The 72,089-nt window shown below is 38.6% G+C and overlaps 1 non-coding gene and 1 pseudogene across 1 annotated transcript; one reads left to right on the forward strand and one right to left on the reverse strand.

Moving 5' to 3' along the window:
• The first annotated feature begins 23,353 nt into the window (after positions 1-23,353).
• LOC133706164 (probable disease resistance protein At4g27220) lies at positions 23,354-52,146 on the forward strand (annotated as a pseudogene).
• Positions 52,147-53,067: 921 nt separating this feature from the next.
• LOC133681206 (small nucleolar RNA snoR97) lies at positions 53,068-53,164 on the reverse strand. Its single transcript, XR_009836456.1, has one exon. It is a non-coding gene; the product is annotated as a small nucleolar RNA snoR97 (small nucleolar RNA).
• Between the last annotated feature and the right edge of the window lie 18,925 nt (positions 53,165-72,089).

Below are 72,089 nucleotides of genomic sequence, written 5' to 3' on the forward strand. Positions count from 1 at the left end.
TAAACAGTGTCTGGGCTGCAGGACAGATTCGGACTTCTCTGTTGTTGCTACAATTTGGACTTGAAAACGGCCTTTTTAAATCTTGGGCTCCACATGAAAGTTGTAGGCCTATGTCTTATCTTTCCGTCCATATAAAAGAGACCTAAATCCAAGATTTACAGCTCCAGATATGACCAAATTACCGAACAGTGTTCCAGTTTGGACTGCACCAGCATCTCTTTTCTAAGTTTGGCCATCTCTTTGTCCTTTCAATTTCACTACCTCAACTCATCAATCAATTCTTTCATTTATGTGATAGGCCTGCATTTAAGATGAATATTTACCATAAATTAAAGGTATCTTATATAATTAGATATGTTATTATAAAACATGCTTTAGTTAAGGAGTTATTGATACTTCAAGTGCAAAATGATGATATAAAACCTTGATAAAAATGCACTTTTAAGTACTAATCACATGGCTCGTCATTCTCTCTTGAGCAAGACGAAGATTTCTATGAAGATCACGTAAGAGGGAGTCTCGGTCTTGGAGGTATTCCTCGACAGCTTGAACTTTGGCAGTTCCTGGAATATAGGTGAGCGGGTGTGGCGGTGGAATTCCATAGACAACCTCAAAGGGATTGATTTTGGTTGACGAATGGGTCGATTTATTGTAGCTAAACTCTGCCTAAGGTATCCAGTCCATCCATGTCTTTGGTTGTAGGCCGACAAAGCAGCGAAGGTATTACTCCAAGACGCGATTGACGACCTCTGTCTGTCTATCGGTCTGGGGATGATAGCTGGAACTCACACATAACTGTGTCCCTTGTAGCTGAAAGAGGGTCTGCCAGAAGGAGCTAATGAAGACCTTATCTCTGTCACTCACAATGGAGGTGGGAATACCATGTAAACGAACCACATTTGCCACAAATGTCTTAGCAACGAAGCAGCTGTAAAGGGATGCTTCAGGGGAATAAAGTGAGCATACTTGGAGAGGCGATCTACCACTACCATAATGACAGAATGACCGTTTGAAATGGGAAGGCCTTCAATGAAATCCATTGAAATATCTGTCCAGATTTGCGTGGGAATAGGCAGGGGCTGAAGCAACCCCGCAGGTTTCATGCAATCTGATTTGCATTGTTGGCAGACCGCACACATTTGCAGGTATTCCTTCAATGTCTGTCGTTGCTTTGGCTAAAAGAAGTTGTGGCTGATCCGAGAAAGGGTCTTCTGGAACCTGAAATGTCCCCCCACACGAGATGAGTGACTGTCAGCTAGAATCAACGGAATCAGGGAGGAAGTAGGACTTAGAAAAACTCTATCATTGTGGAACCAAACCCCATCATGTAGGGTCATCGGTTGGGAGGTATTCTTGCTGGTATATGAAGCATAAAATAGATCCTGTTTCACCTTCGTTTGTAGTTGGGGCCACCAATCTGCGTGGGGAACTGAAATGGAGAGGAAGTGCACCTCTCCTATACGTGATAAGGAGTCTGCAGCCTGATTCTCAACCCCCTTCTTATACTCAATAGTGTAATTGTATCCCAGAAGCTTGGGAAGCCATCGTGTCTGGGCAGGAGTGGCAATGCGCTACTCCAGTAAGTACTTGAGGCTTTTATGGTCTGTACGCATGATAAATGGTTTCCCAAGTAGGTAATGTCGCCACTTCCGATTGCTTTGACAATGGCTAGCATCTTCTTTTCATATGTAGAAAGAGTGAGGGACGTTCCTTTAAGGGCTGCACTAAAATAAGCCACGGGGTGGCTGTTTTGAGTAAGGACGACACCTATTCCCAACCCACTGGCATCACATTTAACTACAAAGGGCTGAGAAAAATCCGGAAGGCATAAGGTGGGTGGAGTCGTGAGGGCCTGCTTGAGTTGATTGAATGTTGCCTCCGTTGCGTCAGTCCAATGGAACTTTTCTTTAGTCAAGAGTTTGGTCATAGGAGCTGCCATGCTGCCAAAGTGACGAATGAATTTCCTATAATATCCGGCTAAGCCTAGGAATCCTCGAACTTCCCTGGCTGTAGTGGGTGTGGGCCAAGCCACCACTGCTTGTATTTTATCAGGGTCCACAGATACGCCATCTTTGTTGATCGAATGCCCCAAATACTTAACCTATTGAACTCCAAAATGACATTTGGACTCTTTGGCAAACAACTGGTTATCAGCTAAAATTTTAAGGACAAGTTGCAAGTGAGTTAGGTGATCTTGCCATGACTTGGAATAAACTAGGGTGTCATCGAAGAATACCAAAATAAATTGCTGAAGGTAGGGTCGAAAAAGGTCGTTCATGAGGCTTTGGAAGGTTGCTGGGGCATTAGTTAGCCCAAAAGGCATGACAATGAACTCATAGTGTCCCTCGTGGGTTCGAAATGCCGTCTTCAGAATATCATCCTCCTTCAAACGAATTTGGTGATAGCTCGACCGTAAATCCAATTTCGAAAAGAACTTAGCTCCATGGAGCTCATCTAATAACTCATCAATAACTGGTATAGGATACTTATCTTTTATGGTGATCTTGTTGAGAGCCCGGTAGTCAATGCAAAATCGCCAAGTGCCATCGGGTTTTTTCACCAACAAAACTGGTGAGGAAAAAGGGTTATTGCTTGGTCGTATGAGTCCCGATTCTAACAGCTCCTTCACCATGCGTTCAATCTCTGCCTTTTGATAGTATAGATATCTGTAAGGGTGCACGCTTACTGGACCTGTGCTAGGCTGGAGTGGAATCTTATGGTCATGTTGGCGGTGAGGAGAGAGACTGGGGTTAGGGGCGAAGACCACTGCAAACTCCTCCAAGAGACATTGGATCGCTGGAGGGTATGTATTTGTTGAAAGTGTGTTTTTAAGTGGTTGAATTTGAAAGAAGAACCCCATCCTCTGTAGACCCGAACACTCCTTATTATGCAGAACCTCAATGCTAGATGCTTCAGCCTCCCGTCCAAGACCCTGCAAAGTATGCCTGACTCCGCTGATTCTAAAGGTCATGGTGAGCTGTTTGTAGTCTGTTTCCACTGGTCCCAAGGTCTTCAACCATTGCACCCCCAGAACTACCTGACAGGCTGTCACAGGCAGAACATAATAATCAGCCGTGATGGTAATTCCCTGGATGGATAACATGATTCCTTGGCAATGGCCTGCGCATTCTACTCGTTTCCGATTAGCAACCACCACCTGAAGTTTCCTGTCTTTGACGATCGGCAGGCCAAACTGAGTTGCAATGGCTTGGTCAATAAAATTATGAGTGCTGCCCCCATCTATCAACATTATCAAGCTTTTGTTCTGTAGTTTTCCCAAGACTTGAATTGTTTGGGGATGCTCAGCACCAGCAATAGCATGGAAGGAAATCTCAGGTGTCACCTCTATAAGCTCTGCCTCCAGCTGGTCTTCCTTAGAGTTCTCATCGCAGGGAGAGTCCTCTATCATGAAAAATTGTGGCTGTTTACAACGATGGCCTATAGAGTATTTCTCGTCATAGTAATAGCAAAGTCCCTTCCCTCGTCGTTCCCTAGCTTCTTGATTTGTAATTCTTCGGAACGGAGTAGTTGAAGGTGAGGATTCAATATTTGCTCGTTGATTAGGAGATGAGCCTAGAATCCTAGGAGAAGGATTGGAGTGCCCTCTCTGAAATGTCGTTACTGGCAGTAAACGATTATTCGAAAAAGGCTTGCGTTGCAGTTGGTTGCGCTCTTCCACCAGTCGTGCCACTCCAATTGTGTCTGCCAAGGTTTTGGGTTGTTTAATCTTGACATCTAATCAAATTTCATCCCATAATCCTACAATAAAACAACCAATTAGGAATGTTTCGGGGAGGCCATCAACTCTATGGGAGAGCCTTTCAAAGGCTTCCTGGTACATAGCAACAGTTGATGTTTGTTTCAATCAGGTTAAAGCTTCAGAGGGATCTTCATATTCGGTTGGACCGAATCTTAGTGAGATGGCCTGTGTAAGTTCATCCCAAGTGAGTGGCCCACATAACTTTGTTAGCCAACGAAACCATTGTAACGCAATGCCTTCCAGGTGGAATGTAGCTAACTGTACGCGTTGTGCAACTCTAATGTTCTGAAACTCAAAGTATTGTTCAACTCTATGAAGCCAACCAATTGGGTCTTCTCTGTTGAACTTTGGGAAATGCAGCTTGAGTTGTGGTGGATGTGGGTGATCAAAACTAGCAACAGAAGGGGGGTTGGTTGCTCGATGGGAAGAAGATTCCTGTGCAAATGGGTTGATGTCAGGAGGAACGGCTTGCGTACGTTGGGTGGTACGAATGGCCTGTAATTCAGTGAGAATAGTTTGTAAGGCTGCATTGAGTTGATCAAAGCTGGCCTCGTGCCTAACCAAAGTCTCATTGACTTCGTTGCGGAATTCAACATTAGTTTTTCCACGGGTGTCCATAGACCGAAACGGCTCTGATACCAAATGATAAGTTTAATTCAGAATTTTGTGAAAATAGAGAGAGGAGAAAGGCAAGGAGTAGAGTTCTGGAAAATATCATATCCTTAATTGAATTCAACCGGCTATAAATAGCCATTACAGATAACAGAAATAAAGCAACTTAATACAATTAATTGCTGCAGAATGGAACTGCCGCTGGAGAATAGGAACCTCTTCATAACTGAAACAATTCCTCTGTATTATTGAATGAAAGTAACTGAAATGCTAATTGAATGAAAGTAACTGAAATGCAATTAATTTGTGCCCTTGTCTGCACCCATGTTCAGTGCACCTCTGCCATGCATGCGTTGCATGCATGCATTGAGTGAAGCACGTGACACTTTCATTCTCCTTTCTGCTCAAATTAATGGCTCTACGACTTGGGTATTTGCGGCATCAGTATGTTTTCTCTGTCAATCTGATGCTCTGTTTCTATTGCATATGCTTATGTGGTTTTGGAAATGGGCCTGGCAAAGCAGCATGAGATCTTGAATAAATGTTTTTGCACGAGCATGTGATGACTGAGACTTGATGTTGTATTATTTGTTCAAAAGTTTGAAACTGATATCAAATCTATTGTATGAACAATCTCATGTTTTCCTCGCAGAACCCCTTGTTGAATGGTTTTTTCGAGCAGATACATTGCTGGCAATTGCAATGTATCCTCTGATTTCTAATTGTTTGCTGCTTACAAACCCTTTCACAAGCTTCTTTCTAAGCATATAGCTTGTGATGTTGGAAAACAAGAGCCTGTTTAACTCTTGCATTATATCATGTTTCATGAAGCTTAATTCCTTATTATCCTACAATGAATTTCCATTAAATGCCAATGTTCATGGTAAGAGTTAAACTTATATATAGCAAGTTAAAGTTGCTAGAAACCCTAATTGCTTCGTTAAAGGTGGAAGTATGCTGGAAATTATCCTGGCTACTTTATTCATTACAAAAGACTAGCTAAGAAATGTTTTAGTTAAACTGTGAAGTTGCTGAGAACTAATTCTAAATTATAAGTAGAACCTTACTGCCTAGCATTAATAGTAAGGGTTTTTCGAGCAGATACCTTACTGGCTATTGCTAGAGATTCTAAATATTCTATCCTCTAAACGTTCCTCTGTTCAATTATCCATGATACTATAAGAAAAAAGTGAGACAAATTTCATCTCACTTAAAATCTTGGCTCATTCTGAATTTCTTGCCTAAATTCTAGCAGTTTTTTCCATCTGTTCTGTTACAGATTTATTTTTAATGAATAATAGGTGCCGTTTTGAGTTAGGGATAAAAATCCATAATTCTCAAAACAGGTAGCCGTAGCCATGCGCAGATCTTCATCTCTCTTTAATTTCTTTCAACTATAACCCTGACAGAATATGACCTCTAAATTATCGGCTTTATCCATTTAAGGGCTTTGGTCCTTCAATTCTTCATTGTTTTGAGTCAAATTGCCTTCCAATTTCAATTTGTTTCTTCAATAAAGCCCTTAATTGATTTTCTAACTTGGCTATTTGTTCCAAACTCATCCTTGAACTTCAATTTCATTCAATTTTAGCCAATTTAAGCCCATTTCTCTTCAATTCAAATCTCAATTATGATTTAAAAATTTACAAACTTTATTTTTACTTGTGATACTCAAATATTAGTCCAATTGCAACCCCAACTATATATTTTTATATTATTTATTTTTTATATTTTTATATTTTTTTCAAGATTTCTTGTCACACAAATTAAATAAATAAAATAATGAAATGAATAAAATTATTGAAAAGACATATTTTTTTGAGTTTTTTTCTAATTTTAAAAGAAAATGCAACAAAACACATTAAATTGTCAAGAAAATGCAAGGATAAAATATCACAAAACATTACATGAAAATATAAAATTGTAAAAAAATAATGTTCATTGAGCTAAGAAAATGACATGAATTATAAATGTACTCCTACCTGCAATACCAGTAGCCATCCTTGATGCAAGATTTAGCTTTCAAAATCTGATCCTATCTCCACGCATCAAGCAATGAGCAATCAATGGTCAGTAACTAAGACGACGCGTGAGGTAGCACCTATAAAAGGCTTTTGTTAAGTTTCTAGCAAAGGACTAGGTGGCACCTAAAATAACAACAATAATTGTTTGCTGTTGGGGCAATCGTGCATAGGTAGAGGTACTGCGTGCTGAACAAAGTGCAGAATGAATATCATATTAGAGTATTTTATAGTTTTAATCTATTTTTATTATTACTATTATTTTAAATCTTTAGCATATTCATATCAAATTATTATTTTAAAGTAAAAACTATGATTATTAATATTTATTTTTTATATCAATATATTAAAACGATCTAAAAAAATATTATAAAAAAAATAATTTTTTTAATAATTTTATTTTATCCAATAAACTTAACTGCCTCATTGTTGTATCCGTTATTAATACCAACATTTAAACATAGAAATCATATTTTTTGTTAGAATTAATATATAACTGTATAAGAACATAAATTTCGTGTTGAAATACTTAATTCAATGAAAATATCTTTAAAAGTTTATTAACGTAATTATTTTTAATTTTTAACTATTTTTTATGTTTAATAAAAACAACTCAAATTAACTATTTTTTAATTAAAAAAATATAGTGTAAGATGCAATCCACAATTTAAACTTATAAATCAATTTTGGAACACACTTTTGATTTAAGTAAAAAGTTATTTCTAACAAAAACATACTTATGATTTTTTTTAAGTTTAGCTCACTCTTGAAATCTAACTAAAAGTGTATGTTTATATTCAAACCCAAAAAAAAACATGGCAATTTCCTATACATCATAAGTTTCATATTAACAATTGTTTACATTCCTTCAAAGATGAGAGCACTTCTAGTGTAAGTACTGGGAGTAGCAAGCACTAAAAACACAAGTGATCCAACCACGAATAAAGCTCCAGCATCTAGCTCCCCATGAATTTCCCTCCATGAATAAAGCTCCCCTTTCTTCTATGAAATTGCTCGAATGACTGTCCACTTTTTTTCTTTTTTGGAGGGGTCCTTCCTGTAGGATGCATAAATTCCTTTCTCTTAAATCCCCTTACTTGACTCTATTTATTAGTTGGCTTTATAGTGTCATTTATTACCTTCTTCATACCCTGAGCAGCCCGTACCAATTCTAAGACAGACTAGAACTGCATAGCTACCAAGGTTATCTTCAGCTCCTGTCTAAGCCCATCCCAAAACCGTTTTATTAGATGATGCTCGGTGGGAATGTAAATGGTGGCAAAGATAGATAAATCCTAGAACTTCCTCTCATATTCCAAAACTATCATATCCTTCTGTTTTAGATCTAGGAACTCCTGTTCTTTTTTCTTTATGTGTTGCCAAGAGTAATACCTCTCCTCAAACTCCTCTCAAAAATCTCTCCACTTTAACTCTTCTCCTGTTCTCCTCTCTCTGATAGTTTCCAACTAGGAGTGGGCGCTCTTAGTTAACAACTGGGTCACACAGTCCACTCATGTTTCCTCTGGCACTTGCATCTGATCTATAACTCTTTCTACCTTCCTCAACCAATGCTCGGTGACTTCAACGTCTTCCTCCCCTAAATAAGTAGTACAACCCATCTCTCGCATACCCTTCACCCATTAGACTAGAGTGACCACTCTCTCGTCGAGGAGCGGGACTAGACATACCCGTGGTTATCATTGCTGCCACTACCTTGACCAGTTGTTCCAAAACTACAAGGTTTGAATACGGATTAGGTGTGACTGTTGGTATCGCCAACAGGGGTCTATCTTTTAGTCCTCAACCACTTACTGCCTCGGGCAATAACACCTCTATCGTACAGGAGGTAGAGTCATCTTGATGCCCTGTTGATTCTCCCTTCTCAGAATGAGTTGATGCTACAAGTAAGTGAGAAGCAGTATCCTTCAGTGGATCCCTTTCTGTTTCGTTACCATACAACGAGCCATACCCCCTCCTTCGCACAGGAGATGGGTCTTTCCTTACTTCTTTTCGTGTACGAACCATCCTACAACATATTTTTTTTCCAGAACCATACCATTATTCCAATCACTTGTTACCGCCAGCTCCTTCTTGCCCTTTCTCCCACAAATGTTTCGATTGTTCTTTTTCTCTTCCCTTGCTACCGCCAACTCCTTCTTGGCCCTCTTCCTCTCTTGTCTTGTCTTTTGGTGTCTAAATCATCCCTCACCCTCCTAGTTTCCTCTCATATGGTGGGTTGTATGTGGTTCTTAGGTTATTAAACCTTCACAATATGGTCTATTAACAGATTATTTCCCCATGTTTTCCCTCTTTTTTTCTCTCATTTTCTCCTTCTCTCCAGCTCTAATTTCCATGGGTATTTATATGGTTTTTCTAGGTTTTTTTATGAATTCTCTCAAAGATTGATCAAAGTTTAGCCCTTTGATTAAAGTGAGAGGGTCCTAGACAAAAGCTAACAACTATAAGTTCTTTTACTAAGTAGGTTTTGCAATTGTGGTTTTGGTTTGAGGGGTACTTTGTGATTTGCTAGATTTGGAGGGTAAGGAGTTATTTCTAGCCTTTTCAAAGTCATTGATAAGAACCTAATGGTTTTTTGTGAAATGAGTGACACAGTCGAGACTGATTGGGTTGACTATTTTCAAAGCTTTGCCTGAGCAACTCTGATGTATACATCATCGGAAACCACCTGAAGTTAGTAGAAGAGGTGAACACCTTTTGTTTGGATCTAATCATGTTTAATTTGGAGATTTGTAGATTCACATTCATTTGTTCAAAGGTGTCAACTCAATCAACCCAGAATCTAAAATTGTTGTGATGATTGATCAAAAGATGTTGGAAACTACTATGAATGAATTGGGATGTAAACGTCTTATTCCATGGAACTGAGGTTGTAGAAAGGATGTTCTTATTTTATTTGCAAAAAATCTCATGTCATTTGTCTAGAACTCCACAACGAGCTCTTAAAAAATGCTAACTCGGTCATCATATTTTGCTACAAGAAGAAGAAAACCAGTCAACGGTGTGTCATTTGTATCCTTTCATTAAAATCAAACGACATATCATCTACTAAAACCCTAAAAATTAGGGCTCTTAATTGATTTTTCCTGAAAATTAATTCAATCTCTTTTCTTCTAATCATGGTACACGCACTCTTAATTGACTCAAAATCCTTTTAATTCTTGCAATTACACCCCTATAAATTCTAATTTAAATCATTTTATTCGAGTGCCTTTTACAAATGAGTCCATGGTTTTTAATTTCAACCTTAATTGATCACTACAATTTCAATTCCTTTCAATTTGGTCCTTGATTTGGTTAATTTCAACCTCTACAATCATGTGTTTTTTTCAGTTTAGTCCTTGATTTTATATTAGTTCAATTAAGTCCCTAATTGCCCATCAAACTTCAATATTCTAAGCATAAATTAAGCCCTTGATTTGTCCAATTAAACTTTTACACTTGTCATCTTGGTCCTCTACCACCAACTTGACAATCATGTGTCTTTCTTGTATTCAATCTCTAGGTATTTGCAAACACTCCTCCAAACAAACACTTAACCAATTATAATTTAGTCTCTATAATTTGATAAGAATAATTAATTAATCCCACAGTTTCCATAACTATATGTTTAATTCTTATATTTTTAAAGTTACATATAGTTTAGTTCTTTTCCAATTAATATTTTTTTCTTTCTTAAAAAATAGAATAAGGAAAAGAAAAGTATGCAGTTGAGGAAATTTCATAACGAAGGAAGGCATTTTTTAAAGGAACTATATAGTAAATGGAGGGTGGTTGTTGCTACCCAATTTTTGACCCATGTTTTAATAAATTTTCAGAAAAAATCCAAAAATAGCGAAAAGCATTGAAAACCCAAAAAATACATTTTTTAATACATTTGCATCGTTTTTAGCATTTTCAGCGTCGTCTAAAAAGAATTTAAATTTTCAAAGGTCTTTCGAACGCGTTCAACTTTTAATGCGTTAATTTTAAAATCATTAATTTTCCTCATTGAGTCGACGTTGATATTTGCTCGCTTTCAAAAATACAAAAAAAATAAGAAAAAATCAAAATTTACAAAAAAAAAGGAAAAGAGAAGGAAAGGAAAAGTTGAGGGACTAGTTTGAAAACCTAGCAAAATTTTTCCTATAAATACCATGCTATACTGAATTTTCAGGGGGGGGGCAATTTTGACATCATCAGAAAAAATACAAAAAAACCTAACCCTAAACCCATCTTTTTTTCAAGAGGAGCCGCCCCCCTGGATTTGGGTTTTCTTCTTCTTTCAGCCGGAGACCCACACACTGCCTCCCTTTCCTTTAATCTTCACCTCAGCTTCTCCCACTCTCAGCCGCTCATTCGTCTCGGCCAAATCCAAGAGGCAGCACCCCCCCCCTTTTCCTGAAAAAAACCGAAGCCAACTCCCTCTCTTCCCTCTCAGTTGCAGGGGCAACAAACTCACAGCCCCTCCCTTTAAAAAACCAAACAGGAGCAGCCACTCCGTTCCCTCATTTCCAGCTTCTTCTCCCGAGCCTCTCGACGTTCTCCCCAAACGGATCTTCTGCATCTTCTCCAGGCCGCCAGCTCCAACCCCCCCAGGCTTTTGATTTTTTTCTTCCCCACAACAGCAGACCATAACAGCACTATAACCCCATCTTCCTCCCCTCTCTCCCAGCCAGCTTGCCTTTCTTCTTCACCCGTAGGAGCCAACAGCGCCCTCCTCCAGCAGTGCCGTCCACATCCGGCCACAGACCAGCCTTCAGCAGCCCACAGGCGGCTCCCCCTCACAGATCGTCTCCTTCCTCAGCAACCGACCCTCCTTCATCCGACCAACCCCTCAGCGGCGTCTTCTTCTCCTACAGTCTCTTCAGCAGCGACGACCCGCAACCATCACAGACCGGTCCAGACCTCCACCAGCCGCCGCCCAAGTACTTGAAGCAGAGGAGAAGACGACGAAGCCCCAAGAACAGACCTAAGAAAGAAGAAAGTGAAGCAGACAAGGATGGAAAGCAGAGGAAAATAGATCTAAAAAATAACTAAAACAGACTGCTTGTGCGTTTTCTTTTGGTTACAGGTGACGGTGATCTTCACCGCCGGCGAGGAAAAGAAGAGGGGAAGAAGTCGATCCAGACCCCTCTGTTGCTGGGTTTTTCTTGCGGCGGCGCGTGAGCCCACGCGCCGCCAGTGATGGTGGCACGTGGGAAGACGCGCCACCACTATTCCTGCACACTGTTTCTGCATATTCCAGAAGTCTTTGGATGTTTTAGGGGCTGTTTTGTAATTTTAAATTGTTTGATGTAATTTTATTTTTAGTATTGAATTTTTATTATTTGTAGTGTGGATGTAACAAAAACAAAAGAAAAGAAAAGAAAATATAGTGAAAGTGTATGTGTGTGTTTGTATTTGTTTTATGGATGTCTTATTTTTATTTAAGATAAAATTGCAAAAGATTAAAGAAGAATTTAATATTTTGATTGGATCACGGTCAAGAATTATTAACTTACATGTAAGTTGTATTTCTAATATCCGATGAAAAGACAATTATTAAAACTTCTTTAACACGTCAAAGCCATGGAGCAGCTTACCTCAGGTAGGGTGCGTTAGGGGTGCTAATACCTTCCCTAACCACAACCAGTCCCTTACCCGCGAATCTCTGACAAGACTAGTACATCCGGTTTCCTAGTAGCCTTGAATAAATTACTAGGTGGCGACTCCAACGAACCAATCAACGCAACACAAATGATAAAATCGCCAGCCGATGCCGCGCGGATTTTTTTGACGTGCGACAGAATGGCGACTCCACTAGGGAAGGTACTGTTTCTGACTATATTGGACTAAGCTTTGTGTATTTGATGTGTTTAAGTTTTTGTATTTTTGTCTTGTTTTATTTGTCTTATCCATGCATTTTTAGAATTGTTTCATGCATCACTTGTATTTATTTTTGAAAGCACACACAAGCTTTTAAGTTAGGTGGTGAATTAGCGATCTGCCCTATGACTATTGGTCAGGGTTCAGATGCGTGAAAAACCGAACTCATATATGAGTGCCTGCTTGGTAATGGTGGGTAGACGTACCTAAAATATTCCTTGCAACGCCCCCATACTGTCTTTACGAAGAACGTCACTGGGCAGATATGAGACCCTTTTGAGACCAGGTAGAGAACCTACCCATGTTCACATAGTGAATAGAACATGTCCTTAGGTTGTATGTGCTATTTTTTATTTGCATCAGGGCAAACCCTTCTTGAAGCATCTTGAACTCAAGACTTGTGGGTGACCCAATGGCCGTCACTCAGAAAATTTTTATTGTAGAGTTTGGGCAAGAATCAAGATTCCTGTTTCATCATACAAGAGTTACGACCATATTGTCACCCCTCGAAGGGCGAGTTCTTCATATAGTTTACATGTTCATACATTTATCATGCATGTACCGGGTTAAAAGATAAGTTCCCCCACACAAGCTGTGCTACACGTGATTGAAAAAAAGACGATGGAAATGAAGAAAGATGTCAGAGAGGCACAGAGTCAAAAGAAAGTTGAGAGCATCAAAGGGGAAGTAGCTAGGCTCAGATCTGCCTGAACAAGTGTAGAGCATCAAATGGAAAGGGAATGTCTGCACAGTTTTATGTGAGAACACCGCTCGTCTACGTCCCATTGAAGCTGCACCTCCTTTTCAGTCATGAACAACAACAATGGCTTCGGTCATCAACTAATGACAACTTTTGTTCTTGGTCAGCTGCCCTGTTAATTGTTAATCGCCTCCACATCTTTCAATGGCACCAAATAACTACTAGCCTTCTGTGCATGGTGTGTTAGCCTTCTTTGACGTTACCCCAACTGTTAGCTCAATTCCAGTTCAGCGGCACAAGATGTAAAAAAAAAAAAAAACCATGATTTGACCCTGAACTTCTACGTTGCAGAGCTCTCTCTATAGAGATTTGTTTGTGGATCTGCCAGTGGGGAACGTAAGAGGGGGTGTAGTAGTTTCATATGCTTTAAAACTTTCTCTCACCAGTGGCACCAGTAAAACATTGTAGTAGGTAGAAGAGTCAAACTTGGTCTAAAAATGTTAGCAGACGTCAAACTTCAATGTGGCAGAGCTCTCTCTACAAAAATCCGTTTATGGCTCTGCAAGTTGGGAATGCAAGAGGGGATTTATAAGTTGCATATGCTATAAAAATCTCTCATCAGTTTCAACACAAAGACACCGTGGTAGGTTGAAGAGCCAGACTTGGTCTGAAAAACATGAACAGACATCAAACTTCTACGTTGCAGAGCTCTCTCTGTAGAGATTTGTTTGGGGATCTGCCAGTGGGGCATGCAAGAGGGGATGCAACATTTTCATATGCTACAAAACTTTGTCTCATTAGTTTCAGAACTGAAACACTGGAGTAGGCCGAAGAGTCAGACCTAGTCTGAAAACATGAGCAGTCATCGAACTTTGACGTGGCAGAGCTCTCTCTAAAAAAACCCGTTTATGGCTCTGCAAGTGGAGAATGTATGAGGGGATGTAGTAGTTTCAGACGATATGAAATTTACACCACCAGTTTCAGCATCGAAACACTATAGTAGGCAGAAAAGCCAGACTTGAGCTAGAAAATAGGGGCAGACATCAAACTTCAATGTAGCAGAGCTCTCTCGAAAGGAATCTGTTTATGGATCTGCAAGTGGGAAATCCAAGAAGGAATACAATAGTTTCAGATCATCTATAATTTTCCTCATAACAGTGTCAGTATTAAAATGCAAAAGTAGAGAGAAAAGACATGCCTAGACTGAAAAACATGAAGAAGACTGAAACTTCCACAGAGCAGAGCTCCCTCTACAGGTGTCTGTTTGCTGCACCATTAGTGAGGAATCAAAGAGGAGATAAAAGGGTTTCAGATTCATTAGGTTCTCTTCCAATTGAGACAACGCGTGATTCCACACGTCGGCAGTGGTGGTACTGCATGTTTCTGTATGCTGCCAAGATTACCTAGCTAGTGGAGGGTTTCCAACAATCCACAAACGACCACAATAATATGGGAAGATTGACATGATGTTGTGAAGATTGTCGAAAGAATTGAACGAGCCATGAAGAAGTGAAAGATTGAAGGTTCTGCCATGAATTCCAGAACTGTGAAGAGAGTTGAATCAGAAGATGACTCTCAATTGAGAAACCTCAGTTATTTTGCCTAGTCAAGTTTCGCTCAAGCATCAACTACTCCAATGTCTTTGCCAAAGATAGACATTCCTTTGCCATGTGGGTTTATTTACCAGCATCTGCCAGATTCCAGACTTTTGCCTGACTCTGACAGATCCCATGCAACCACCGTTTTCTAAGTGGTATAATCCAAACAAGAGATGTGATGTCATGGTGGGGTCCTCAGCCATTTCAATTGAACAATTGCAAGAATCGAGTCCGGAAGTTGGTGAGCAAAAGACGAGAGGAATCTGTGAAGGAGCTTGTCATCGATCATTTTGTCGCCAGAACATTCTCAGAATGACAAGAGATTGAAATTGCTCGGCGAAACACAGATATTGCCAGAATAGTTGATCCAAGAAGGGCGTTGAACTGTCAATCATGTTGTTATGGAATTTTTGCCATTCTGCATTTTGTTTCGGGATCACATCTCACCCTTCAACGAAACATGTCTTTTCGTTGTCTTTTTGTTGTTATGAAATCATGAGATGCTTCTTTCAAAGGGTATTTTGACAAAATATATTTGATCAAAACTCCAACATGCAAAGTTTAATCATGAACATTAAAAGTGTTTTGATTGCAGAAATGACTTGATGCTTGAAAATGACATGAGGTGACCAAACAATTTTGAACTCATACCTCCTAAAACTGAACCACACATCATATAGCTAGTTTTAGCAGTATGCATAATGACATGTAGTGGATTCAATAGTTATGGACTCGTGAATCATGATTCTTACAAGTCCAAATCATTACACTGGACGAGGTCAAAATTTATCGGTTCTAACCGACCTTGCTTGAAATGAGAAAAGGCCATCTTTGTTATCCTTTCACTTTCTAAAGATTATATCCCTTGCAGTCCCATTTCGAGCCTGGTAAAATATTTTCTTTCAAAAAGAAACCTTGACTAGGATCACACCCCACACTGGGGGCAATGAGAGATATGTTATTAGGAAGGATAAAGACACTGATAGAATCAATGATAAAAGAAAGGCTTAGAATAAAAGCCCAATGATTGAGAAAGGGAGAACAAGAAAAGCCATAGATTGAGGGCCATCCAAGAAAACTTTGAGGAAGGTTATGTAAAAGCAAAAAAAAGTGGAAATGAAGGAGAATGCCTATCAATTCTAATAGGGGCAAAAGAGGTTTCAATTGAAGAAAGACACAACAAATGCCAAAAGTCAACACAAAAAATCAAGTTTCATGTCTTTTGGTGTGTCTAGGATAAAGCCTTTAGTGTCTTCCAAAGGATTAGATTGATTATTCATCAAAGAAAAGTTGGATTAGCACTATGACTTATGTTAAGAGAAGTCTGATCTTTGATATTAACAAGGTTATATGTCACTTTCTCCGCAAAGACAACAATAGAAAAGGAGTTGATGAATAGTGGATGTTGATCCTAGGTCTTTAAAACCCTCAAACACCTTTTGAGCCTGTGAATTTCCTTTCTTTCATAGCCATGAACCATAGCCTGCATTACGTGCTTTTAAAAGCCCTTTTTGATCAAGTAAGCAATCTGAACCGATAAATGGCGCTCTCAAAACTTGAAGAGCCTTTCCATAAGAGTCGTGGCTTCATGGATTAAGCTACTTGTTATTGTGCATGCTAATAAAATTGGTGCTAAAAAAGAAAACAATCTTTCTTGATGAATCCTCAAGTTTTGACTTGAGCCTTTTGTTTTCCTTGAAATTCACAGAAGGTCACCTCATTGCAGACCGTGAAAAGATATACCCAAGATCAAAGATTAAAACTGAGACAAAGAACCATGAAAAAAGTCATTTTAATCTTACAACGGATTATTTCTGTTTTCAAAATACAAGACAATCAAAGGACTATATTGAATAGTGTGTGTTGGGTCTTTGACCAAAAAGCTTGATTTTCAAAAGATCTTTTCCAAAACCGACATCTCTTAGATTTCAACAATTAGACTTGAAATGACATGATCTTTGAAATATGAGAGTTGATTCCAGAACAAGAATGATTGTTAAACAACAAGAACATCGACCGAATTTGCAGAATCCTTTACAAGAATGACATCAACTCTTCTCAACACTCCTTGAAAAGTTGAGACACTTTGTGGCAATATAGTGGATCCCTGAGAAGGAAAACAAATAGTATTCATATCAGCTGGGGGGCAAAGAAAGATGATCAAATGATGAATCAATGCACTGAGGACAATGGTGTTTAAAGAAAGCTAATCAGCAGAACAAGCATTCAGATCATTACTGAGGGCAATGTTGTTCAAAGACAGTCAGTGATCTAGTGAACTCTAGCAGCAATTGAAAACAATGCTGCAATTGAGGGACAACCTTGTATCTTCGTCTTGGGGTTACCCTTTGAAACATTGATATGACAGATGTTATCGCATAGTTGCGTTGGAATAAATGTCAGAAAGATGCACACCACCAAGACTGACTGTGGGACCATCTATTTTGGAGCTCAAATGTGCACTTCACCGTATGAATATGGGTGATAACATGAACACCATTGATGATGTCAAGACATTTCTTTCCACTATCTGATTTGACAAGCTGAGAGGAATCCATAAGAAAGAACATTGAGCATACAACGATGAGTCTTTCACTGCAAGCTATGAGATGCATGTCTGGACGACTGGATGATTTCCATGAAGATTGGTGATATCATATACTTGAAGAGTATTGCTTCAACTGGAGGCAAGTTCATAACTGGTTGACAATCTTAATGGGTGTTGGCATGAGGCACACAATCAATTAAAGGGTAATTCTCAGAAGAATCCAAAAGAGAAAATTCTTCATGATGAATCAAGCAACACCACACTTGGGGGCAGAGTCAAGCTTGATAAACAGCGAGAGCAGTAATCATCATGGACAACCTAGGATGGGCACTACACTTACAACTGAGTGGATGGCTAGCACATGAATGAGCCAATGCATTGAAAGAACCATTAAAGATTTGGAATGCAAACAAAGGCACCCTATGACGATGGATCATCAAAGGGGGGGGACCTATATTTCACATTAGGTAAGGATGCATGCATGTCATCTAACGTTAAAGCATTGCACATTCTTGTGATTTGTTACAGAAAGATCCTCAATGAGGTCCAGCAAGATTGTGGACAAAGAAAAGGGAGAATCATTGAGCTGATAATAATAGAGAATCATGGTTGTGACCTTGGAACGGGAAGAAGATGAGATAAGCCTTACTGTTAGGAAAATCTCAAAGAAATGAAAAGATCAACCTTGCAGTCAGGAAGCATCGAGTTTCCAAACCCTGCGATCAAGAATTATCAAGAAGCACCAAGTTTTCTGGCCCTTCTTCTATCATCCCTTCAGGACTTCGCTAGGTAAGTCCCATTTTTCACACTTGTCACATCACATCTTCCATCTGGGTAGGTCACCCATTACAATGAGACCACTTCATATTTTTTTTCTATCTTCCATCTGGGTAGGTCACCCATTATAATGAGACCACACATCACATTTTTTTTCCATCTGGGTAGGTCACCCATTATAATGAGACCACACATCACATTTTTTTCCATCTGGGTAGGTCACCCATTAGAATGAGACCGCACATCACATTTTTTCCATCTGGGTAGGTCACCCATTACAATGAGACCACTTCATATTTTTTTCTATCCTCCACCTGGGTAGGTCACCCATAATAATGAGACCACTTCACATTTTTCTCATCTTCCACCTGGGTAGGTCACCCATAACAATGAGACCACTTCATATTTTTTTCTATCCTCCATCTGTGTAGGTCACCCATTACAATGAGACCACTTCATATTTTTTTCTATCCTCCATCTAGGTAGGTCACCCATTACAATGAGACCACTTCATATTTTTCTTATCTTCCATCTGGGTAGGTCACCCATTACAATGAGACCACTTTTTACACATTTTCTAAGTTCCAGTTAAATGAGGTCGCCATATGGGATCTCATGTAGCTTTGGTTAAAGGGAATCGCCAGATGGGATTTCAGGTTGACCGAGCTACACACATTTTTTAGTTTTGGTTTAATGAGGTCGCCAGATGGGATCTCATGTTGGTTCTAGTTAAAGGGGATCGCCGGACGGGATCTCAGGTTAGCCCAACCACATACAGGATACTGGTTCTGGTTAAAGGGGATCGCCGGACGGGATCTCAGGTTAGCCCAACCACACACACAATATTGGTTCTGGTTAAAGGGGATCGCCGGACGGGATCTCAGGTTAGCCCAACCACACACAGGATGATGGTTCTGGTTAAAGGGGATCGCCGGATGGGATCTCAGGTTAGCCCAACCACACGCAGGATATTGGTTCTGGTTAAAGGGGATCGCCGGACGGGATCTCAGGTTAGCCCAACCACGCAGATATTGGTTCTGGTTAAAGGGGATCGCCGGACGGGATCTCAGGTTAGCCCAACCACACACAGGATGATGGTTCTGGTTAAAGGGGATCGCCGGATGGGATCTCAGGTTAGCCCAACCACACACAGGATAATGGTTCTGGTTAAAGGGGATCGCCAGATGGGATCTCAGGTTAGCCCAACCACACGCAGGATATTGGTTCTGGTTAAAGGGGATCGCCGGACGGGATCTCAGGTTAGCCCAACCACGCAGATATTGGTTCTGGTTAAAGGGGATCGCCGGACGGGATCTCAGGTTAGCCCAACCACACAGGATATTGGTTCTGGTTAAAGGGGATCGCCGGACGGGATCTCAGGTTAGCCCAACCACGCAGATTTTGGTTCTGGTTAAAGGGGATCGCCGGACGGGATCTCAGGTTAGCCCAACCACGCAGATTTTGGTTTTGGTTCAAGGAGGTCGCTAGATAAGATCTCAAGTTAACGAAAGAAAAAGAGAGTAAAGTCTTTACATGAGTGGATATTGAACAAGTTAAGAAGACAAGAAGAAGTTTTTCTTTACAAAGCTTACTATGCAAAACATTGAGTTTTGTTTCGTAAGCATTGTAAAGAGGGGGCATCTGTTGCTACCCAATTTTTGACCCATGTTTTAATAAATTTTCAGAAAAAATCCAAAAATAGCGAAAAGCATTGAAAGCCCAAAAAATACATTTTTTAATACATTTGCATCGTTTTTAGCATTTTCAGCGTCGTCTAAAAAGAATTTAAATTTTCAAAGGTCTTTCGAACGCGTTCAACTTTTAACGTGTTAATTTTAAAATCATTAATTTTCCTCATTGAGTCGACGTTGATATTTGCTCGCTTTCAAAAATACAAAAAAAATAAGAAAAAATCAAAATTTACAAAAAAAAGGAAAAGAGAAGAAAAGGAAAAGTTGAGGGACTAGTTTGAAAACCTAGCAAAATTTTTCCTATAAATACCATGCTATACTGAATTTTCAGGGGGGGGGCAATTTTGACATCATCAGAAAAAATACAAAAAAACCTAACCCTAAACCCATCTTTTTTTCAAGAGGAGCCGCCCCCCTGGATTTGGGTTTTCTTCTTCTTTCAGCCGGAGACCCACACACTGCCTCCCTTTCCTTTCATCTTCACCTCAGCTTCTCCCACTCTCAGCCGCTCATTCGTCTCGGCCAAAACCAAGAGGCAGCGCCCCCCCCTTTTCCTGAAAAAAACCGAAGCCAACTCCCTCTCTTCCCTCTCAGTTGCAGGGGCAACAAACTCACAGCCCCTCCCTTTAAAAAACCAAACAGGAGCAGCCACTCCGTTCCCTCATTTCCAGCTTCTTCTCCCGAGCCTCTCGACGTTCTCCCCAAACGGATCTTCTGCATCTTCTCCAGGCCGCCAGCTCCAACCCCCCCAGGCTTTTGATTTTTTTCTTCCCCACAACAGCAGACCATAACAACACTATAACCCCATCTTCCTCCCCTCTCTCCCAGCCAGCTTGCCTTTCTTCTTCACCCGTAGGAGCCAACAGCGCCCTCCTCCAGCAGTGCCGTCCACATCCGGCCACAGACCAGCCTTCAGCAGCCCACAGGCGGCTCCCCCTCACAGATCGTCTCCTTCCTCAGCAACCGACCCTCCTTCATCCGACCAACCCCTCAGCGGCATCTTCTTCTCCTGCAGTCTCTTCAGCAGCGACGACCCGCAGCCATCACAGACCGGTCCAGACCTCCACCAACCGCCGCCCAAGTACTTGAAGTAGAGGAGAAGACGACGAAGCCCCAAGAACAGACCTGAGAAAGAAGAAAGTGAAGCAGACAAGGATGGAAAGCAGAGGAAAATAGATCTAAAAAAATAACTAAAACAGACTGCTTGAGCGTTTTCTTTTGGTTACAGGTGACGGTGATCTTCACCGCCGGCGAGGAAAAGAAGAGGGGAAGAAGTCGATCCAGACCCCTCTGTTGCTGGGTTTTTCTTGCGGCGGCGCGTGAGCCCACGCGCCGCCACTATTCCTGCACACTGTTTCTGCATATTCCAGAAGTCTTTGGATGTTTTAGGGGCTGTTTTGTAATTTTAAATTGTTTGATGTAATTTTATTTTTAGTATTGAATTTTTATTATTTGTAGTGTGGATGTAACAAAAACAAAAGAAAAGAAAAAAAAAATATAGTGAAAGTGTATGTGTGTGTTTGTATTTGTTTTATGGATGTCTTATTTTTATTTAAGATAAAATTGCAAAAGATTAAAGAAGAATTTAATATTTTGATTGGATCACGGTCAAGAATTATTAACTTACATGTAAGTTGTATTTCTAATATCCGATGAAAAGACAATTATTAAAACTTCTTTAACACGTCAAAGCCATGGAGCAACTTACCTCAGGTAGGGTGCGTTAGGGGTGCTAATACCTTCCCTAACCACAACCAGTCCCTTACCCGCGAATCTCTGACAAGACTAGTACATCCGGTTTCCTAGTAGCCTTGAATAAATTACTAGGTGGCGACTCCAACGAAACAATCAACACAACACAAATGATAAAATCGTCAGCCGATGCCGCGCGGATTTTTTTGACGTGCGACAGTGGTCAACACTACTAAATAGACTGTTTAATTATCCATGAGACTACAAGGACTAAATAATTAATTTTAATAAATTACAGGGCTAAGTTATAATTAAATCTTCATTAACATAGGAGACTTTATTATTTGTTTTTTGAAGGAGAATGTGTACATGCAACAATAGGAACTTAGAATTCAAATCTGGTTTTAAGAATATATAAAGGATTCAATTCTGTTGCTGAAAAAACAGAAAACTAAATATTTCACATGGGAAATTAAGCTGATAAAATGAAAGAAAAGAAAATTATTTATCCATTGGACCATAAAAATTACATATAACAAAGTACTCAACTGTTTGGTGGATATTCGACGTCAAAATTGTTTTCATTTGAGCTTCTAGTTGTGTTTGGTTGCCAAGAAAAAAGAGATATATATTACATGGCTTATAAAATCCCACTTCTTTATATGAATATAATAAGCCATTGACTTAGCTGGACTTTGAAAAGAGGAGCCAAGTTTGACTCTTTTTTCCTTTTTCTTTCCTTTTCTTTTTCTTTTTTTTCTTGGAGGTGAAAGAGGGTTGTGCTGCTCGTTTCTTTTTATTTTCTTGGAAACCATACATGTGATGAATATTCATCATTGAGGCTATTGGTTATGTTGATTGTTTTATAGCTATCAGTCTTTTTCTCTCATTCACTCGGTTTTTTGGGTTCTAACTAGTTGTTTTTTGTCAAGTAATAATATCTTCTTTTGCTTGTCTAGAAAATTGAGTAAAAAGAGAATTTAATTATTTTACAGAGCCTCTCATGTGTTTTTATAACCCTACATGTGATGAATACTCATCTTTCTTATCGCTTCTTGTTAAAGAAGTTGTGAATACACGCTATTGAAATCATGATATAATCTGTAAAACTCTATAAAACTTCACCATAATCACCATAGAGAATTTAATTAGTTTGATATTTTGTTGAGTTTGTTCAATAATTGTACTTTTTTGCAAGTTTTTTTTCTTTCCTTGATGATTTGTTTTTTAAAAAAATAAAAAAATTGAGAAAAACATTGACCGATCATAGCTTAGATATATTAATTATAAAAAATTAAAGCCTTTAAAGTCATAGCTGAGGTGTCATTCCTAATTCTTATCAAATTTAATGTTTTTTTTTTTTTACCATAGATATCATTAGGGGTTAGTTATTGGTGTTAGAGAGAGAGAGAGAGAGGGTGGCCGGGGGACAAGCTTAATATTCAAGAATTAATTTGACCACCATAACAAAAATGAGAGGTTAATTCAGACTTCATCTTCCTCGGAAACCAAAAAGAAGACACACCGCCACCTACATTTTTTTTGTCAAGTTGATATCTTGACGTTGTTTTCTCATTTATATTTTTATATCATGTACTGTACCAAATTTTTTTAAGATAACTGAAACCCCTTTCCATGTCTCCTTCCGTTTCTGCCTCCCTCAACCTCTCCTTCTATTTCCACGTCCCTCTCTTACTCTACTTTCTACCCCTATCTTAATGTGCAGATAAGGTTGAGCAAGTGGCGATAATCTATTGGTTCCTTGGATTAGCTGGTCACCATGTCACAAAAAGATTTAAAATTCTCCTTTCATTTACTCACATTGTAATATTGGTCCTTCCTCATCATTGTTTTTTCAAAAAACTGAAATTTGTAATTATAATATGTAATTATAATTTTTAGGTGATGTAATTGTAATAATTAGCATATTCGAGGGCAAGCACAACAACTCAAGAGCAAAGAAACTCATTGAAATAGCAAAAGAAAAAGACTTGAAGGACTGAAATAAAATAAAACCAAAAAAGAGGGATGAAAAAAGTAACTGCACTCTGGATGTCAATCATATTACCCGAGTGTGTGACACTTTTTTTTTTAAAAAAAGAAAACTAAAAAAAACTTAGACCGATCATAGCTTAGGTTAATTATATTTGTTGTTGGAAGCGAGCTGGTATCATCCATGGAGGCGTCTAAGTGATTACACTGAACCTTTCATTCGTTTCATTCTTTGCGTGAGTACTTTTACACCTTATTTTTCTTTATTTGTTTGTCACTGTCCCTATATTATCTTAATTATGTCATCAAAATGCATTTTTAATGGGAATTACTGCTTTAATTCACAAGTGTCAGTTAGAATCCATGTAAACTATTTTATTGGTATTCTTATACCTTGCCTTGTTGCTTTTGAAGCTGTATTCCATTCACAAGCCTTCCCTTTTCTTCCTCCCGCTATTTTATTGAGCACTCAGTACCAGTGCTTTTCCCACATATTTTCCAACATTAAGGTAATGAAATTCCTATTCCCATTCTCTCTGCGCCTGTTTTACTTATACTGACTCACTCTCACGTTCTGTATCACATATACTGACTCACTCTCACGTTCTGTATCCTTATTCCTATGTCTTTCAGACTGGTGGAAAATGGCTATCGAAAGTGCTGGTGGATCCATTATAGCTATGCTAACAGAACTCATGGTGGAACCAGTAGGAAGGCAGTTCCGTTACATGTTCTGTTCCAACAATTTTGTTAAAGAATTCAATGAACGAAAGGAGAACCTTGCTTTAGCACTACATGGTCTTCAAAAAGATGTCGAAGATGCTGAAAGGAATGCTGAAGAAATTAAGAAAGATGTCAAAAAGTGGCTGGAAGATGCAAACAACAAAATTGAAGGTGCGAAGCCCTTGGAAAATGAAATAGGAAAAAATGGCAAATGCTTTACTTGGTGCCCAAACTGCATGCGACAATTCAAGTTAAGCAAGGCACTGGCCAAGAAGTCGGAGACTTTCAGAAAACTTGGACAAATTAGCGAAAAGTTTAAAACAGTGGCCCACAAAGCTCATCCTCAGCCCATAGAATTTCTCCCGTCAAAGGAATTCACGCCCTCAGAATCGTCAAAAGAAGCTTTGAAACAGATCATGAAAGCTCTCAAAGATGACAACGTCAATATGATCGGACTGTACGGCATGGGAGGGGTGGGTAAAACCACCCTGGTGAAAGAAGTAGGCAGGAGAGGCAAAGAGTTGCAGCTTTTTCCTAAAGTTTTCATGGCTACGGTGTCCCAGAATCCAAATGTCACAGACATCCAGGATCGACTGGCAGATAAGTTAGGTCTGGATATTATAGAAAAGAGTAAAGAAGGGAGAGCAGATCGATTATGGCAGAGACTGAAGCAAGTGGAGAAGATGCTTATTATCCTGGATGATGTTAATTTGGAAACATATTGACTTGAAAGAGATAGGGATCCCATTTGGAGATGATCACAGGGGTTGTAAAATTCTTCTAACAACACGTCTTCAAGGCATATGTTCTTCTATGGAGTGCCAGCAAAAAGTGTTTTTAAGAGTCTTATCTGAAGATGAAGCATGGGATTTATTCAGAATCAATGCAGGTTTACGTGATGGGGACTCTACCTTGAACACAGTGGCAAGGGAGGTTGCGAGAGAATGCCAAGGCTTGCCTATAGCACTTGTGACAGTGGGAACGGCTCTAAGAGATAAATCTGAAGTTGAGTGGGAAGTAGCATTTAGACAGCTAAAAAACTCTCAATTTCTGGACATGGAATACATTGAGGAACAGAAAACTGCATATGCATGTCTTAAGTTGAGCTATGATTATTTGAAGAGCAAGGAAACCAAGTTATGTTTCTTGCTATGCTGTTTATTTCCAGAAGATTATAACATTCCAATCGATGACTTGACGAGATACGCAGTTGGGTATGAGTTACATCAAGATGTGGAGTCCATTGGAGATGCAAGGAAACGAGTTTATGTGGAAATAAAAAAACTCAAAGATTGTTGCATGCTGTTGGACACTGAATCTGATGAACATGTGAAATGCATGACTTGGTTCGTGATGTTGCTATTCGGATAGCGTCATCAAAAGAATATGGATTCATGGTAAAGGCTGGCATTGGGTTGAAGGAGTGGCCGATGAGTATCAAAAGCTTGGAAGCTTGTGAAACAATTTCGTTAATGGGCAATAAACTAACCGAACTTCCTGAAGGATTGGAATGTCCACAGCTCAAAGTTCTATTATTAGAACTGGATGATGGTTTGATTGTTCCAAAGAGGTTTTTTGAAGGGATGAAAGAAATTGAAGTTTTGTCTCTGAAGGGAGGGTGTTTGTCATTGCAATCACTCGAACTCTCAACGAAACTTCAATCGTTGGTGTTGATGGAGTGTGAACGTAAATACCTCATTTGGTTGAGAAAGCTGCAGAGACTTAAGATTCTTGGTCTTAGACGGTGCTTATCCATTGATGAATTACCTGGTGAAATAGGAGAGCTCAAGGAGCTAAGGTTGTTGGATGTGAAAGGTTGTGGATGGCTAAGAAGGATCCCTGTGAATTTGATTGGAAGGTTGAAGAAGTTAGAAGAGCTGTTGATCGGGGGTCGCAGCTTTGAGGGATGGGATGTTGATGGATGTGACAGCACAGGAGGAATGAATGCAAGCCTAAAAGAACTAAATTCGTTGTCTCATTTAGCTGTATTATCATTGAAGATAGCGAAGGTTGAATGCATTCCCAGAGATTTTGTTTTTCCCAGCTTGCACAAATATGATATAATATTAGGGAATGCTAAAGAATATGATATAAAGTTTGGGGATCGGTTTGAGGCAGGACGATACCCAACCTCGACAAGATTAATTTTGGGTGATACTAGCGCCACATCCTTAAATGCGAAGACATTTGAGCAGTTGTTTCCTACGGTGTCTCATATTGTTTTTAGGAGAATAGAGGGTTTAAAAAACATAGAATTGACCACCCAAAAAGGCTTCTTACAAAGATTAGAATCTGTAGAAGTGAGGGATTGTGGGGATGTTTTCACTCTGTTTCCAGCAAGATTGCTGCAAGGTTTAAAAAATCTAAGGAGTGTGGATATTAAGAGCTGTAAATCATTGGAAGAGGTATTTGAATTGGGTGAGGCTGATGAAGGAAGCAGTGAGGTGAAGGAGATGCCGCTGCTGTCATCTTTAACACTGTTACAGCTGTCACGGTTACCTGAGCTCAAATGTATATGGAAAGGGCCCACCAGACATGTCAGCCTCCAAAGTCTTGTTCGTCTGTATTTGAATTCTCTGAATAAATTGACATTTATCTTCACACCGTTTATCGCTCAAAATTTGCCAAAGCTGAAATCCCTTGTAATAAGATATTGCAGTGAATTAAAAAATATTATCAGAGAAGAGAATGGTGAAAAGGAAATATTTCCAGAGTCTCCTTGCTTCCCAAAATTAGAAACTCTCCTTGTATCTTACTGTGGTAAACTGGAATTTGTCTCACAACAGAGATGGCATCATCAATTTCCCTCAGCTAAGAGAATTGTCTCTTGAGCTCAGATCAAATTACAACTTTTTAGGTCCAAGGAATTTTGATGCTCAATTGCCTTTGCAAAACTTAACCATTGAAGGCCACGAAGAAGTGGGTAATTGGTTGGCACAGCTACAAGTACGTAATTTATATTTCTCCACTAATTTAAAAACTCTATATATCTTACTGTGTAAACTGGAATATGTCTCTTTGTCTCAAGTACGTAATTTATATTTCTCCATTAATTTAAATTGTCAATTGCGATAATTTACTTTTTCTTCCTCCATCTTGTGTAGAGTTAGAAGAGGTGCAGAATTGATTTTTTATGATTTTTTTTTTAATTATATAACAAACATAGTAGCTTATTTTTATTTTTTATGATTTTTTTTATCTAAACATATATAAATATAAGAAACTTAACTGCCTCATTGTTGTTACCAAAAATTAATCATAGAAATCATGTTATCTGTTAGATTTAATATATAAGAACATAACTTTTGTGTTCAAATATTTACGTCAATTAAAATATCTTTAAAATTTTATTAACTTCATAACTAAAATAAAATTATTAGTTACTATTTTTATTTTTATTTTTTACATGAAACTAATTAATTATTAGGAGTTGTATTAACCTTTTTTTCGCAAAAATCTAATTATTATTCAACTTATCTCTAATATGTAATCTCTAAGAAGTATTTAATCCTGTTTTTTCTATTTTTTCCCCTATTTATACATCATATAAATTGTTTTTATGAGTGTGAAAAAATATAATATTGTTCTCTGATAAAATGGCCGCCCATGGACAGCAAAACGACTTCTTACAAAGATTAGAATATGTACATGTGTACGATTGTGGGGATGTTCTCACTCCGTTTCCAGCAAAATTGCTGCGAGCTTTGAAAAATCTAAGGAGGGTGAACATTTCCAACTGCAAATCATTGGAAGAGGTATTTGAATTAGGTGAGGCCGATGAAGGAAGCAATGAGGAGAAGGAGCTGCCGTTGCTGTCATCTTTAACAATGCTAGGGCTGTCACGTTTACCTGAGCTCAAATGTATATGGAAGGGGCCACCAGATATGTCAGCCTTCAAAGTGTTGTTCATCTGAGTTTGGATTCTCTGGACAAACTGACATTTTTCTTGACACCGTCCCTTGTTCAAAATTTGCCAAAGCTAGAAAGACTTTACATAAGTAAATACAGTGAATTGAAGCATATTATCAAAAAAGATGACGGTGAAAGGGAGATAATTCCAGAGTCTCTTTGCATCCCAAACTTAAAAAATATCTTCATAGAAGACTGTGGTAAACTGGAATATGTCCTCCCTGTCTCTGTGTCTCCAAGCCTTCTGAACCTGGAAGACATGCGGATTTTTAAAGCTCGTAATTTAAAGCAAATATTTTACAGTGTAGAAGGAGATGCACTCACCAGAGATGCCATCATCAAGTTCCCTAAGCTAAGAAGATTGTCTCTTTCAAATTGCAGCTTTTTTGGTCCGAAGAATTTTGCTGCCCAATTGCCTTCTTTGCAAATTCTAGAAATCAATGGCCACAAAGAATTGGGAAATTTGTTTGCACAGCTCCAAGTACGTCCTTTATATTTCTCCAATATTTTTTTTGCTTTTTAATTTAAATTGTCAACTTCAATTCATGTTGATTTCTTCCTTTAAATTTCTGAAACTGAAGTAATTGATAAGTGGAGATAAATCCTTTAGCCATCCACTAAATTTAAAAGGAGTTGTCTAACTGTGTCATTCCTTGTCTCTTGATAAAGGGCTTAAGAAGTAAGAAATTAATTATTGTAATTATCAAAAAAAAAGAAATTAATTATTGTAATGAAATCCTACCTAGAAATTAATTATGTAGTTCCAAAGTGCACAAAATTTATTAGGAGTGATATCTAACAAATTGGTATCGTTGTTTTCTTTTGATGCAGGGGTTGACAAATTTGGAAACATTATGCTTGGAATCCCTGCCTGACATGAGGTGTTTATGGAAGGGTCTCGTGCTGAGTAAATTGACTACTTTGGAGGTGGTTGAGTGTAAGAGACTGACACATGTATTCACATGCAGCATGATTGTCAGTCTAGTTCAACTGAAAGTCCTAAAGATATTGTCCTGTGAGGAATTGGAGCAAATCATTGCTAGGGATAATGATGATGAAAAGGATTAGATATTGCCAGGAGATCATCTTCAATCTTTATGCTTCCCCGATTTGTTTGAAATTGAGATTAGAGAATGCAACAAGTTGGAGAGTCTCTTCCCAGTAGCCATGGCTTTAGGTCTCCCAAAGCTGCAAACACTGAGAGTAAGTGAAGCCTCTCAATTATTGGGAGTATTTGTGCAGGATGATCGTGCTTCACCTGTCAACGTTGAGAAGGAGATGGTGCTTCCTAATCTAAATGAGCTGTCGCTGGAACAATTATCAAGTATTGTCTATTTTAGTTTCGGATGCTGTGATTTCTTATTCCCTCATTTGGAGAAGTTGAAGGTGTTGGTGGGAGGAACCACTGGTGGTGGCTTTGAAACACTCAGAGGGGATAAAACACAAAGTTTTATTTGAAGAACAAAAACTTACAGGAGCAAAATAAACACAACAAGCTTAACAATACACGCCCTCTCTTTTCTCTCTAGTGTTTCTCTTTATTCTCTCCACTCTCTCCCACACATAATAGCATAAGCTCAGCTTGCTATTTATACACGAATTCAAAACAAGATAATTCAACCTTCAAGTGTGAAGGCGGCTGGCGGCCAATGGTGTGAAGGCGGCTGGCGGCTGCGGCTGGTGGCTGGCGGCTGGTTGGTCATAGCTGGTGGTTGGCTGGCCGGTGGTTGCCTTCCTTGACCTTCTAGATTGAGTTTAGTATTCAACAAATCTCCCCTTTAAACTCAATCGAGGGATGTCATGCCAAGCATGAACACTTCTCCTTTCAATGCCTTCTTTCTGCTTGTAGCCTTTATCCACTAATTTGGCTTTCGTCTTGTGGATCATTTTGACACCTATTGCTTTTTTGTTTTCTGGTAGATAAGTCAGCTTCCAGGTATCATTCTTCTCAATGGCATGTATTTCTTCATCCATTGATTTAATCCATTTCTCTTCTGTGACAGCTTTGTTGAAGCTAAGTGGGTCATCATCTGCAAAGAAACAAAACAAATTTGTATCTTCCATTACTTGAGTGGCATCGTACAGCTCTTCAAGATTTCTCATCCTTCTTGGTTCTTCTGATGAGGATGTTGATGGTGGTGTTGATGATGATGCTCCTGGTGAGTTCCTCCTGTTGAATACAAGGAATCTGTGTACCGGACTTTGTGGTTCAGCTGCTGGCATAATCACCGGACTTTGTGGTTCAGCTGCTGGCACAATCGGTTCTTCGACAAGTACTGTTGGTACTTCTTCACCTTCAAGGATCAAATCAATGTTGATCCATTTGACTGCTTCTTTATCATCATTCCATTCCCAAGATTTATCTTCTTCAAAGATAACATCTCTACTCATAATCACCTTCTTCGTGATGGGATTATACAGCTTGTATCCCATCCTTCTTTCACCATATCCGACAAAGATGCATTTCTCGCTTTTATCATCGGCTGGCGATTTTTTTCATTATTTTGTTATTTGTGTTTTGCTTGGTTCTTTGGAGTCGCCACCTAGTATTATGGTCACTAGGAACCTATGGTCTGCGAGAGTCTGAGCAAGGGACTGGTTGTGCAAGGGGAAGACGCATCACCCCCAGTGCACCCTACCTAAGGTAAGCTGCATTGTTGTTTGATCATTTCTTTCTAGGTCGAGTTTCTATTTGTTGGTCTCTTCTAAGGTTCAAGGCAGATCTCCCTTCATAAGGTAGTCTCTACCTTATTTGGGTTAAATCCTAACCATTTTAAAGTCTGAATTTTTTAAAATTTGCTTTTATTTACACCTTGTATCTTTAATACCCGGGAGTGTATTTTATCGTGTAATTTTACACCCTACAAATATTAAAGTCTACATCTGAATCCTAGGACAAAAGTTTGAAATAAAAGTTTGACATTTTGGCCAAATCCTAACAGATGATCATAAACTAGTTATGATATCCATTTTTTGGATTTGTTTTTTCAAAAAAAACGTGAGAAAGATGCAAATTTTTTTGTTTTTGGAAACAAACATGCTTGGAAAATTATTTAGGACTTGGCCGTATGCATAAAATATTTTTTCAAATTTTTTTCTTTTTTTTTTGGAGAAAACCGGGTATTTTAATACCGGACTTGTATCTTAACATGTAAGTATACAACCCAATATCAAGCAACCTTGGTAAAAACAAATTTAAGAAAAACACTTTTTTTTTAAGTGATTTTTAATTTTTTTATATATTTTTTTTGAATTTTTTTAATATATAATAATTATTAATTAAATTTATTTATTAATTAAAATTAAAAAAGTGGGCTGGACCGGGCCAAGCCCTTGGTCCGGTCCAGGACCCTTGGGTTGGGCCGGTCTCGGCCCAACAGGTCCTATTCTTTTTTTTTGGGCTGGGCCAGACCCGGCCCGTCTGGCCCAGCCCAATTACATGGCTAATTAATTAGCCACTGCATGCAGAAATGAATTCTGCATGCAGTGGCTATGCAAAATCGGGAGAGGGGGATTAGGAATTTACCTGGCGTGGAGAGGAGAGAGTCGGCGACCTAGCTGGTGGCGAGCGGTGCACCTGGAGGTGGTGAGGCCGGCGGCGTGCACTGGTCACGGCTATAAGAAGAAGGAAACGAGTCCTGCAGAGGAGAAGGAAAGCTCACGGATGGAGCTGTTGGTGTGGCTGAGGAGGGAACTGCTACCCCTGGAGGGAGTCGCGGTGGCAGAGGAGAAGATTTTTATAGAGGAGAGAGGGAGAGAAGTGGTGCAACTGTCACGTGAGATGGTTTTATGGCTACTGGAGGTGGAGATGATGGTGAGAAGCCAGGTGATGAAGGTGGTGGTGGCTGAAGGCCACGGTGGAGAGAGGAAGCGGAAAAAGGATTGTTTGCAGGAAAAATGAATACAGAAGGCTGGTTTTCGGCCAACTTTGAGCTCGATTTTCTCCGTCCCTTGAGCGTGGAATTGGCTCCTATTTATAGGGCTGGAAAGAGGGTAATCTTGTCTTCAACGGGGAAAATGTCTCAGCCCTTGATTCGACTCGAGGAATCCAAACCGTTGGTTCAAAGTGTGCACCTCGAACTGCCAAATTTTGGCAATCCAAGGCTGCAGACTGAACGAGGTGGCCACTTTGGGCCAATAAACGAAGCCGTTTCAAAGTTTTTCGATCCGACCGGACCATTCTCGAGGATAAAGGGGTTTCAGGTGGATATTTTGGTGCACGCGTTGTCGGATTTGGAGGAAGAAACGAGGCCGAAAACAAGGCTTGAAGTCGGCCACTCGGGCAGCTCAGTGGAGAAGAAGATGAACAGTACCAGGCGACGCGTCGCCTGGTCCTGCCCCCCTTTTTTTTTTTTTAACGCATGAAACGGCGTTGTTTTGCCCAAAACGCGTCGTTTCATTTAAATGAAAAACTGGCGCCAAAGCGCCAGATTTCACATCAATCCTTCCTCTTGCGCGCGTCTTACGTTTTGGTCCTTGGTCTCGGATTGCTTCAATTAAGTCCCTAATTGGCTGTTAAACTTTCAATGTCTTCAATTTGGCCCCCCAGATTTTGTCAATTTGGCCCCTGCAGTTTGGCGCCTCTTGCAGTATGGTCCTTGGCTTTGGATTTTGTCAATTTAACCCCTAATTGGCCCCAAAACTTCAATTTTCTTGCAATTTGACCCCTGATTCCAATCAATTAACTTGGTAAAAATTAAATTTGGTCTCTTAAAATTCCAATCTTCTTCATTAAGCCCAAATTAGGCTCCCAAACTTAATTTTTCACCAATTAAGCCCCAAATAAAATTAATTTGACCCATTTAAAGTATAATTTAAGTCCTTGCACTTAATTAATTCCTTCATTTGGACCTAAATTAATTCTTAAACATAATTAAAATTTAATTTGGCCCATGATTAAATCAAATTGGCCCATTAAAAATTTAATTATGTCATTAGACTTAATTTTTATGCAAATTCGTCCAACACTCATTTAATTTGACCTTTAAATTTGCACTTTTCTATTTTTGGGCACAATGGGGTGCCAATAGGTCTTGAATCTCCTTCAAAAATTGCGACTTGGTTTCCCGGCCTATTTTGGCAGTCTTTCTTGATCAGCTTTCTCCACATTGTCAGCCTTTATTTTATTTTTTGATTTTGAATTTTTTATTTTTTTATTATTTTTTGGAAAAAACGAATTTTGGGGAATCACCCAAAATTGGGTGATGACAGTTGCCCCCCTCTTTACAATGCTTATGGTAGAAAGTCTCGTAAGAGACTTTAGATAATAAGCGTTGTAAAGAAGAAGAAAAGGATGAGATATGGTTGACTCATCTTGTTGAGGAATGATGAATCCTCTTGAGGGTTAGAGAGCGCACTCGAAAGGAGGTAAGGTTAGAAAAACACACTACCTAAAAGGTTAGGACTCGAAGGAGCTCTTAAAAAGAGGCAGGGTTGGACAACGCACTACCTAAGATGGTTGATGGCTCTAAGGCGCACTTAAAGGGAGGTAGAGTTGGAAAACACGCTACCTAAGGTGTTTGTTGGCTCTAAGGCACATTAAAAGGAGGTACGGTTGGAAGACACGCTACCTAAGGTGTGATGGCTCGAAAGCACACTAAAAGGAGGTAAGGTTGGAAAACACACTACCTAACGTGGTTGGTGGCTTGAAGGCACACTAAAAGGAGGTATGGTTAGAAAACACACTACCTAAGGTGTGATGGCTCAAAAGCACACTAAAAGGAGGTAAGGTTGGAAAACACACTACCTAACGTGGTTGGTGGCTTGAAGGCACACTAAAAGGAGGTATGGTTAGAAAACACACTACCTAAGATGGTTAAAGGCTCTAAGGCGCACTCAAAAGGGAGGTAGAGTTGGAAAACACGCTACCTAAGCTGTTTGTTAGCTCTAAGGCACATTAAAAGGACGTACGGTTGGAAGACACGCTACCTAAGGTGTGATGGCTCGAAGGCACATTAAAAAGGAGGTACGGTTGGAAGACACGCTACCTAAGGTGTGATGGCTCGAAGGCACATAAAAAAGGAGGTACGGTTGGAAGACACGCTACCTAAGGTGTGATGGCTCGAAAGCACACTAAAAGGAGGTAAGGTTGGAAAACACACTACCTAACGTGGTTGGTGGCTTGAAGGCACACTAAAAGGAGGTATGGTTAGAAAACACACTACCTAAGATGGTTAAAGGCTCTAAGGCGCACTCAAAAGGGAGGTAGAGTTGGAAAACACGCTACCTAAGGTGTTTGTTAGCTCTAAGGCACATTAAAAGGAGGTACGGTTGGAAGACACGCTACCTAGGGTGTGATGGCTCGAAAGCACACTAAAAGGAGGTATGGTTAGAAAACACACTACCTAAGATGGTTAAAGGCTCTAAGGCGCACTCAAAAGGAAGAAGGTAGGGCCGGAAAGCATACTATCTGAATGATGGGGGCTCAATGCTCGCTCAAAAAGGAGGTGATGGTAAGACACCGATATGTCGAGGATGCATCGTGATCAATATGCATGTATACTTACCTGAGAAATATAGGTCCCCTCTTCTTCATGGTGCCTTTCTTTTCTCAAGAGTTGGAGTGTCTGATAGTAAACTTTGATGTCTCTTTTCGCTCTTGCTTGCTCGAGTCACATCTTGTGATCTTGACCCTCGGGCAGGATATGACATCAACATACACCTTCCCTCAAACCTTTATCTGAAGAGATCTCCAGCTTAACCCAACATTTCCTATTTTCTTAGAAGGGGAATCATGGAGCCAACCCTATGTGTTTTGGTGAATTGCTCTCCAGCTTGATCATGCCCCCAAGTATTCAAATCAGGTTTGAGGATGAGGTTAGGTGAAGAAAAGTTTGGTTTTTGACAAGGAGTTGTTTTCTTGCAGAGTTTTTGGAATTTCAAAGCTATTCCAGACACAGAAATCATTTTGACATCGATTCAAAGCAGAACTCATTCTGACAAAATTCAAGTGATTCCTATGGAGAGGTTTTCAGAAATGATGGAAACTTTTTGTTTTTATTTTGAAAAATATGAAGTGACATCGGGTTGGTCACAAAAGGTTGAAATTTCAATTTAAGGGTTATTGAGAACCATTTTTCAAAGCATTCATTTTATTTGCATGAATAATGTTTCAGTTCGCATGAGAAAACATTGCCTACCGATCCAGATTGCTCGCCTTTGATCAGAAAGGGCTTGATTAGGCACGTAATGTAGGCTTGGGCTATTGGCTATGAAGAAAAGGATATTCATAGGCTCAAAAGGTGTTAAGGGACTTTAAGACTAAGGATCACTAGTGCTTATATCCCAAACTTTTTTGTTCATAGATTTATGGACCTTGGAATTAATTTGTAACATGGTCCACGGTGCCCCATAGTGTTGGGCTTGGGCTCTTTCTTTTTGTTTTCTTCATTTGATTTTGAGCATCATTGCATTGGCTTCTTTTTTTTTCAAAATTTTTTGATCCTTTGGATTTTTTTTATGCCCCCCAGCTTTGTATGAGCACCTTTGATGATAGAGAATTTTCTTTTATGCCCCCCAGTATTGTTTGGGCACTTCCATCATTGAAGACTTTTTATGCCCCCTAGAGTTATTTGGGCACTTTCAATCATTGATGACTTTTTCATGCCCCCAAGAGTCATTTGGGCACTTTCAATCATTGAGGATTTTTTGCACTTGCCCCCCAGTGTAGGGTGTGATCCTAGCCAAGGTTATTTTTCAAGGAAAATGTATTAGGCTCAAAAGGGGACTTCAAAGGATATATTTTAGCCTTGTGAAAGGATTATCAAAGATGGCCTTTCTTCATCTCAAATGCATGCAATTAGGATCGATAAGCCTTGCGTTCATGCGAGTATGCAGAGTGATTTCTCATTATTCATGCAAATAAAACCCAGCTTTTGGAGTCACTTCATAGTGTTTTGGGTTGTCTTTCAGGTGAGTGTTAGGATATCACTTGAATTTTCAGAACTTGTTTGTTAGAACAAACATCTCTTTGATTTTAGTCTTGTACTAAGACTTTGAATTCCCAAAAATTTCTATCAAAACATGGGATCATGCATAATTTTTTTTTAGGGGGGAACACACTAAAGAAATCTTGGCCAAACTTCAATTTCATTGATTGATATAGGTAAGTACATCAGGCATAGTACTTCTTTACAACATCTGAGTTTACAGGCCTTGGTAGATCCCTTCCATCCATATTAGTCAGAATTAAAGCCCCTCCAGAAAAAGCCTTTTTCACCACATATGGCCCTTCTTAGTTTGGTGCCCATTTGCTTTGATCTTCTCCTGATGCTAGTGGGATCTTTCTTAACACCAAATCCCCTTCCTTGAACTCCCTTGGTTTGACCTTCTTGTTGTAAGCTTTGGCCATCCTGCTTTGATATAACTGGTGATGGCAAATAGCTGATAGTCTTCTCTCAGTGATCAAGTTTAGTTGCTCAAACCTTGCCCATTCTGATTCGTCCAGTTCTGCATCCTTCAGAATCCGCAGTGATGAGATTTCTACTTCCAAGGGCACAACCGCTTCCATTCCATATACTAAAGAGTATGGGGTGGCATTTGTAGAAGTTCTAACAGTGGTACGATACGCATGAAGTGCATAGGGGAGCATCTCATGCCAATCCTTGTAGGTGACCACCATTTTCTGGATAATCTTCTTGAGATTCTTGTTAGCTGCTTCGACTACCCCATTCATCTTTGGTCTATAAGGGGAAGAGTTGAGATGCTTAATCTTCCATTTGGTGCACAATTCGTCAATCAGCTTCCCATTAAAATTCTGGGCGTTGTCAGTTACCAACATTGCTGGCAGACCATAACGACAGACCAAATCCTTTTCAATAAATCTCTTGACTACTTTCTGTGTTACATGGGCATAAGAGCTGGCTTCTACCCATTTGGTGAAGTAGTCGATGGCCACCAAAATGAATCTATGCCCATTGCTTGCTTTGGGGTTGATTGGCCCTATAACATCCAAACCCCACATATCGAAAGGCCAAGGCGAGATCATATTGAACAGAGGTGCCGGAGGTGCATTTATTTTGTCGCCATATATTTGACACTTATGGCATTTCCTCACATAGTCTACACAATCTCTCTCCATGGTCAACCAGAAGTATCCAGCCCTTTGAATTTGTTTCGCCATTGTATGCCCATTAGCATGTGTAGCACAGATCCCCTCATGGACTTCTTTTAATGCTTGTTCAATCTCATTTTCATTCAAACATCTGAGCAGAGCCCATCAAATGACCTTTTATATAAGATTTCCCCATCCAAGTAAAAACCCATAGTCATTCTTCTCAAAGTCTTTTCATCTGTTTTGGAAATCCCTTCAGGGTATTCTCGATGCTGGAGAAACTTTTTGATATCATTGTACCATGGTTTCCCATCTGGAGATTCTTCAATAAAGCAACAATGGGCTTGAAAGCTTCTGGCCTCGATATTTATTGGTTGTATCCTGCTTTTAGCATCGACTTGTGTCATCGAAGCTAAGGTTGCTAAGGCATCAGCAAACTGATTCTTATCTCTGCTCACATGGGTGAATTTGATTTCTTCAAATTCATCGGCTAACTTCAAGAGATAACTTTGATACAACTTCAACTTCTCATCCTTGGTTTGCCACTCACCTTTGACCTGGCAGATGATTAGTAAGGAATCCCCAAAGACCTCGAGCTTATTGGCTTTAAGTTCTAGAGCAGCCTCCAGGCCAATGATGCAGGCTTCGTACTCGGCAGTGTTATTGGTACATTCAAACAGTAACCTTGTTGAAACGGGATACTGCTTATTTTCTGGGGAAATCACTATAGCTTCAGCTCCATTCCCCGATACATTTACTGCCCCATCAAAGTAGAGGGTCCACTGATCGTTTTCCCCACTTTCATTCTCAACTACTATCACATCTTCATCTGGGAGGTCAAAGTTTAGTGGCTCATAGTCCTCCATGGCATGATCTGCAAGATGATCGGCAATTATGCTTCCTTTTACCGCTTTTCTTGTCATAAAGACAATGTCATATTCCGCCAACAACACTTGCCACCTTGCTATTCTACTTGACAGGTAAGGCTTTTCACAAATATACTTGAGCGGGTCTAACTTTGAAATCAACCAGGTTGTGTAGTATAACATATACTGCCGAAGTCTTTTGGCACTCCAAACCAAAGCACAACACAACCTCTCAATTGTTGTATATCTCGACTCACAGTCATTGAATTTTTTACTCAAGTAGTAGATAGCTTGCTCCTTCCTTCCTGACTCATCATGTTGCCCCAACACGCAGCCCATAGCTGTTTCTGTTACTGTCAAGTACAGGATCAAAGGCCTCCCCGGTGTTGGCGGTACTAGTAATGGTGGGTTCTGTAAGTACCTCTTTATTTTATCGAAGGCTTCTTGACAATCGTCATCCCATACTCCAGGATTTTTCTTTCTGAGCAAACGAAAGATTGGTTCACAAGTCACTGTCAACTGGGATATAAATCGAGCTATGTAATTTAGGCGCCCGAGAAAACTTCATACTTCCTTTTCTGTTCTAGGAGCAGGCATCTCCTGGATAGCTTTAGCTTTATCAGGATCAACTTCTATTCCTCGACCACTCACAATGAAGCCCAATAATTTTCCTGTCTTCACCCCGAATGAGCATTTTGCAGGGTTCAACTTTAGCTGGAATTTTCGAAGCCTTTCAAATAGTCTTCTTAACACTTGCACATGATCTTCCTCTTTTTTTGATTTTGCAAGTATGTCATCCACATAAACTTCCACTTCTTGGTGCATCAAATCATGGAATAGGGTAACCATTGCTCTTTGATATGTGGCTCCAGCATTCTTCAATCCGAATGGCATTACTTTATAGCAAAACGTTCCCCATGGTGTGACAAAAGTGGTCTTCTCTTTATCTTCTTCAGCCATTCTAATTTGATTATAACCAGAGAATCCATCCATAAAAGAATATGTGGCATTTCTTGCAGCATTATCAACGAGAATGTCTATATGGGGCAAAGGAAAATCATCTTTTGGGCTCGCCTTATTCAAATCTCTGTAGTCCACACACACCCGAATCTTCCCATCCTTTTTCGGGACTACGACCACATTAGCTACCCATTGTGGATATTGGACTACATCTAGAAACCCTGCATCCCACTGTTTTCGTATCTCGGACTTTACCTTGAGTAACATGTCCGGGCGCATTCGTCTGGTTTTCTGCTTAATTGGCTTGTTTCCTTCGATTAAAGGAATCTTGTGTACAACTATGTCAGTATCTAGACCAGGCATGTCGGCATAAGTCCAGGCAAAAACATCTACATACTCGTGTAATAGAGAGACTAGTCTATTTCTTTCTTCAGTTGTGACAAGAGTGTCAATCTTTAATTCCTTACTATCTTGTTCATCTCCGACATTAATGACTTCTAGTTTCTCACTGGCCGGTTCCCAGGCTTTTTCTGAATTTTCTACCAGCTCAGTAAACTCTTTTAGATCTTCCTCTTCCCATTCTTCATCATCCATTGCAATCATATTATCAAAGTTTGGCCAATTATTCTTAGTGCAATGATTTTGTGGATTGATGGAACTTTCAGAATTCCTGAAAGTGTAAGGCGTGCTCGTGTAAGAGTGATTCGTGAAAAGATAGAAAAAATGCAAGCACGCGATTGGACATAAGAAAATGCATGATCTCGTTAAAACAAAAGTGCTTGGTTAACATAGAAAATTCTTGCAGTATCATGAGCTAAAAATACCGACAAGATCAGCACAAGTCAAAACAAGACAAACAAGTCCGAACATTATCAAACAAGAACAATTACTTTTTAAACACAATAGGAGCAGGCTCCATCTTCCAGTTCTGGTACACCTCCCCTTCAGCCAATCTTCGCACGAAAAATCTGGCAGGAGGTTCATCAATGGTGTGAATGGAGAGCTGTGGCAAAACCTCATCCTTTATCTCCAGATCCGCTTCCTCTATTCGTTTTTCTTCTTGGCTCTCCAAGGTATTGATGTGAAGATCCGCTATGCCAGATCTAATCACTTCTGTAGCCCTTGGGAAAGACACTCGGAGTGGTGGGATGACAAATTCTTCTTCTTCTGGCTCTCTTCCTTCAATTCTCGCCATTCTTGCTTCTCTTTTAACCTGAGTGACCCGCTTGTAATCGTCTTTCTTGGGCTTATATCCAAGCCCAAATCTTTGATTTGCATAGTTTGGCTTGATCAGGCTGGGCATTTTAGTCTCAGGATTACATTGAAAAGGAACCCCATTCTTTAAAAAGCATTTGGCAACCATCTTTGCCGTTTCTGGGATTTGAGGCTTTCTCAGCACTGTTCCTTCATGAACCCATTCTGCATTCACAATTTCAAAAGCATGAATATTCCCATCTCTACAATCTTCTGCTTCAATAAAAGGTATGGCCACATTTCTTATCATGGAAACCGTCTCTTCGGCTTTGACAGTTATAAGCATTCCGTTCATGATATACTTCAAGCATTGGTGTAATGAAGAAGCCACTGCTCCAGCTGTATGAATCCACGGCCTTCCTAATAATATACTATAAGATGGATGAATGTCCATTACTTGTAATGTTATCAAGAACATTTGTGGTCCCACATATAGCTCTACTTCTAGGGTCCCAAAGATCGGCCTTGGCGAACCATCATATGCTCTCGCCATCAAGGTGCTAGGCTTCATGTGTGATTCATCGACAAGCATTTCTTTCAACATATGCATTGGTAGCACGTTCAATGCAGAACCATTATCAATGAGCACCTTTCCGATCAGAATATCCTTGCAACGCACCGTAATGTATAACGGCTTGTTGTGCCCAGTGCCATCAGGACTCAATTCATCTTCAGTGAAGTATATATAATTTGAGGCTTGGATTCTTCCCACTAAATGTTCCATGGTTTCTTGATTGATGTCTTGAGGAACATATGCTTCATTCAGTACCTTTTGTAAAGCCTTTCTATGTGGCTCAGAGCTTAGAATCAGAGAAAATAATGATATTCTGGCCGGTGTTTTCTTGAGCTATTCAACAACACTATATTCACTGTGTTTCATCAGCTTTAGGAATTCGTTGGTTTCCCCTTCCGTGACAGGTTTGTTTATTTCTTCAGTTACGTCAGCCCCTTCTTTTCCTTTAGCCTTTCTTTGTTTTTCCAACTCTTCTGGGGTGAAACATCTGCCACTACGGGTCAAACCCCCAATTTCTGTTTGAAAGATAGGCGGTTGTGGAGTGCTTTTGAAAGAGTACCCATAGTCGTGAGGTAAAGCACTATAGTTCCCTTTATGTTCCACTACTGGTTTGGACAAGACCAATCTGGGTGGCTTTCCGGTAGTGAATTGTACTCGACACACCTCTTTCTTTGGTGCCTCCATCATGAACACCTCTTCATTCGTTGCTTTCTCAATTCGCAACATCCCTCGACTCATCATTTGCATCACTTTTTTATGAAAGCCCTCGCAATGGCTGATCACGTGGCCTTTTTCATTATGAAGTTCACAACATTTCTCGCTACCCTCTTCATACCTTGCATCTACCATCATTTGGTAGATCCTATCCATTGACACCTTTAAGATTTTTGAGTGTCCCTCTTCTAACATGTTTACAGACCCACTACCCGAGGCATGATTGGGTAGAGGGTTTGCATTGACACTAGGGGCATCTTCAAATGATATCCATCCTGCTTTGATCAGTTGCAGAAGTTTCCTCCTAAAGGCATTGCAAGTATGGATGCTGTGTCCAGCTATACCGGCATGGTATTCGCAAGTGAGATCCGGCTTATACCAGCTGGGGTAAGGTGGTTGGAGGGGTACCAAAGGCACAGGGACTACTTGCCCAATACTTAGCAGCTTTTGGTACATCTCATTTAGGGGTAACGGTAATGGAGGCAATTGTTCTGAGGCTCTTCGGTAGTTTCTTTTGGGGAAACTTTCAGCTTGGTTTTTTACTTGGTGGCTTTGGGGTTCAAGTTTCCTGGCTGGACTTGGAAAGTTGAAGTTGGTGTTGGCCACTTGGGGTGAAGAGGATTGAGGGTTATATGTTTGGAAAGGGCCTTTCTTGCTTCTGTAACTACTTTCGACATGGTCGATCTCGCTCTTCTTCGCTCCGAAACCTTTTTTCTCCACAAGTGCAGAGATTCTTCCACTTTTTACTCCTTGTTCTATTCGTTCAGCCACGGCCACAGAATCCGTGAATTGTTGGGCCGAACTACCCATCACGTGTTCATAATATGGCGCTTTTAGTGTGTTAGCAAACAGAGCAACCATTTCCTTTTCCAAGAGAGGGGGGTGGACTTGTGCTGCCAAATCTCTCCATCTTTGAGCATACTCTCTTATGCTTTCCTTATCTCCTTTCTCCAAGTTAGACAAACTGGTTCTATCAGGAGCAATATCCATGTTGTATTTATATTGCTTGATGAAAGCATCCACGAGGTCCTTCCATGTATGGATCCTGGTATTATCTAACCTCATATACCAACTCAGTGCCGCTCCACTCAAGCTGTCTTGGAAGAAATGCATTAGTAGTTTTTCATCGTGAACTACTTCTGCCATTTTGTTACAATAAGATTTGAGATGGGTAACAGGGCATTGAGTGCCGGTGTATTTGATAAATTCCGGAACTCGAAATTTCTTTGGTACCACCACATTAGGGACTAAACACATTTCCACAGCTCGCACAGGGTCATATAAGTCTATTCCCTCAATGGCCCTAATCCTGGCCTCTAGTGCTGCCATCTTATCTTGATCAAGATCCTCAGAGGGCTTAGTTTTGTGGGACTCATTAACGAATGCATCCATGACAATTGGTACTGGTGTTGGTACAGGTGGTACGGGTGTTGGCAACTGCATGAAAACTGGATTGTGTTGGGGCTCCTGTGCATGTCCTCCCATTACCTCTTCAGGTTGGTTTGTTGGGAGAGGAGCGGGCCTAGCTGAAGGACCTTCACCCGAGGTATTCCTTAGTACTTGTTCGAGTAAGCTGGTAAGGCGAGCCACACTATCCTTTAAAGAGTCCAACTCTTCTTGGAAATGAGCCTCACGGTAAGCACGTGCTTCATCTTCCATGTTCCTTGCTCGAAGTCGGGTGTGGTAAGTTCTTTGGGGACCTATATTTTTTGACCTGGCGTATGCATGTGTGTTATAATGAATGTATGTATAAACATGAATGCAAATGCATGCATATGGATTAAAGAGCTAATCCATGACTTCCTTTGCCAAATATAGGTAACATCCGAAATCTGATACCCACAAAGAGGTTTTACCCAATTCCATTGATTGATTAAATTCCATACACCTTATGAAAGTTCCAAAAATAGACATAGTACAAAGTGGTTCATACAAAGTGTCTTCATTCAAATGATACCCCTCTATTGGCCACAATCCTGATGAAAGAGGAAACTTCATTCAAATATTCCCCGTATCTATGGCGGTTGTTGGCAATCCTGGTAGCCTTTGCTCGTAGCTCATTTGCCTTTCTAGCCACCATGTCGATTAACCTGTCAGTTTGTTCAATCTTGTAATGGAACACGGTGTTATCTTGAAGCAATGTTCCATTACTGGCGGCTAATGTTTCATTGTTTGTCTCCAAGATTCGAACCATCTTTTCCAACTGTTGAATCTGATTTCTGGCCCTTTGCATTTCTTCCTTCTCTATATCCAGCTCGGCTACCTTAGTGTTTAGTTGTGCATCGAAACTGTTGATATGGCCTTGCCATTCTTCAAACTGTTCTTGCATTTCATTTGCTTCTTCCTCTCGGGACGCAAGCTCGGCTTTTATTGCAGACATCCGGTTTCTCATACCATTTATCTTGTCCAGGTATCCTTTCATCTCTGACTCAGCTACCCTTCTTGCCGCTCCCTCATCTTCAGCTTGCAACTGATATCGAGCCCTTAACCTTTTTTCTTCTTTGAGGGCGAGATCAGCTAATTTGCTCCTCTCTTTTTCAGCCTCCCATTTTGATTTATACTGGTCCCTTTCTTTCTTCAAGGAAGCTATTGTTTCTTTGCTGGCAGTCTTTTTACTTTCTGAGGCCTTTTTTAGACTTGCCAATTCTTGCTCCACTATTACATGCTTTTTTACCAACTCGTCATTCTTGGCCTTCCCTTCATTCAGTTGTTGATTTGCTTCATGCTGGTTCTTCTTTAACTTAACAATCTGCTCATCTCTTTCCTTCAACTGCCGATCCAGAGAGGCCTTCATCTTTTCTTCTTTCAAAAGTTGTTCTTCCAAGAATCTTTGATGTTTTTTACTATTACCGAGCTCAATCCTCAACTTATCCAGCTCTTCTCGAAGATCCTCCTCGTTATTGACCCTTTTTCTTTTTAGCTCCAACGTCACAGACGACTTGTCTTGGGCTTTTCTTTGCTCTTTTGCCTCTTGAAGTATCTTAGATGAACTGCCACCCCTCCATATCAAATATGCAGGGCTAACGAAGCACTCTTTTTGATGCTCTTCCTTAAAGACCAAAACAGGCTGCTTCCAGTCATTTCTGATGGTGTCTAACATATCCAAAGAGCTAGCTTCTTTAAACAGACCAGTACATTCGGCTACTGCCCAAGTTCTTGGCACGTGTTGTACACCTCCAAACTGTCTAGCTACTAATGAGGGTAAGTAGCTGATATATCCAGTTAAGCCAATCAAAGGAACCCATGCCTTGTCGCCACAACTCATGAGGTAAGATAAACCACTTACCCAAGGAGCTTTCCATCTGAAATTAGTTTGAGGAAGTTCTCGGTATTTTTCTACCCATGCCTTTTCATCCAAATCGTTCCATTCTTCAGCTAGCACCAACTCAAGAGGCCTCGTGTTAAACCACCAGAAATTATTGAAGACTTCTTTTGATGCTTCCAAGTGGCTTACTATCCACATGAATAAGAGAGGGATACAACATCGCATTGCCCCTTTCCCATGTAATCTGCAATGGTTCAAAGATAGGAAAGTTTCAGCTAAGATAGCTGAAGTAGGGTTATTCTTTACCTCTTCAAATTCAAGGAAGGCGTTAGCAGCTTCAATGCTGATAATTCCAGCGGCTTCTGAAGGAAACAGAACCAACCCAAAGATGGCAAAAGCAATTATCTGATATCTTTCTTCACCCAACTTCCCTTCTTCCTTATCTGTCTTCATCTTATTCTCGATCATCTTTCACTTGAACCCTCCATTGGATATCCTGTATCGGTCAACTGGATCCAAATGTAGAAGTTTGGCAACTGCGGTAACTGTATTCTCAATTCTTTGTCTGAAGTATACTTTGCAGGGATCATTGGGAAAACTTAGAATCTGAGCATACTCCTCAAGAGTAGGAGTCATATCAATATCCCCAAAGGTGAAACATCTGTAGTTTGGATCCCAGAAATGCATCAAGGCTTTAACCGCTGAAATCTGAATAGGCATTTTTATTAGATGAGCAATTCTTCCATACTTCTTCTCAAACAGGTTCTCATCAATATATCCCAGAAGAGGAGCCAACTTCTTTATGGTGTCTACGGAATAATGCACTTTGGTTATGTGTGGTAATTCCTCAACCTTGGTTCTTGGGCAATCCCCTTCAACTACTTGCATCATCTCAGATCTTTCCCCATATTCCGAAAAGGTAAGGGAAGTCATGGTCTTAGCTCAAAAAATCCTGTAAAGTTTAAAAAAAATCTAGGTTATTATATGGGGGATAAGTTTTCTAGCTGGTCTCAAAAAGGTCTATGAACTGCCCAGTGACCACCTTACGTGAAGGCAGTATAGGGGTTTACAAGGGAAGGTTCGGGCACTATGTGTCCGCTATCACCAAGTAAACACTCAGCTCATAGTTGGACGTTTCACGAATCTGAACCCCGACTGAAAGTCATGGGGCAGACCGCTACTCCCCTCCTATCTTAGAATTGGGTTTTCTTGTAAAAATTAAAAATGCATGAACATATTATTCTTGATGTATTTATATGTATGAGCAAGAAATAAAAGTGCTGAAACAGTAAATTTAAACAGACCAAAACAGATAATCAACAATCAAACAAACAAAGCTTAGTCCGACCAAACAAGGCGTCCTCAGTGGAGTCGCCATTCTGTCGCACATCAAAATCCGCGCGGCATCGGCTGGCGATTTTTTTTATTATTTTGTTATTTGTGTTTTGCTTGGTTCTTTGGAGTCGCCACCTAGTATTATGGTCACTAGGAACCTATGGTCTGCGAGAGTCTGAGCAAGGGACTGGTTGTGCAAGGGGAAGACGCATCACCCCCAATGCACCCTACCTAAGGTAAGCTGCATTGTTGTTTGATCATTTCTTTCTAGGTCGAGTTTCTATTTGTTGGTCTCTTCTAAGGTTCAAGGCAGATCTCCCTTCATAAGGTAGTCTCTACCTTATTTGGGTTAAATCCTAACCATTTTAAAGTCTGAATTTTTTAAAATTTGCTTTTATTTACACCTTGTATCTTTAATACCCGGGAGTGTATTTTATCGTGTAATTTTACACCCTACAAATATTAAAGTCTACATCTGAATCCTAGGACAAAAGTTTGAAATAAAAGTTTGACATTTTGGCCAAATCCTAACAGATGATCATAAACTAGTTATGATATCCATTTTTTGGATTTGTTTTTTCAAAAAAAACGTGAGAAAGATGCAAATTTTTTTGTTTTTGGAAACAAACATGCTTGGAAAATTATTTAGGACTTGGTCGTATGCATAAAATATTTTTTCAAATTTTTTTCTTTTTTTTTTTGGAGAAAACCGGGTATTTTAATACCGGACTTGTATCTTAACATGTAAGTATACAACCCAATATCAAGCAACCTTGGTAAAAACAAATTTAAGAAAAACACTTTTTTTTTAAGTGATTTTTAATTTTTTTTTATATTTTTTTTGAATTTTTTTAATATATAATAATTATTAATTAAATTTATTTATTAATTAAAATTAAAAAATGGGCTGGACCGGGCCAAGCCCTTGGTCCGGTCCAGGACCCTTGGGTTGGGCCGGTCTCGGCCCAACAGGTCCTATTCTTTTTTTTTTGGGCTGGGCCAGACCCGGCCCGTCTGGCCCAACCCAATTACATGGCTAATTAATTAGCCACTGCATGCAGAAATGAATTCTGCATGCAGTGGCTATGCAAAATCGGGAGAGGGGGATTAGGAATTTACCTGGCGTGGAGAGGAGAGAGTCGGCGACCTGGCTGGTGGCGAGCGGTGCACCTGGAGGTGGTGAGGCCGGCGGCGTGCACTGGTCACGGCTAGAAGAAGAAGGAAACGAGTCCTGCAGAGGAGAAGGAAAGCTCACGGCTGGAGCTGTTGGTGTGGCTGAGGAGGGAACTGCTACCCCAGCTGCCTTTGGGAAGGAAGAGAGCTTCTGGGCAAGGTGGTGGATGCTACCTCTGCTGTCGCCGCCGCTGCTGGAGGGAGTCGCGGTGGCAGAGGAGAAGATTTTTACAGAGGAGAGAGGGAGAGAAGTGGTGCAACTGTCACGTGAGATGGTTTTATGGCTACTGGAGGTGGAGATGATGGTGAGAAGCCAGGTGATGAAGGTGGTGGTGGCTGAAGGCCACGGTGGAGAGAGGAAGCGGAAAAAGGATTGTTTGCAGGAAAAATGAATACAGAAGGCTGGTTTTCGGCCAACTTTGAGCTCGATTTTCTCCGTCCCTTGAGCGTGGAATTGGCTCCTATTTATAGGGCTGGAAAGAGGGTAATCTTGTCTTCAACGGGGAAAATGTCTCAGCCCTTGATTCGACTCGAGGAATCCAAACCGTTGGTTCAAAGTGTGCACCTCGAACTGCCAAATTTTGGCAATCCAAGGCTGCAGACTGAACGAGGTGGCCACTTTGGGCCAATAAACAAAGCCGTTTCAAAGTTTTTCGATCCGACCGGACCATTCTCGAGGATAAAGAGGTTTCAGGTGGATATTTTGGTGCACGCGTTGTCGGATTTAGAGGAAGCAACGAGGCCGAAAACAAGGCTTGAAGTCGGCCACTCGGGCAGCTCAGTGGAGAAGAAGATGAACAGTACCAGGCGACGCGTCGCCTGGTCCTGCCCCCCCTTTTTTTTTAACGCATGAAACGGCGTCGTTTTGCCCAAAACACGCCGTTTCATTTAAATGAAAAACTGGCGCCAAAGCGCCAGATTTCACATCAATCCTTCCTCTTGCGCGCATCTTACGTTTTGGTCCTTGGTCTCGGATTGCTTCAATTAAGTCCCTAATTGGCTGTTAAACTGTCAATGTCTTCAATTTGGCCCCCCAGATTTGTCAATTTGGCCCCTGCAGTTTGGCGCCTCTTGCAGTATGGTCCTTGGCTTTGGATTTTGTCAATTTAACCCCTAATTGGCCCCAAAACTTCAATTTTCTTGCAATTTGACCCCTGATTCCAATCAATTAACTTGGTAAAAATTAAATTTGGTCTCTTAAAATTCCAATCTTCTTCATTAAGCCCAAATTAGGCTCCCAAACTTAATTTTTCACCAATTAAGCCCCAAATAAAATTAATTTGACCCATTTAAAGTATAATTAAGTCCTTGCACTTAATTAATTCCTTCATTTGGACCTAAATTAATTCTTAAACATAATTAAAATTTAATTTGGCCCATGATTAAATCAAATTGGCCCATTAAAAATTTAATTATGTCATTAGACTTAATTTTTATGCAAATTCGTCCAACACTCATTTAACTTGACCTTTAAATTTGCACTTTTCTATTTTTGGGCACAATGGGGTGCCAATAGGTCTTGAATCTCCTTCAAAAAATTGCGACTTGGTTTCCCGGCCTATTTTGGCAGTCTTTCTTGATCAGCTGTCTCTACATTGTCAGCCTTTATTTTATTTTTTGATTTTGAATTTTTTATTTTTTTATTATTTTTTGGAAAAAACGAATTTTGAGGAATCACCCAAAATTGGTGATGACATCTGGGATCTTTGCATATGCCACACAACCAAAGACTCGTAGATGAGTAACACTTGGTTTGTGACCACTCCATGCTTCTTCTGGAATGACTCCTTGTAAACTTCTAGTTGGGCAGCGATTCAGTAGATACACTGCACATGATACAGCTTCAGCCCAGTATTGCTTGGGCAACTTCTTTGCTTTGAGCAGACTTCTTGCCATGTCAAGAATCGTGCGATTCTTCCTTTCAGCTACACCATTCAGCTGTGGTGTATACGCAGGTGTTGTCTGATGTCTGATGCCTTGTTGTGTACAATAGGCTTCACAGTCATTTGCTGTATATTCTCCACCTTGATCAGATCTCACGGTTCTGATCATGTAGCCACTTTGCTTCTCCACAATTGCTTTAAATTCTTTAAAACAATTGAATACTTCTGACTTCCTCTTCAGAAAGTATATCCACGTTTTTCTACTAAAATCATCAATAAAAGTGAGGAAGTACCTATTTTGTCCAGTCGACATAGGCGTTATTGGGCCATGCACATCTGTGTGCACTAACTCCAGTGGCCTCTTTGCTCTCCAGTTGACTTCTTTGGCAAAACTGGATCTGTGATGTTTGCTGAGGACACAACTTTCACAGACTTCATCTGGATGATCAATGTGAGGCAAACCTTTGACCATCTTCTTGCTTGCTAGCATCTTCAGACTTGTGAAATTCAGATGTCCAAGCCTTAGGTGCCAAAGCCATTCTTCACTGTTGGTGATGGCAGTGAAACACCTTGCTGCATCATACTGGATGTTCAAAGGAAACATCCTATTCTTGGACATTTTCACATAGGCCATTAATCTCCCATTGTTGTCTCTAATTGTCAGATGACAATTCTTCGAGTAAAAAGTATAACCTCTCTCCATAAGTTGACCTAAGCTGATCAGGTTCTGCTTTATGGCTGGGACATAATAGACATTGGCGAATAGCTGGAATCGCCATTCTTCAACTTGATTGGGATGCTGCCTTTACTTTTGAATGGAACCTTTGAGGTATCTCCAAAAATAACTAGACCTTGCTTGGTCTCATCTAGATCACCAAATAACTCTCGGTAGCCACACATGTGATTGCTGGCTCTAGTATCTAGATACCATATATTCTCTTGTTTCTCGCTAAGTTCTTGTTGGACAAGAAATGCAGCTTCTTCTTTGTCATCCTTCTCTGCATAGTTGGCTTGCTCACGTATCTCCAACGGAGCTTTCCTTTGACATTCAGTGCTATAGTGCCCAAATTGATTGCACCTATAACACTGGATATTTCTCTTATCACGGTTATTGTAACCGCCTCCTCTTCCTCTAGGAGTGAATGCTTGTTGTCTTTGGCCTCCTCTGGTGGTATTTCTGCCACCTCTTCCTCTGAAGCTTGTATTCCAAGAACCTCTTCCTTGGAATCTCTGGAATCCTCCTCTGGATTGTTGACTTCCTGCTTGAGCACTTGTTGAAGTCTCCCCTTGCTCATATATATCCTTGAGAGACAGCTTTGCTTGTAAGGCATGCTCAATGGCCTTATCTCCATTTCGCTTTACAATCTTCTGCTCATGAGCTTGCAAAGAACTCATAAGTTCATCCACTGTCAACTTGTCCACTTCATTGGACTCTTCAATAGCGACAACAACAAAATCAAATTTTGGATCTAGGGATCTCGAAATTTTCTCAGTAATTCGAGAAACGACGATGGCTTCTCCATTTCTCCTCATCTGATTGACTATCACCATAATCCTTGTGTGATAATCAGAAATAGATTCCGAGGACTTCATTTGCAATAACTCAAATTCACCTCGCAAAGATTGAAGACGAATCTTCTTGATTCTGTCAGCACCTTTGTACTTTTGTTGGAGAGCCTCCCATATGTCTTTTGATGTTTCAGCGGAAGCTATGATCTCGAATGTATCTTCATCAAGACCTTGGTAGATGATGGTCTTTGCTTTGTTGTCCTTCTTTCTGTTGACTTTCAGGGCTTGCTTCTGTGCCTCTTGTAAAGCATCTTCTTCTTCTTTGGACTCTGGTTCATCATAACCATAGTGTACAATCTCCAAACACTCTTGTGAACCAAGGAATGCCTTTAATCTGATGCACCAACTATCATAGTTGTCTTTGGTCAGCTTCGGGATGAGTGTTTGTGTACTTTCTGTAGTCATTTTGCTCTTTTAATGACTATATCTCCTTCTGGGAGTTGAATTTGGCAAAACGGACACTGTAGATCGATCCGGAATGGTCGAAATAGTCGGGAACCGGTCTGACTTTGTAGAAATCGGATCCGAAAATGGGTGAACCGGTCCAAACACCAATTCTGGGCGTCGGGCGGTTCGCTGGGTTGAACCGGGAATATTCTGTGGAATATTCTATCGGCTCGGCTTCAGCTAATAGCAGCTCGGCTTAGTGGCTCGGCTTGAAAAGGGAATATTCTCGGGAATATTCTTCGGCTCGGCTTGAGGCTCGGCTCAGCGCGGCTTAAACGGCTCAAATATGGCGTGTGTGAGGCTCACTCGTCGTCTACCTCGGGGCGCGTGGGATGTGCGTGGACAAACAGTGCCGAATATTCAGGAGGCGCGTGTGGCTCACCCCGGTGTCCGATTGAGCTAATTTTTACGGCAGTGAGTTCGTATGGATGAGCTCTGCACGGTGGAATGATCAAAACTTGTTTTTGACAACTTTGAAAATTCGGCTATCCCAGAAAATACTTTTGTTTTCTGACTAACGGGGCTCTGATACCAATTATTGGTGGGAGGAACCACTGGTGGTGGTTTTGAAACACTCAGAGGGGATAAAACACAAAGTTTTATTTCAAGAACAAAAACTTACAGGAGCAAAATAAACACAACAAGCTTAACAATACACGCCCTCTCTTTTCTCTCTAGTGTTTCTCTCTATTCTCTCCACTCTCTCTCACACATAATAGCATAAGCTCAGCTTGCTATTTATACACGAATTCAAAACAAGATAATTCAACCTTCAAGTGTGAAGGCGGCTGGCGGCCAATGGTGTGAAGGCGGCTGGCGGCTGCGGCTGGTGGCTGGCGGCTGGTCGGTCATAGCTGGTGGCTGGCTGGCCGGTGGTTGCCTTCCTTAACCTTCTAGATTGAGTTTAGTATTCAACAGAAGGTCCATCAATGTCCAAAGCTGACCACAAAATTTGCTACTACACCAGATGGTTCAATGAGTGCTCAATCAGAGGTGCTGCTGATTTAACTTTATTTCTTGCCTCTCTTTTAGTGTGTTTGTTTCTTGTTTCTCTCAATAATAAGATTTACAAGTTAAATGAGCATGCCATGCTTGAATTGGTTTACAGGTACCTGAAGTAGCTGAAGATTCAAGCATTAATAGAGAGTGGACCAGAAACAAGGGGTGGAAAGAAGATGGAGACTCATGTCTTTGAGCTGTGAATATATTTGGACTTGATGTTGTACTATTTGGAAAGAAGATGGAGACTCGTGTCTTTGAGCTCCTTTGATTTTTTAAAATCTTTTTTTTTTCATGCACTTTTATTGGGCACTCTTCATGCATTTTTATTGGGGACTGCTTGGAACAAGAGGTCAAGTGGAAGAGGATATAAAAGAAAACTTCTCTGAATGGACATCTACTTTAACCATATGTGCCATCCCAGCAATGGTCATCGCATTCATCACAGGAAGTTATGCAGTGCTATCTACATCATCATGGCTTGCAATCACGACTTGTGTCATTGGTGTAGCCTTCATCTTCTTTGCGTTCGAGGCAAAGGTGGTTGATTTACGCTCCCTTTTGAAATACCGAAAATAAACACTTCACAGCAGACTTTAAAAGAGTCTGATATTGAAGAAGATTGATTCTCATTTAGCTCGTGTTATAAACTATCTTCTCGTCATCTTATGGTTAATACACGCTCCCTTTTGAAATACTGAAAATAAACACTTCACAACAGACTTTAAAAGAGTCTGATATTGAAGAAGATTGATTCTCATTTAGCTCGTGTTATAAACTATCTTCTCGTCATCTTATGGTTAATATCGCTCCCTTTTGAAATACTGAAAATAAACACTTCACAGCAAACTTTAAAAGAGTCTGATATTGAAGAAGATTGATTCTCATTTAGCTCGTGTTATAAACTATATTTTCGTCATCTTCTTGATGGCATCAGCTGTCACGATAGTTTTATTTATCCAGATATTTCACCTTGCTTTTAACGAGTACAATGATCGAAAAATTCAATTTTGGCACTTGGAAAATGCTAACACCTTCAATATAGAGATCATAGAATGAAGGCTAACAAGTTCAACATAAAAAATAAAAATAAAAAAAAGGAGGAAAATGGGTATATAAAACAGCAGAACATAAACATTTTGAGAAATTAATGTAGTGCTATTATTTGACTCCGATCCGGTGGGTTATGAAGGAGATGAAGCTGATGACAACAGAGTTTTTCAGACCCTAATCCCGCTGACAAGGTGTAAAGAGTGTAGTTAAGACTCAATTTGAACAGAGATAAAAGAAATTCAATTTGTTTATTTTTTCCATGATTAATGAGCTATAGAAAACGCTAAGCTAGTTTGACTAAAAGACACCCACTATAGTCATATTAGTATTTATTTGACTCGCATTTTATTATGGGTCAAAATAAATAAATATAAATGTTTTTCAAATGTATTTTTAACAAAAAAAAAACCCTAATCATAAATATAAAAAAAAGTATTGACGTGTTTATTTAACTCGCTTCGTTATGAGTTAAATAATATTTTCCAACACAAAAAAATAGATGTATAAGTGTTGTTAATGTATTTTTTGATATCGAGAGAAAAAAATATAATTGTGAATAAAAAAAATTGATGTTTACATATAATAAAATAAATTGAGGATTATAGATGTTAATAAATACAAAAACAATTGTTAAAGCAGCACGCCACATGTAGGAAGTTAATTTTTAATATAGTAAAAAAATGGGACGGTGTTTCAAATGCATTTCATTGTATCATGATTCTTTTAATTGAAAAATGTAAAACAAAATAAAAAAAAAGGACAAAAATATTATATTTCAGCCGATCTCTTTTAGGTTTCTATTAATATATTTATTTGTTTTATGTTTTTAATAATGAATAGGTAAGTTATATCTAACTAATAATATAACATACATCCACATATACTAAAAGACTTACTATAGCCATATTAGTAGTTATTTAACTAGCACTTCGCTATGGATCACAAAATTGTTTTTAGCAAAAAAATAAATTTGTATGCTTTTCAATTGCATTTTTAACAAAAACAAATCCTAATCATAAATACAAAAACAAAAGTGTTAACGCGTTTATTTAATTCATTTTGCTACGAGTCAGATAATTTTTTGAACGCAAAAGAAAAAATGTATAAATGTTGTTAACATATTTTTAAAAATCAAGAGAAAATTATAACTGTGAATAAAAAAGTTAATGTTTACATATAATAAAAATAAAGTAAGGACTCTTAAGTTAATTTTTATTGTAGTAGAAAAATAGGAGAATGTTTCAAGTGCAAATCATTGTAAAAGAAATGTAAAAAAATACAATTGTAGTAGAAAAATACGATTCTCTGAATTGCGAAATGTAAAAAAACAAATCTTACAAAAATATGAACTAATAAACTAATAAAGAGTTGTTAATGCCAATCAAATTATAAAATAAAATGATACATAAATATGATACTTAACCTTAACTTTCCTCTTCATGCACACTTTTCTCCTTCTTCCTTTTTTTTTTATCTTAAAGGTCACTTTTTCTTACCAAGAACAAATAATTCTTATTTTTATAAACTCGTCATGAAAATAAAGTTTATTCATATAGATGAATTGAAATAATTTTTTCTAGATATTAAATACATAAAAGATAAGTAAAAGATAAGTAAAAGATAACCACTATTTAAAAAAAAACTAAATAAACAATCTAAATATTTAGAAAGAAAAGTATTAATTTAAATATAAATTCAAAAATTCATAAAAAATAAATAAAAAAATACCAATTAAGAAAACAAAATTAGAAAAACAAATAGAAATAGATCAAGTGCTTTTGGGCCTAGTAAGTCAGGCCTACACATTAAGCCCATTTTTAAAAGGGTTAGTACGTATGGGCCTTTTTTTATTTGAAAATGCTCCAAATGTTTTTGAAAAAATAAATAAAAAAAGCGACATGCCACCTACCGAGACTTTCCAGTTCTTGACCATTGGAGAGGTGACTAGAAAATTAAACAGGGTGTTTTTTGACCCAAAAATGCAAATTTAAACAAAGTTCACACCAAAACACTTAAAAATGGTCTTTATGATGTAATAAACCAATAAAACAACCCAAAAACCATAAAATTTTTGGCAATTTCAAGTGCAAAAAACATTTCAATAGAACTCTTTTCATTAAATGAAATTCATTAAAACAAAAATCGATCATTTTTTATGGTGAAAATCAGTGCCAACTGAGACTGTAAAACCCCAGGTAATATTATTGATATTAATAAACGTCAAGATTATGAAAAATGAGGGAAAATGATAAATTAAATTATAAGAATGATGATATATTCGAGAATCTAAATTGAAATATTTTGTTCGGGTGTTAAAAAATATGTAATTAATAAATATAAATAAATAAATAAACACGAAAATGTGAATAAAATTTTTATGGAAGTGAATTTCATGAAACTGAAAGTAGTAACGAGTAACTGAGTGAAATTTGAAATAACCGGGGTAAAATTTGGTGTAAACAGGCATTAGGATTCATGAAACTTTACTAAAAAATCATAAAATTTACTATTGAGAAATATAGAAGGAATTTTTAAAAAGTTAAGTAATTATATGTGTGTAAATATGAGGGGGGGGGGAATTGAGGGACATGGAAGGTATTTGAAAAAAAGTTAATTATATATATATATATATATTTGATAAATGAGGATTGTGGATGAAAAGTCGATAACTTAATATCTAGAAATATAGAGGAAATTCTGCTGAATTTTTTATTGAGTATAAAAAATATTCCCTAATCTTATTTGAATTATCATGTCCTTGTTCTTTGTAATCCAATGACTTTTTGTCTTTTCTGGCAAATTAGAGAATGAGAAAATAAAAAAATAAAGTTGTGGATCAAAAATAAAATGTAAGAAAACTTGAGGGATCAAAAAGTTATTATTTGAAAAATATGAGAATCAAAGTGAATTTTTTACATCAATCTTGAAATTACCACCCTTTTTTTGCGCTGTTTTGTTTTTTCACTTTGGTTATCTATATTTAAATTTTGCTTTTCCTCAACAAATTTACTTAATTATGTATCAATTTAAGCTTATAACACCAGTGAATAGTGATGTGAGAATAATATTTTACCCGTGTCTTTTTTAAAGATTCTTATAATTATAAATACAATAAGAATACCTTCAAAAGTAGAATCACAGGCTGTAGAGTTCTCATCATAACCATAATACCTTTTTTACTTAGGTGGACAAAATGGTTAATTGCTTAACGTTTTTTATCCATCATAGAAGAAAGAAACATATGGGCGTCATCTATGATGGTGTCATCCATGATGGTAAACATGATAAAATTGCAAGTAACTAAACATTTATCAGCTGGGCATCATCTATGATGGTGTCATCCAGCTATAAATTGGCCCAAAATCTAAGTTCAAATCTTACTGTTATTCTTCACCAACCAAGTTTATGTTCCAAATCTGATATTACCCCATTTTTGTCCACCTTTGAAATTATTTTCTTTCTTTCTTCCGAGAACATTTCCAAAATCTAAGCCATGTTTGTTTCCCGGAATTCATTTTTCGGGAAATCACTTTCCAAACTTTCCTGTGTTTGTTTGTCATTAGGAAAGTTGGTCAACGGAAAACACTTTCCGGTCAACAGAAAACACTTTCCAGTCAAAGAAAAATTTTATTTGGTTTCCAGGAAAGTGTTTTCCCTTTTAGCTGTGTTTGTTTTCCAGAAAGTGGTTTCCCGGAAACCACTTTCCAAACTTTCCTATGTTTGTTTGCCATTAGAAAAGTTGGTCAACGGAAAACACTTTCCAGTGAAAGGAAAATTTGACTTGGTTTTCAAGAAAGTGTTTTCCTGGAAAATTTGGGCGGAAAACACTTTCCGGAAGTTGTGAAAAAATAGAAATGTCATTATTTGCTGATTATATCAAATTTGATCCTCAAACTTTTGATTGCTATATATAATTTGTTTTGAATATTTATTTTTCAATTCCATGTCTTAAAATTTAATTTTTATATTAATTTTGGTCCTTATTTTTATAATTGCTATTTGCTTTTTCCTTATCATTTTTTTATTGAAATTTTTTATTTATCAAATTTGGTCCTCATTCTTTTGATTGTTACTTATTTTATTTGAAATAATTTATGAAATGTTAATTATTATTATTTTAATTTCTTCACCTTTCATTTTTTTTAATTTTTTAGATTTGATCTCTATTATTTTGATTATTATTTATTTTATTTGAGATAATTTATGAAATTATATTTTTTTTCAATTTCATTCTCATTCAACTTTTTAATTTGTAAGATTTGTTCCTCATTATTTTAATAAACTTGAGAAAAATAAAACATTAATAAGTTATTTTCCAGCTCATTTTCCATGACATAACCAAACACTGGAAAGTGTTTTCCAACTTATTTTCCATTACACTACCAAATATCAGAAAATACTTTCCCGGAATTCACTTTATAAAAGAAAATTATTTTCCAGCAAACAAACGGGGCTAGAGAGGCCACTTTTTCCATCTTATTTCCCTTATGTAACTTCTCTCCATAGCCGTCAAATCATTAAGCACCACGTGTACCACCAAAAGTTTGTCCACCCAGACTCACTCTATCATTGTGCACTGTAATATGCGTTATTTCACATGCTTGCCACTATATCACTGTGTAGACACAATTTTGAGCACCTGAAATTAAACAAGCACGCGTGTACAAATATATGATTTTATTAAATATATGAATGGGTACAATCTCTATGTAATATATTCTTTCAAAAGAATATGGCAATCCTCTGATTCTTCCCTTGGATTTGATGTATGGTGACTTGATTTATTTGAGTAATCAAGCCAAGATTTGTGCTTTGCAAGAACGCGAATTTGGGCGTGTATTGCGAAGCGAGATTTGGTGATTTGATGCTTTGAAGAGTACCTTTATGGGGCGTTTAGGCTTGATCCAACAGAGCTTCGTTCTTTGTAGACTTCAAGCGTAGATGAAGGAGGCTTGAGAATTCTTTGAGAGAGAGCTTCCTTGCTTGAAGAGAGAGAGAGCGAGAGCTTCCTTGCTTATAGAGCTTGTCTTGAAGGAAATTTGTATCTCCCGGAATCCCCCTTCCTTTAGGTTGAGGCCCTCTATTTATAGAGATCTGTAGGGGCTCTCAGGTCCTTTTCCAATGCCACATGATATAATTTTATTGGTTGATATTTATTGACGGGATCTTGCATTTATGAAGAGATATCTGATGGGATCTTGTATTTATGACCAGATACTTGAATATCTCATCCCAAGTGTCAACTTTTCATTGGCCAAGAAATATATGAAGGCTCATTTATTTTCCATGTCATTTATTTCAATTTTATTTTATCCTTTCTTTTAAAGAATAAAATAACACATGGCGAAATTTGATTGGTAGAAAATTTGTGTTTCTACACACTGCTCACCAATGGTGGCCCCACAACTGTTCCTCGGTATCTGCGTCTCTCCAAGACAACAACATAAAATATTTCTAACTAGATTTTCTGGGTGCTCTTTGTTTTTTTTTCTTTTTTTGTTTTCACTTCAAAGGAGAAAAAGCAATTAACAAACAGAGTTCCTGAAACTTGTTGATTCTATGTCTATAACAATATTTTCAATTTTTTCAATTTTTTATTTGGTTTTTATTTTTCTGAAACCCATACTTTTAGTGATTAAAATATCACAAAATCAATATAGAATGTCACATAAACTTGTTGATTCTATGTCTATAACAATATTTCAAAAAAAAAACATAAAATATTTGATAAAGCAATTTAGCTCATTCCTTGTATAAATTAAGAGGTTATAATATTTGTTGATAGCATTTGGAAACATACTTTTTTTTTATAGTAAACGAGTGAATTATATATTAAACAGCCCCATCAAGTAGGTGGAACTGAATGAAACATAAATACAATGGGAATATAAAAGAGAAGAGAAGACCAAAACGACGAGGGACCTAATTAATTAGTCCAGTTCATAATACATTCTGGATTTCTAAAAAGATCTGAGCCTGTGTAGCTGAAATTTCTAACTGAAGACTTCAACCAGAAAGCCAAACGGTGAAAGGTGAGATCAAAAATCATATCCCAATCCGGAGCCTTTGATTCGAAGATTAGGCGATTGCGCGCTATCCAAATTGACCAGTACAAACCTTTGCAGAGGAGGTTAATAGCACGTCGCTGAAAATTTCCATTAATCAAACCGGACCATTCCTGTAGATTTTGATATGGGTCTTTGTGTAGACAACCTGAACACCCAAACCAGTTCAAGAAACGACCCCAAAGAGACCATGTTATAGGACACCAATGGAAGAGATGATTAATTGTCTCAATTTCCTTGCAGCAGAATGGGCAGTGAGATTCCTCATATTTAATGATTCTCCTCTCAGCTAAAAAACTCCGTGTACTCAAACTGCCATGAACAAGAAGCCATATGAACACATCTACTTTTGGAGGGGCATAATTATTCCATAACAGAACAGGGGAGAGATTATTTTCAGTTGCCGATAGACTATCAAAAAGAGTGCAACCTGATTTAGCTGAGTACATGCCAGAGCTGTGGAATTTCCATAACTTGCGGTCTGCACCATCTGAGAAAATGAGACCACGCTGCACCTCTGCAATCAAGCTCTCCCTCATGCAGTTTTCACGAGGCCGGAGTGGTCTTCTCCAGGATAGGTTGAAAGATGTATCCGTCAAATCACATATATCTGCAAGGCTGGATTTTTGCTGTAGGGAGAGGTTATACAGTCTGGGGAATAAGACTTGGAGAGTGGTTATAGAGCCAAGCCAAGAGTCAGTCCAAAACCGGATGTTCCTCCCATCACCCACCTTGAACCCGACATTTGCATGTAAAAGATTGGCTCTGTTTTGTGTTGAGAAGATCGCCGAAACAATGCCATGCCAAGTTGGAGATAAAGAACCTGTAAACTCAGGGATACCGTTAATAAATCGAGGTCGGTATTTTAGAAGAATGTGTTCTTGCCAGCCTCCTACCACTCCATTATCCAGATTCCAAAGCCATTTAAATAGCAGAGCCAAATTTTTGTTGTGGATGGATCCTAGCCCGAGACCACCAGAAGATTTACTCTTTATTACCTTGTGCCAGGCCACCTAAAAAATGCCATGAGATGATGAGGTTCCTTTCCAGAGAAAAGACCGGGTTAGAGAAGAGATGACTTTAATAATACCCTTTGGCATAGCAAAAACTGACATGTAGAACAAAGGAAGAGAGCTTAAGACTGATTTAATTAGACATAACCTTCCCGCCATGCTCAAAAAATTCCTTTTCCATGTGCTTAGCTTTGCTCTGATAATGGACAACACTAGTTTCCAAGTAGAGAGTCTGCTGGGATTGGCTCCAAGAGGTAGTCCAAGGTACCTAACCGGGAAAGTATCACTACGACAGAAAACTGACTTCGCCAAGCTAGAGGTGTAGTCATTGTCCAAGTTGATTCCTATTAGAGAGCTTTTATAGAAATTAACTTTCAATCCGGAAATGATCTCAAACCAACGAAGTATCCTCTTAGCATGTAGAAGAGAGGGAAAATCATTTGGCAAGAAAATCAAAGAGTCATCGGCATATTGCAAATGAGTTATGTAATGTCCTGGAGCAGTCTCTAAGCCTTTGAAATAACCTGAAGCTGATGCCCTATTGAATAAAACTGTCAATCCCTGAACTGCGATGTCAAATAGGAAAGGAGAGAGAGGGTCCCCTTGCCTGAGACCCCTCTCCATACTAAATTCTCTGCTGGGTGAACCGTTTATCAAGATGGCTAATTTAGAAGTGGATAAGCATTCAAAGATCAACTTCCTCCAGTGTGGGCCAAAACCCATGTATCCCATGCTTGTGTCAATATGTTCCCACAAAATTGAGTCAAAGGCTTTATGGAAATCTACCTTCAGTAAGAGGCCATGCTCCTTCTTGCTGCGCACACCATGGACAACCTCATTTGCTATCATGAAACCATCTAAAATCTGACGCCCATCAATGAATGCAGACTGGTTAACACTGATTACATCTGTCAAGACACTTCTAAGCCTAGTGGACAATAGTTTTGCCACTATTTTATATTACCCGTGAATCAAGCTTATCGGACGAAAGTGTGAGAATCTGCTCGGCCCCTTTGATTTTGGAATCAGAGTTACAAAAGAAGAGCTGATACCTTTTGGAAGTTTACCGGTTCTGAAAAAACTTTTAACCAACATAAAAACCTCTGAGCTGATGATATTCCATACCTTTTTATAGAAGGAGAAGGTGAAACCATCGGGGCCAGGGGCTTTAGAACCATCACAGTCCCACACAGCTTGCTTAACTTCTTCCATTGAAGGTGGTCTTTCTAGCCAAATAGACTTTGCTTCTGAAATTTTGGAGAACCCCGAGCCTCCCATTTCAATTCTTTTACACGTTGGTTTCCGAAACAAGGATGAGAAGAAGTTGACAGCGCCTTCTTTTATATCATTTGGGGAGATTAGGTGACTACCATTATGATCAATCTTACTAATGTAGTTGCGGCCTTTCCTTAGACTTGCTGATATGTGAAAAAAATGAGTGTTCTTATCCCCCATTTTACACCAGTTTTGACGAGATTTTTGTCTCCAGATATCTTCAACCCTTCTGTTAACCTCCCATAAATCAGAGTTCAACCCCTGGAGCTTTGTTTTTTCAGTCTCAGACAAGGGACACACTTCGCTTTTGTTTTCAAGTGTTGTAATGGAGTTCTGGATGTCTGCAAGTTTTAGATTCTGATCCCCGAAAGTGGATTTATTCCATTGTCTCAGCTTTTTTCCCATGATCCCCAGCTTCTTAATCAGACTATACTCACCTGGAAACTCCTTACAGCTATCAGACCAGAGGGCCTCGAAATCTGTTAAGAAAGAAGGGTGCGACAACCAGCAGTTTATGAAACGAAACGGCTTCCACCCCCAGTCTACCTCAGGACTTTGGAGGAGCAACTGACAATGATCTGACATCCCTCTAGGGTAGCGGCAAAGAGATAGAGACGGGAACTGCAACTGAAATTCCGGGGAAGCAAAAGCTCTGTCAATACGACTAATAGACCCGCCCCTAAACCAAGTGAACTGGTGCCCCTGCATATTGTATTCAACCGGTTCACAGTCGGATATGAATCTGCGGAATGAAGTTGAACCTGATAGATTGAGGTTACCACTACTTCTCTCATTAGGGAGTAGAGTTTCGTTGAAATCACCTATCACCACCAGTGGTAGTTCAAAAGCAAACTTAAGAGTGGTGATTTCTTCCCATAGATCAGCACGTTCTTTCACTGAAGATGCAGCGTAGACACCAACTATCACACAATTAAAAGAAGAGGGAATATGCGTCCCACATAGGCTGATCCACTGCCCCCCAAATTCTATAGAGTTAACTTCAAAAACAGAGTTATCCCACATTGCTATAATCCCTCCTGATTTCCCTACAGATTCTAGAGAAGTCCATTTGACAGTTGCAATATTCCACAAATTTCTAATGAAGGAGTCACAACAATTATTTTTCTTGGTTTCTAAAAGGAAGCAGATACCAACATTATTTTTTATAAGCCTATTCCGGATGGAATTTCGTTTGTGTGCCATACCTAAACCACAGCTGTTCCAGGCAAAGATATTCATAACGAGAACAAAAACCAAGGCAGACTAGACTTAGCGGGGTAGAAAACTTACAACTGATTAACTGATGTCCACTCCTCTACTTCTATGTCAATATTTCTCATTATTCCTTCTTCGTACCCTTTTAGTTCTTGCGGGTTTCCCAAACCTAGAGCCTCGGCATCTTGTATCATTTGTTGAGTCTCCTTTTCATTGTCAAACCCATTGTCTGGATGCTTCATACAGGTGATTTGAAACCGAATATTTCCTTGTTGGATTCCTGAGTTTAAGGAGTCTGAAGAATCACAATCCTCCATAGTGTTAGCAACACCACCATTGGCTTGCAGCAACTTCAGTTTTCTTATTTTATGGCTATTCCTGCTTGCGTTTTCATTGGTCGCGTCTGCAGAGGTTTGTGGGCTGCTTTGAGGGTTCAATAGGGGTGGTAGATGGAGATGCTTGCCAATGGTTTCATCATCCATGAAGGCGTAGTTATGGTTCTTTCCAACGCCGGATGACTCGATAACAGGGGATGATATGGTGTCTTGTAGAGGTGTGTTATTGTGGGTGCTGGTTACCTTCATTGCAAGAAGGTTGGGTGCTCCATCAGAAATATGAGTTGCAAATGATCTAACTTTCATCACATTCTTCCTTTTGCTGAATGAAGATTTAGGTGCAAGCCCTCTGGATCTTCTAAGCTTCGTATCTTTTATTTTTCCTTCCAACTCCATTTCTGCTATTTCTTGTGGTTCTGCCAGGTCACATATGAATGCAGAGAAAAATTGTTGTTGTGTATTCTGGCTCTGATTTTGGGCTAGTATCATGTGTCTTTTTAGTTTTGGGGTAGGCCTTATAACCTAGGTTGAAGAGGTTTTATTTTGTGCTTGTTTTTTATCGAGGCCCACTCTTGAAAAGGGTACTGCTGAGTCATCTGGGTTGATGTAGTTGGTTTCTGCCACTTGTATATTTTCCTTAATGGTGTCATAGCATGGCTCTATAGAGGAAGATTGATAAGAGGCGGTGTGCATTTGTTGGTTTTTTGTCTGTAGCTTGTGTGTTTCCTTAGTTTCAGGAAAAAGGCAGAAGGTTTTGTATGTTGTGTCAGATTGGTATAGGTTGCTGGGTAATTCAGTGTACCTTGTGCAGAGAATGAGAGAGGGGTCATTTTGCATGTCCTTGTCCTGTTGCACTGGTGAGGTCCAATCAGCTTCTGGTTCATTTATACTGGCCGGCAAAAACTCTTCTGGAGGTATAAATTTACTGCATGTCTCTTCATCTGATTCTTCAGTGCCTGATGTATCCATTGAGTATTTAATTGTGGTAAGCAGGGGGCTAAAACCTGGCTTCATTTCCATGACTGATATATCAAATTCCTCTCCGTCTAGAATCAGTGAAAGCTGCTTGTTTAAAGTCGTGAAAGAGGTTGTGCTCAGAAGTACCTTGACTCCCATAAGTGAACCTTGACTCACACTTGTAATGTCGTACCCAATCATCTTGCCTACATCTTCTACCATGAATTCAATACATCTGCGGTTCCATCCAATCAGAGGAAGTCCTAGAATAGACACCCAAACAAATTTGTCTACTGCTTTTACTTCCCTCTTCCATGGTTTGATACTAGAGAAGTAGTTTGCCAAAGCAGAGCAACTGTTTATTAATTCTTTCTCCATGGTCTCTTTGTCTGTAAAGGTGATAACTGCTTGGCTTGCTCCCAGGAAGCGAAATCCAATTGCCTTCTTAACAGTTTTCAAAACCATATGCTCCAGTTGTGCATAGTCCACTTCTGTGGCTATAGAACCGACTAAACTTCTCAATAGCCATTCCTTGTCATCCTGTGTAGACTCATACACCACAGTCTTCTTTGATGGTTGTTGGACTAAAAGAGCTTCAACAAAGGTCCTGTTGTCTCTGAGGGCTAGTTTGGGCAAGATTTTGGTTTCTGGCTTTGTGGTGAGGGTTGTCTTTTCCCTGGAATCTGTAGGTGTTTGGAATCTTGCTAAGTTTGCACGAATTTTGAAAGAGTCAAACCATATAAGATTCAATGTGTCACAAAGTTCTGTTTCTTCTAAATGGGAGAAGAAAGTTACAAAACCAAACTATCTCCCTGTTTTTGTTTTTTTCCTGGAAACAAAGAGATTGGTGACCAGACTAATTTTTGAAAAAGCTTTTTTGAGATCTTGGTAATCAATCCAAGATGGGAAACATTCAAAATAAAACTTAGTAAGAACAGAGGGAGTAGGAGTTGTGTTAGGTAAGTGTTTGTTGTTTTGACTGTTGTTTGTGTAACACATAGGTTGCAGAAAGTTCATGGTAACAGGATGAAGAGAGGGGTGTTGTGTATGTTTAAGAGGGACATTGACAGGTGTTTGTGGGGTTGGATTGTAAGAGGGAGGTTTGAAAGAAGTTGCTAAAACCTGGGTTGCAGGGGAGGGGATGATAGACAAAAGGGGAAGTGTTTTGGATGGAAGCATCGTTGCAGGGAAGAGGATGATAGACAGATGTGGCTACAGCAGCTTCAAAAAAAACTCGGAACAGTGCTGGAATATCTGGCTATCGCTGGTAATGTGAAAAATGAGGGGTTTGGATAGATCTCCTCCTTGCTGTCTTTCCTGTGTCAGCTGTGTCACCGATGGAGACCTTTATGCATCTTGAGGAAACGAGGAGGGAGAAGACATCGTCCGGCCAGAGCTAACCGGTCTTCACCATTTGCTTTGTGTGCTGCAGCCCGGTTTCATTCTTCATGGTCAGTACTATGCATGAGCTCCGCTCTGCATCCAAGCAATAGCTCCGGTGGAGGAAAGGGGAGAGATCGGCTGTCTCTTGATGATCTGGCTGCAGTTCTCTGTCATATTCTCTGTTCTCCTGTTAAGATCGTCGATGTTGCTGTGTGAGCTGCTTACTTTCCCTCACTTTTGGCTTACTGTTTACTTTTGGCTTACTTGGGCGATGAAAGATCTCTTCAGATCTGCAGCGAGAGGATCTGATCTGCTTTTTTCCTTTGATCTCACTTTCTTCTTCTCCTTTACAAGTGGCTGGCGGCAGTGTTGGGTCCAAGATGAAGGTGAGGGTGGCTGGTTGGTTTGGTGGTCGGTGGAGCCCGATCTGTAGGGAGAAGAAAGCAGAGCAGCCCCTGCCCTTCGTGGCTTTTTCTTCTCCCCGGTTCTGGGTCTCCTCTTCTCTCAGTTTTCCCTGAAGAAGAATGCCATCCTTCCTCTGTGATTCTTCATCTGTGTGTACTCAAAAGGAATCTCTAACTTTCAGCGGCCTGTAATCTTTCCAGATTCAATCTTTCACCTCCACATTCCAGAATTAGTCGTCGTGTCTGACTTCGTTGTTAAAATTAAATTAATCTGATTTGACTATTCTATTTGGAAACATACTAGTGTAATGCTTGTTACTATGTAAATATGAGCCATCTAATTGCAGTGTCAAATAACAACTGCTCTTCAATTCATCATCCCACTTGAACCTACATTGGGTAGCACTCTTTCGACTTTAATTAGAAAATGCACTCATTAGTATAATGTTGCAGTTGCAGTCGACGTTTGTGTCCTGTTTCCATGGGTTTTATTTCATGTATGTGAATGGTTAAAAATATCAAATGTTGTGTGCATACACTGATCTAATAATTTGAATACAAGACTTAAAAGCTTTACATGACTGTTATATCAAATGTAAAGTGCTGTAATACGGAGAGGCGAATTGGAAGCCCTTACATGACTGTTATATGCAGACAACATTACAATATATAGTGTGTGTTTAAACAATTATTTTAACTCGTGTCATCTTACAGGTTAGTGAAATAAATATTGTGCTGAATGTAATGAAAAATTGCTCCTTTATTGAAAAGTTAGATATATAAATATTTTAAATAAACATTTAATTGATTTAAAATTAGAAAATCAACCCAAATCTAAATTGACTAGTTTTATCTCTCCTTTGTAGTTTTTCAACAAATCTTTCTTTCTTTTCTCAAACTCAAGAACTATATATATAGAGGTAAAATAAAGTGTTGTACTGAAAAGTTTCATTTCTAAACTAAAAGGACCAAAAATATTTTTGTCAAGATCACAAGGCATGGAAGTGCTGACATAATTTGTACCAGCGAGCATCAATTTTGAGACGAGACGGGAATATACTTACCCCCCCCCCCCCCCCGAGTGCTTGTTAAAAGTATCATCTTTCCCTGAGCAGAGAATCTAACATGCGCTTGGTGCATAGAAAACTCAAATCCAAATCTCTCCATCCCCTCCCATTAGAACCTGTCTCCCTGCTGAGCTCCAACTCTTCATTAATTTAACTATTCTGTTCTTTTATAAATACATTTTAATAGTTGACTTTTCGTTGGCAACTAGATCTACTAGGTGTTCGCGCGCGTGAGAGAGAGAGAGTTAAAGTGAGGTATGGTTGTGTTTTATTTTATTTAATATAAATAGGTTGTGATTTTTTAAAAGTATTTTTTTATTAAAAATATTTTTAATATTAGGGTATTAAAATGATTGAAATATATAGAGAATTAATTAATTTATAGCAAGGAAAAATTTAAACATTTTTAATTTTTTCAAAAATACTTTTAAAACACATAAACAAACGAGTTTTAAAATACAAATCAAATCTCACAAAAAGCAAAAATATATATATATATTTTTCTCTTAATCTCATTAAAAAAAAAACTCAAATACACCTCGTCACATCTTTATCCCAAATCTAACCTAAACTCCTAGTGCTTTTTTTTTCAAATATCAAAAATACTTTTAAAATATAAAAACAAATAAACTATAAAGCACAAATCAAATCTCACTAGAAACAAAAAAAAAATATTTTTTATTATTTTTTCTTTTAATCTCATAAAAAAAACACTCAATTACACCTCATCATATCTCTATCCCAAACCTAACCTAAACTCAGGAGCACTTTCTTTTTTCCAAGCATCAATATATTTTGATAGGATATTTTTCCAAACCGGCAAAAAGACTTACTAATACGGCTTAAAAGTACTAATTATTATTTCTTAACAATGAAGCGTCTATTAAAAAAAATATATTAATATGTTAAATTGGCTGTCTACACATAATAAGCTTTATTTTCTTTAATTAGCAAAATTGAGACGTTGAAAATCATTTGTAGCATGCCCTAAATCACAACTATGAAATGATCAAATTGGAGACATGCGTGCCATGCATGAGATAATTAATCCCTTTAAGAACATGTCAAGCATTAATCATGAATATCATTAATCACAAGATAGCAATGATTCATGTAGCTTGTATTTGTTTTTATGGTTAAATTTTGTTTTGAGAATTTTTAATTTTTTAAAATTAATTTTATTTCAATGTTATTAATTTTTAATATGCTGATTTCAATTTTTGTGTGATATTAGTTTTTATGTTTTCCCTTTCTTATATTTTTTTCTATGTTTTCCTATTTATAATCATATAAATTGTTTTTATGAGAGTGAAGGGTTTAAAAAATATAATATTGTTCTCTGATCAGATGGCCGCCGGTGGGCAGCAAAACGGCTTCTTACAAATATTATAATTTGTAGATAATATGTTTCATATTAACAATTGTTTGCATTCCTTCAAAGATGAGAGCAGCTTCTCTTCTGCTACAAGTACAGGGAGGGACAAAAAATAAAAACACAAATGAGCTCACCGTGTATATATGATTTGAGTCCAAGGATCAATGCACCACTTGTTTATTTAATGAGTTGAGACTGATCTAATATTTGAAACAAGACAACAAATAATCTAATCTAATTACCCTCACCTGCAAACTTTAGTAGCATGTTTACTCTCTAGTCTCTAACTAGTTTCGTTGCCTACGAATCGCTGCAGTTACGAGTTTGAGGTGTGAAAAATGGACTTGTGAGCATTTTTTTAAAAATAGTAAATGCAAAAACCCATAATATATAAAGTTGATATAATTGAAAACCGATACGGCTAAGTCAAACCATATATGATGATGGTCAAACTTCATCTATAGTGAAACAAAAAAAAAGTCATGGAGATGTATTTATGGACCAATGAAACAAGTTTAGGATCAATAAGAAGTTTGGTCGCGTTAGATCAGAATAAAAGCTCAAAAAAATATAATTTTTTATCCGATTATTTGATCATGCTCAAATTTTCACGTGAACCATCGAATCTTTAGATATAAAAAATCTTGTTTAGGCCTCTAGTTTTGATAGTTTTTGTGATTTTTCTTGTTATTTTTTTATTTCTTGCTTGTTTTGGATTTTATATTTCTTTCCTTTGTAATTTTGGGTTTTTGTTTTTGTTTCCTAGTTGAGGTAAGATTTTTAACATATTTAAGGCTTTGTAAACCTCCTAAGAAGACAAACTTTATTATTATTATTTCAGAGAAAATAAACTTGGGAATTTGAGGGTTCACATCTACAGTCTCTTTCGCTCATATATTTTTTGGTGTTCTTTGATTATTGTGTTTATAGCTTTCGTTTGCATCAAGTTTAAATCTCTTTGAAAACAAAAAAAAACCGACCAATTTTGATGTAGTCAATCCTATAATAATTAGTGATTCTAAGTAGTCAGGTGTGAGTCTGTCATAACTAGATGAAGATTTGTCCTAGATAAATTATGTTGATAGCCTAGCAAATGCATTTATGGACCAATGCATGAAACAGGTCTAAGCTCAAGAGAAGGTTTGGTCACGCTAGACCAAAATAACAACTCAAAAGAGTCATAACTTTTTATTTAATTGTTGGATTGTGCTCAAAATTTTATGCAGACCATCGAATCTTTAGATATCAAAAATCTCATTGAGGCCTCTATTTTTGGTAATTTTTGTGATTTTTCTTATTATTTTTAGATTTCTTATTTATTTTGGATTTTATGCTTCTTTCCTTTGTAATTTTGGATTTTTATTTTTGCTTCCTAATTGGGGTAGGGTTCTTGACCCATTTAAGGCTTTGTAAGCCTCCTAAGAAGATAGATTTTATTATTCTTATTATTATTCTTAATGAGAAAATAAACTTGCGAATTTTAGGGTTTCCATCTTCAATTCCTTTCGCCTATAAAAAATTTTGTGTTATTTGATTATTGTGTCATTAATTTTGCACTATCAAGCACGAGCCCCAGGACATGATGTTTTTTATCTACAGAAGAAGGAAACATAGAGAAAATGAAAACAAAATACCAAGGCCAATTGCGAAACATGTTGACAAAAAAAGGTTCAAATTAATAAAAAAATAACATGGAATTTTTTAAAAAAATAACAATTGCACTATGTGAATACATGGTGTAATTGAGTGTGCACCTACAGTAACAGTTTCAATGGTTTACACAGCTATTGATAACTTTTACTTAACTGTTGGGTCTGCTTTAAGGTTCACTAAAATGAAAAGTATATCTCATATTAATTATTTTTTTCAAAGAACAAAGTTTCATCTCACTTAAAATCTTGGCTCATTCTGAATTTCTTGCCTAAATTCTAGCCGAGTGGTTTGGAGTTTTTTCCATCTGTTCTGTTACATATTTTTTTTATTGAACTTATAATTGGTGCCGTTTTGAGTTAGGGATAAAAATCCATAATTCTCAAAACAGGTAGCCATGCACAGATCTTCATCTGTCTTCTCCCCTCTTCCCCTCTTTCCTTTATCGAATCCAATTCATAACTAATTTGGGTTGCTTTTGTGGCAGTTTCAATGATTTACACAGCTATTGATAACTTTTACGTAACGGGTATTGAGCTACAAAGTTGGGTCTGCTTTAAGGTTCCTTTCTTTCTTTCATCCAGATTAGCAAGGTCGAAGTCCTTTCTTTCATCCAGATTAGCTGGCTCAATGCAATTAGGGAATGGCAAGAGGAGTTTGTTGGCAATATGAACTGTAGGGAATTTGTGAATTTACATATTAGTTGTGTGGTTCTCGTAATTGTTCGGATGATACGGTACAGATAAAAAATCACAAACTCACAGAAATTGGTAATAAGAGAAAAGAAACCTTCAAGAAAGTATCAAACGAGGAGCAACTGTGATTTGTTCGGAAAATGTTAAGGAATTGACAATGGAACCTACTTTTGTTAGACTATGTGTGAAATATTCAGTTTTTCATAATGTTGCTTTGCATTAGAATCAGTTGTTTATAGAAATCCCACTAATATGTAGTCTGAGAGACTTTGTCTTGAGTTTCGAAGTAGAATTTCTTGAACTTTCATCATGGAATGGAGGCAATGCAGGTTCCTATTATGTCATCATGTAGCTTTATATGCGTTTCTTGAGTTTCTTCTCGAGAACTGTTCATTGTAGATGCACCTGTGATAACTGGATGATGGTGGGGGGGATTTATTAGTCAGTGTGTTAATTTATTGAAATATCTAGATTTCTGTTGTTAATTTTCTCTGTTATATATCAGAGGTTACCACTTTCCTTCTACTTTGAGTTGCCCCACCCACGTTTCTGAGAGTTCGTATGAAGCTACTTTGAGTTGCCCCACCCACGTCAATAATGTTTTATAAATTGATTTAATGGTTAAATAATAACTCTGTCGATGCTAGACTAGTTGTAATAGATCACTAACATGTTATGATAATTGGCAATGACTCTTGCCAATGAGAAACAATAGCTAGTCAAGAACAGTCAATTAATGGTCTGATTACAAGTCTAATATGGTCGCAGCAATTTGATTGAAAAGTAAGATCATGTTAATGAAATTCTGAAGAATGTAGCTTAACTGGTCAGATTTTGAATTTGCTCTCTAAAAATTATTAGTTTGAATCTCACAAACTCCACGCCCGCTAGATGGTCATATAATCGTTAATTTTAGGATTCATGAGATTAGTCGAGGTACATAAGCCACTACCAGAAAACCGGAGAAAAGCAACGGAATTACCGACGGAATTTTTCTGTCGGTAATGATTACCGACGGAAATAATTCCGTCTCAAAATCTGTCGGTGTATACCGATGGATTTATTCCGTCGGTAATGCCGTCGGTATCTACCGACGGAACAATTCCGTCGGTATATACCGACGGTTTCGCCGACGGGGTATACAGTTCGTCTGGAAATATGCAACAGCATGGTGACGTCAGGCGATTTTACCGACGGAAAGTACCGAGGGATTCAAACTGAGATAGCCGTACAGTGACGTGGCGCTGTCACCGACGGCATCACCGACGGAATCACAGACGGCAGGAGGCCGTCGGTGATTCCGTCGGAAAAAACCATTATATGCACCGACACTCTCTTCCTCTGTTTCTCCTTCTTCTTCTTTCCCCTCCCACCTCTCCCCTCCCAAACTACAGCTCCCCTCCCAAACTGCAGCCAAACACCCATCCCAAACTCTCCACTATTCTCAACACGAGCACTCAAGTTTCTTATATCTTGTACGTGGTCAGAATATCCGTTTCTTGTAGATTTTATCATTTTTTTGTAAGTAAATCTATCCTTTTTAGTTTTAATATTTAATTGTGAATTTTATTGTTTTTGTATATGTATTTTGTTAATGTTTGTACTTGTTTAATTGTTATTTGTCAAAGAAACTTGTAGTATGAATGTATAATTTTGTAGTTGTTAAATTGTTTGTATGAACGT

The sequence above is a fragment of the Populus nigra genome, chromosome 1, assembly GCF_951802175.1.
Source record: "Populus nigra chromosome 1, ddPopNigr1.1, whole genome shotgun sequence".
Lineage (NCBI taxonomy): Eukaryota > Viridiplantae > Streptophyta > Magnoliopsida > Malpighiales > Salicaceae > Populus > Populus nigra.